General features: G+C 32.2%; 1 protein-coding gene across 1 annotated transcript; it reads right to left on the bottom strand.

The window, feature by feature from the left end:
- Nucleotides 1-43,764: 43,764 nt before the first annotated feature.
- Nucleotides 43,765-68,076, bottom strand: LOC129234028 (uncharacterized). The gene is made up of 3 exons (XM_054867933.1): nucleotides 65,709-68,076; nucleotides 65,096-65,187; nucleotides 43,765-44,136 (listed from the first exon to the last, which is right to left on the bottom strand). The coding sequence occupies exons 1-3, from the start codon at nucleotides 68,074-68,076 to the stop codon at nucleotides 43,765-43,767; spliced, it is 2,832 nt and encodes a 943-aa protein (XP_054723908.1).
- Nucleotides 68,077-72,089: the final 4,013 nt, after the last annotated feature.

The following is a 72,089-nucleotide window of genomic DNA, read 5'->3' as shown; positions in this document are numbered from 1 at the left end:
CATGCATAAATATGTATATAAACTTTTAAATACAAATTTACCTTTGTACGCGAGTTTAGTCGGGTTAACACGTATCGATACACAAATTCTAGTATGTACACGAACATACTCGTATATACAAGTATTTACTCGTGTTTGCGCACATAAATAAGTATACAGGATGTATCAGTACAGCGTTTACATACTTTCAGAGCAGATACAGTGCACCTAGACGCGATAGTGACGACACAAAGCGTAAGACAGGGCACGATTAAGAGGAGAAAACATGTTTATTATTTTTAATGCAGCAAAAATACTGGTAAGATTTGTCTGGTGCATACAACAGATGTTGCTACGTAAACCGAAGCATCAGATGACGGTGCATGCGCACACGTGGTTTTTGTTCCACCAGGAAGTCCGGGACCCGCCCGGTATTTTTGCTAAATTTCGATATTACGGGCGGGGTCGTAATTTCGAACACCTTCTTTGATGATGATCGTTGGCCCCTTAATTTTCTTTTTCCTTAGTTTTTTGCTGTACTAAAGATTCTGAATATGTTCTCTTTTCTTATTCGTGTTTTGTCTTTTTGGTGATTGGTGTTGTCACTACTGCACCAGGAAAGTGTTTCCGACCATGCATTGCTATGTGTTTCCCCCCGTCTAGGTGTACTCTATCTGCCCTGAAAGTCTGTAAACGCTGTACTGATAAACATTGTGTACACTTAGAAGTTTGAATATAAATCCGTGCACTGATAGACTCGGGAAATACGTATTTATACGTAAAATTTCGTGTTTACACTTACGAACTCGTATATACACGTATTTACTTCTGTTTGCACGTAGAGATACAAAAATTCCTGTAGACACGAATATACTCAGGTTAACACGTACAGCTCCGTATATACACGTACACACTCGTATGTACACATACTTACTCGTATATACACGTACTAACTCGTGTATGCACGCATAAATATGTATTTTAACCAAAAATACAAATGTACCTCTCTACTCGAGTATACTCGGGTTAAACACGTATCTATACGCATATTCTTGTGTGTGCACGTACATACTCGTATATACTTGTATTTTCTCATGTATGCACGCATAAAAATGTATATGCAATCTTAAATACAAATGTACCTCTACACACGAGTATACTCGGTGTAACATTTATCTATACGCATATTCTCATGTAAATACAACGACCTCTACACACGAGTATACTTGGTGTAACATTTATCTATACGCATATACTCGTGTGAATACGTACATACTCGTATTCTCTTATATGCACGCATAAATATGTATATACAAAGCAAATTTCTCTGTACACGAGTATATTCGGGGTAACAAGTATCTATACACATATTCTCTCGTGTGTTCACGTACATACTCGTTTATACGCGCATTTATTTATGTATAAACGCACAAATATGCATATACACATAGAAATACAAATGTACCATTGAACACGAGTATACTAGGGCTAAAAAAAGAACCTAGAAATCTATTCTCGCATGTACACGAACTTACTCGAATATACACGTATTTTCTCGTATATGCAAGCATAAATATGTATATATACGTTTAAATACAAATTTACCTCTGTTCACGAGTATACTCGGATTAACACGTATCCATAAGTATATTCCTTTGTGTACACGTATATACTCGTGTATACATGTATTTACTTGTGTATGGACAAATAAATTTGTACATACACTTAGAAATTAAACATATCTCCGTGCACGAGCACGAATATACTCGGGACAACACGTATTTATACGTATAAACTCGTGTTTACAAATATGGATCGTATATACACATATTTACTTGTGTTCACACGTACTTGTAGGTATATACACGTAGAAATACAAAATTCCTGTATACACGAATATCGTCGAGTCAACACGTATACACACGTATATGCACAAAAATACTCGTATATACACGTATAACTCGTGTATGCACACATAAATATGTATTTTAACGTACAAGTACAAATGTACCTCTGTACACGAGTATACTCGGGTTAAACACGTATCTATACGCCATATTCTCGTGCGTACTTGAACATACTCGTATATACTTGTCTTTTCTCGTATATGTACGCATAAAAGTGCATGTACTAGATTAAATACGAATTCACCTCTGTGCACGAGTATACTCGGGTTAACACGTATCTATATGCATATTCTCGTGTGTACTCGAACATACTTGTATATACACGTACTTTCTCGTATATGCACGCTTAAATATGTATATAAACGTAGAAATACAAATGTACATCTTTACACGAGTATACTCGGAGTAACACGTATCTATACGCATATTCTCATGTGTACACGTATATACACGTATCTTAGCTTGTGTGTACGCATAAATATGTATATACACAATTAAAAGCAAATTTACCTCTGTATACGAGTATACTCGGGGTAACACGTATCTATACGCATAATCGTGTGTACACGTACATACTCGTATATACGCGTATTTACTCGCTTATAAACGCATAAATATGCACATACACGTAGAAATACAAATGAGCCATCTTACACGAGTATACTCGGGTTAAACACGTATCTATAAGCCTATTGTCGTGTGTGCACGTACTTACTCGTATATACACGTATTTTCTCGTATATGCCTGCATAAATATGTATATACACGTATATATAGAAATGTACTTCTTTACACGAGTATATTCGGGATAACACATATCTATAAGCATATTCTCGTGTGTGCACGAACATACTTGTATATACACGTACTTTCTCGTATACGCACGCTGGAATATGACGTAGAAATACAAATGTACCTTTTTACACGAGTATACTCGGGGTAACACGTATCTAGACGCATATTCTCATGTGTACACGTACATACTCTTATATACACGTACATACTCGTATATACACGTATTTACTGGTGTATGCACACATAAATATGTATATTTACTTAAAATTTCAAATATACCTCCGTACACGAACATACGCGGGATAACACGTTTATATACGTATATACCCGCACGTAGTCGTATGTACACGCATTGACTCGTGTATGCTTGCATAAATATATATATATATATACACGTAGAAATACAAATGTGCCTCTGTTCATGTGATATTTATATTTTACGAATTTAATCTGAATTAAAAAAGTAATCAAATCAATTTGATTACTTTTAATCTGATTACTTTTAGTCTGACTAAATTCAATCTGATTAATTTAATCTGAACTAAATCAATCTGAACCAAATTAGTTTTTTTAGTCAACTAACGAGTTAGTTTAAACTAACGTTAATCTTCGGCTGCAATTGAATTAAATTTTTAAAATATTTGTCTGAACTAAATGGGAGTCAGATTACTTTAGTCAACTAATCAATCAATTACAAATTTAGTTGATTTTTTTAGTTGATGCCCAACACTGCCTTAGCCTGATTTAAGTTTTTTATCGGCACCATCATTTATACTATTTCACAATAAAAATGCACTTAGATACATGACAAATATAACTTTGACGCAAAATGACCTAATAGATCAGGGGAAAAAAATTTGAAAAGAGGAAGAATTACTTTTTGAGAATTGAGGCAATGAGAAACAAATGAAAGTAAATGCCAAAATAGGAACTTAAGCGATACCCCGTACGGATGCTAGGAGAACCTCTTCATTGTTCTGGGGCAAGATATAGGGCTAATAGCTATTATAGGTGTTTCTATATAGCAAGATTTCAAAAGCTTTTCTCATCGAAACTCTACTTAGGATCTAAACTTAAAACGCGTTCTATACAAAACTTTAAAACCACGTACAGTGAAACCTGTGTAAGTTGACCACTTGCGGTGCAGTACTTTGGTGGTCAACTTAGACAGGTGGTCAACTTATTAAAGGGGGGGGGTAACGATTTTTTTTTTGGTCATTTCTTGCACCATGTATTCATTTTTTGACTAATTGGCACTTACCATTTCCGTTCAACTCACTTTCATTGTTTAACATTACTTTGAAACAATAATTTAAAATGTTATTCAAATATTTTTAGGGTTATTTTCTCAGAATGACGTATAATGTGTCATGTAAATTTAAAATTTCAGTAAATTGATCAAAAAAAAATCATTGTTTATAAAAAGTTATTTGATATTAATAGTTTCCAAAAATTCATAGCTAATCAAAAATAACAAATGTTTCACTTACTTTTTTTCTTCTCATATACATTTAATACATTTATAACAATGATGATATACTTTTCAACAAAATAACTCCTTATTGAAGTTTGGCGCACTTATTAGACACTAGTTTTGAAAATTCCATATGTGTCAGCTAATTTTCCCTGGATTTCTCCCTTTTTAATTAATTTTAAATATTTCATACTTTTTATCAATCTCAAGTTCAACTAACTTTCTTTTTGAAACCATTTTATGTAAAACTATAACACAAAGAGCAACAAGCTGAACTCTCATAGTTCTAAAAGGCAGTTGAAAATGAAAATGTCCTATTTCTTAATCCCTTGCATCAGAAATACTGCAATGCAAGTAACTTTTACTCTAGCACAATTCCAGTGTTGCCACAAAATATTGCAACTGGAAAAAAATACTTTGTACTTTTCTACTGACACATGTTTTCATTGAACAGAGAGTACAAAAGGTATTCTCAATTAGAATAACAAAAGAAAAACAATTTTGGAGAGTAAAAGGGTTCTTAGTAGTTTTCCAATGTGATTAAACTTACAAGGAGGTTTAGTTCTATAAAAAATAATAATAAAATAAAATAATTTGCTAAATTAAATTTTAAAAAATAAACCAAGTGGTCAACTTACAAAGGGTTTTTTACAATACTCCAAACCAAATTTGGGGTACATTAGTGGTCAAGATAGACAGGTGGTCAAGATAGAAAGGTGGTCAAGTTACAGAGGTTTTCCTTTATTGTGCAAGATAGGACTAATTCCGTTCCTGACAAAAGCGGTCAACATCGACAGGTGGTCAACTTACAAAGGTGGTCAACTTTACAGGTTTTACTGTATATCTTTTTGAATCCCACTGCGTGAGTTGAAATAAGACGTACCGAAATTGTTTTCAGAGAAAAGGTTCAGTGGAAATTGGGGATATCATGACCTCATAGGTTCTGGTCGGGTAAAGTGGTTATAAAACAGTTTTTTACTCTTATGTAAATAATAAATATAGAAATTTCTTTTAAAACTTCATTTTTTTGGTTCGTTATTTTACATTACATTAATAAAGAACACACTGCATTGAATTTTGCGATGGAAAAAAAAAGTTTAATGGCATTTTTTTTTTCATGTGTGTTAATGACCTGAAGGGGGTTAAGTGGTCATCGTTAAACAAATAATCTAAAACCATCATAAATAACCGTAATTTTTTAATGCTCAATACACCTAGTTCTTTTCAAGAATTAAACTTTATTTAAATACTGTTTTAGTGGTAATCTATGGCCAATTGTTAGTTAACAGCCAATTTAATCATATTTTACTCCTATATTCCATCAGTATTATCAGGAAGGATGTGATAATTTGCAATGTTTTATTTCTTTAGGAATATATTAAAGATAGCGTATAAATAATTTGTAAACTACCTAAACTACATAAGTCCAAAACAATATGACTAAATTTAAAAAAAAAAAAAACCATTACAAGCTTTATGTATTTATTTGATGTATGTGAAACACTTATAGTTCTAAGTTTCTACTTTTTACTGATATTTTGCAGATGATTTTTTTTTTTTTTTTTTTTTGAGAGAGGAAAAGGGGTTGCTTAAATTATTCCACTAGAACAAATTTAAAGTTGTGGCTGCAGAGAAAAATCTATGATTTTTTAAAAAATATTATAGGATTGCAATCTTGCTTTAATTCAATAGACATGCTATATCAAATTTAAACTCAAATGTTTTTAATTCAGTTTACCTTAAAATCAGTATCTGCCTTGCAAGTGAAGATTAAATGATTTTAGGTGAAGGATGTATTTTAATCTTAACCTATGACCACTTTACCCCATCTTGAGTTGTTTTAAAATACTATATAAAATGAATCCAGCTAGCTGTTTATACAGATGTATTCTATAGACATTCGAAAAGCTGCTTGCACAACCAATCGGCTAAAATTTTTAATAAACAATTTTACAAAGTTAAAAGAAGTGTTCAGATTTTAAAATGATTCATGTGCACACTTAAGACATTTTTTCACAAAATGAAATACTGCCAGTTACAAAATTTGGAATTCAGAATATTTCCTAGTTGTTAAAATCTAAATTAAAAAATTAACCCTAATTCTTTCATTTATTTCGAATACATACAGCTGTTTATTTGATTTGTGGCCACTATACCCCATTGATCACTTTCCCCTACCAGATCCTACGTTTTTATTTCTCAGCTAACATCTGATTAAAATTTTATAATTTATGACATATAATTTAACGAAAATAGCTACAAATGAAAAATGTCCATAAAGTTTGTCTGTTGCAAACTTGCAGTACTTTTTTATTCATGTTACAATGTCTGTTTTGAGAAAAAAAAGTGTAATATTCTTGATAAAATGTATTCTGTTTTTCATTTCTGTTTAACTCAAAATTCGATGCAAAATTCACATCAAATAGTAGTCAAAAAAAAAAAAAATCGAATCTGGAAGTACTTCTGGGGTACTTTAAATTTTGTAAGTTTTAGTCAACAATTTTAAACTTATTTTAGGACAACGTGAACATAAAATATATGTTGTAAAGTTAAAACGAGATGAAAAAAAATTGGACTCAGAACGTTGACTTTTCGTACAAAACTGTCTTCATCAAGTGTCTCGTAAGATTTCCTTCAATCCTTTAAAATTTCTTTGATGAATAGAGTAAATAACAGAAACTAATTTATAAGTTTTCGTACTGTCAATTTATTTGCACACATTATGCATTCTAAAGTATTTTTTGTGTTTCTTTTAAACCTCGTAATTTGTTTTCGTACAAACATAGTACTAAAAACAATCGGCTTTGGAGTAATATACTGCTTTTCTTTACGCATCATGGACAAGACAACAACAGCAATAAAAACAAAACACATACATGGAGAAATTAAGAAAATTTAGTCCGCGTGTAATCCTGCTATGCTTTTGTTATTAGATGAACGAAAAGTCGCAATACAGTAGCACGGGTAAAACGTCTAATTCTTCCAAAGAATGTACTAAAAGAGAAAAAAAGTGTCGGAGAAATATTAATGTAGCTTGCTATCAGAAGAAGCTAAATAATTAATCTAGCATATTATGTGATTTTTATTTAATTTTTTGTTTATTCTTGTCATGTATTTTCATTTAATGTTAGTAAATTATCTTCATTAATATGTATAGCATCTTCTTACCTAATAAATCCCAGCAGAAATTTGATTGGCCTTATAAAATATTTTTCACTCTTGGGAAACATCGATAAATTGTTTTAACACATTTCTTGCAATTAATAATTGACTTTCAATGAATACGATGCTTAAGAAAAAAAAAGCTTAATTTTTATAAAAGTCATTGTATTTATTTACAATCATTTTTTTATATCTTTGAATCTGGAGTTTGATTAAGAATACGTGCATTTTTAGGGCATGAACTGCTTGCCATGAGATATAAGTAAAAGATTTCACTGTAAACTTCTTCTTCAATCATCATTTTCAGTTTGCATGTTTTTTAATTTTCATCTTCGCGAGAAAAATTTTATCCGCATCGTACTTGTTCATACCTTTTATTTGCAGTCTGTTTCAAATTCTCATGAAATGTAGCTCCTCTTTCTTTCTTTCGGAAAGCCAATATTAAGCTAAAAATTAAAGTTTTAAAAAAAAAATCATTTGTTCTGAGATTATGCATCTTTTGTTATGCAAAATGAAAGAACAGGAAATGTTTAAGGTGTTTAAAATGGTAATTGTAGTTGCAGGAAATAATTTGAACTCACGTCAGAACAAATAAATCGGACATTGTGTTTTCTATGGATATTTAATAAAAGTAAAGGAATGTCCTTACAATGACAGATATTGTCTCAGGATCGGTCTGAACTAATTACTGACAACATCCACTTTCTTTTTTTTTTTCTTTTTTTTTTTTTTGTTCTACAAGGCATATATAAGTTAAAATTATTGTCTGTTGCTTTTTTCACGTTAAATACTGTAAAATATTGTTCTAGTAAGTCAAATTTTGTTAATTTTTTTAAACCCTACACTTATTTATTACAGCGTTTCTGAGTACTTCAGCATTTGTCACCTCGTTTAGAATCTTAATTGCCGTCCACACCCCCTTATAAGCTAACAACATAAATAAAAATGCATTTCAGTACTATGACAACAAAACAACACAACAACCGAAAAACCTGCACTGAAACTTTGTTTTCTTTCCAATGGGGTTGCGTGCCACGACGAAAATACGATCCCCCGATATGATTTCCAGGGTTTTATATGCCACCTTAAAGCCACAAATGTCATTGGCAGAGATCATTTCGACGCATAGTTTCCTCTAGATGAAGGAACCTAAGCTTTTCAAAGTGAAACAGCACAAGGAATTTAAAATCTCCGGGGGTATTCAAAGTCAAACGAATACCCAATGGATATCTTGCGTGTCGCATAATTCTACGATATGGGTGAAGACGATTTTCTGCATTGCGAAAACACGGCAACGAAACAACGCGGGTCAAAATCCATGGTCTACATCACAGAAAGTCAACCGCCTACCACCCAGTCTACAATATTAAAACTGATTTTTTTTCAGCTAACTACGGTTTTACTCAACTTTCGTTCAACCAATTGTAATACTTCAGTTTATTCGCCGATTGTCGCTCTACATTTTATGAACTGAAACACCCTTTGTGGGTTTGCGCCCCATAGATTGGAATTTGCTGATTAATATCACCGTTGCGCACATTTCCAAATGAACATTTTTTAATGTATGTTTCTTGAATTTTGGCGAATTTTTAAAACTATTACTATTCTTTAAAGTTTTTAGTGTTTTTTTATGGTAACCATTTTAGCATAAATAAAAGATCTGATTATAATGAAATTTATACAAAAGTATAGTTTTATAAACAAGAAGTAATCCCCTAACTGAAATCCTTGACTGCGAATACTTTAGTTAGTGAGACAAGAATTCAAGTTATTACTATTTTTATCTTCTTTTGCAAATACCTAACGCAGGGTGATACACAATTGTCGCATATTTATTGTATATAATATATAATGTGTTTAGTTTCTATTTACACCACACGGGTTTTTACAAAAGCTCCTCCCATTTTATTTCCAAATATCTAACAATTTTATAATATAAATTCAGTAATGCAGCAAGAAATAAAGATACTAAGCCGTCTTACTTTTTCGATTAAAAATTATATTAAAATATATACAAAGTATACATAGTTTAGAGTTCATAATTTAAAAATTTAATTTTACTGTACGTAATGATTTCTGCAAAAAACAAAATGTATAAACCAAAACATCAGTCAATTATTTGCAAATATGAATTGACATTTTGTTATTTTCATATCTTGTTTGTATGTAAAAAAATCTACAAAATGTTATATTGCATTGATAATTTCATTATTTTTTCAGCAATCACGAAGAATACTTATTGATCCCACTACGATCTTAGCCAGGTGTAAATAGTAAATCATTGTTTTTATGATCAGTCAGTTCAGTTACATAACTCTTTTTGTTAAACGTCAGATTTAGAAATTATGACAAAACCTTAATTTTCACCTGAAAATTCATCAGAAATTTTAATTTACTTTTTTCATGAATTCTGCCAAGCACTAACGCTAGAAAATCTGCTATTTTTGCCGATACAATGAAACAAAACGATTGAGGTAAGCGATCCCCCTATCTTTCAAAAAAGGTCAAATTTGAGATTTTGATAAATTTAGATAGCTTAATATTTTTTTTAACCGATGAATTATTAAGAAAACTAGAAGAAATTTACTCAACTTAAATGCACATAATTGATTATTATTATTATTATTATTATTATTAATTTATTTATTTATTTATTTTTTTTTTGTTTCTTGATTTTTTCCTAACCACGTGTTTAAAGTTATTATTTACGCCAACAGCTCTAGAGAAAACTTTATAAACTATATACATCTCAGACTTAACAAAAATAGTAATTAATTATATTATTGTGATATAAATCTTTGGGAGCAAATGTACATGCAATATGTGGTTTTGAAATAGTTATCAATTCAAGTTAGGGTGCAAAAAGTACGTTTTCAGGGGATTTTTTGTGACATTTACCCATAAAACTTGCTGTTAATTAATTATTTCCAAATTGGAGAGCCATATCACTCTCTGCTATCTAAAGTAGAGATAGGCACAGGGTTTTAAAAATTATAAAGAAGTGAATTCACTGGAAGTGCAATTGGGAGCTGCAGACTGGAAGTGGTAGCTTTTTTGTAGTTTGTTTAGTAAAAAATCTTTTTTACGAAAAAGACAACAACTTTAGAAATCATTTTTTCAGCAAATTAATAGTCAAAATGCATTATTTGGGTCATTTTTAATAATTAGTTTCGAAGTGGCAATAAATATTAAAGAAAAAAAATATTTAGGGTATCCGCCTACCGTAATTTCAGTTTTTAATATTCTTTCACCTTTAAACCACCCAGGAATGCATGATGAGTAAAAAAAAAAAATCTTCAACATATTAAAGTAACGAAAAAAAGTCTCAGTTTGTTCTTCGGTAATGTCTAAATAAAATCACACAGTAACAAATACATTTAATATTTTTATGAAAGTTAATTTTTTGTCATTTCTTCTTTAAAATATGCGGTTCAAGCGAGCAAAAGACTTCGCTCCAAATTCATCTGCTAAACTACTGCAAAAGTATACAAAATTTATTTAATGTAAGACTGAAAAAAAAAAAAAAACTCAAGCGGTGGACTAAAACCTGTGCAGGATTATAACATTCAGAAATACGGAATAAAAACTCAGTTGTAACTCTGGATAGCGAAAGCTCATCCTGTCAGATATTAATTATAGTTATTATTATTAATATTATTATTTGCTTTCTTAACCTGAGAATTATAAAACAATATTAATGATAATATTATATGACCTATATGAAGTTCATCAAAAAATAATTTCGTATACTAACAAAAATGATCAATGGAGATTATCGAAATAAGTGAGATATACTGTTTAAAAGATAATTCAATGTGAGTGAATTAATACGTCATAGAAGAAAAAAAAAGGATAATTCAGAATGTCACTGTGCTGCCCTCTAGTTCATACTTTCCCAACTACCTACTCCATTTCCAGAAAACGGGGGCGTTTACTTCACTTTTTGCAACTAAATGTTCTGGTAAGAAGGAAAGCCGTGCCTATCAAGTTAGGATTAACTGTTTTAAAGCATGAGGCATAAATATAGTTATTCTGTTGAATATGTGTTACTGAGTGGTTCTTATTCTCAAATTTTATAAAAGATCAAAGAAAAAGAAAAGAAAGAAATAGAGGAAAAGAAATTAGAAAAAGATAAGCATATTTTATCATTAGAGTTATTGACAAGCCACCTCACAATTACCCCCCTTCCCACTCTATTTTTCTTACTTTAAAAGAACAGTTCAATGTGTTTGAATCATAACAAGAAATTGAAAAATAATAATCTTTTAAAGAATAAGAGCTTAATAATTTTTACTAATAATAAGCAGACGTTTTGGATCTCTGTCTGTCTGTTAATGACGAAGACAACACAAGTTTAGTTTTTAGCTTTAGGATGGTTGGTGCACATCGAAGCTTTTTCTTTATTATTATTTTCTTTCTTTTCCAATTTAGTCCACTCAATAAATACGTTGTACCTGTAAAAAATGGGGTAGAGTAACGACACCAGTAAGTAACAGACAAGGGTTCAGTAACAGACAATCGTAAGTTTGGATTAAAATAATAAGAATTTTTGCCGGGTAAAACTGATGTTGCTCCACCCATTAATACGGTGCAACCATCTAGTGTCATGAGCAGTGGCGTAACTAGGGGCTGGCAGGAGTGGCTCTCGCCAGGGGCGTAGCAGTCAAGGAAGCGGCATTTCGACTGATTGTTTTTTTTTTTTTTTAAATGTATCATATAGGTAGAAAAATACTTCAAAAATCTCAAGAAAAAGAGCTAGAGAGGAAAGTGAAACAATCCTTAATTCTCAAAAAAAGAAAAACAGAGGTTTGGGGGAATTTTACCCGAGGCGTTATTTACTGAGTTAATTCCAAGACCATTGCGATTCATTGAGTTAGCAAAAGATTTCTATACACAATTTGTGTACCGGGGAACGGCGATATTGTTGACAGTTAATTGACAGTTGTCTTCTATTCCGAGAAAAAAAAGCATTTACTCCTTAAATAGGGCACAATAGTTATTAAAATTTTACTAGAACTTTTAGTTTAAGGAAGTTTTTCAACATTTTTATCTTTTTGCTTTCCATCTCCCAGTGCCAGATCTGGGGGAAGGGGGGAGCAAGCCGGGGCCTTGCCTGGGACGACTGCTTTTGGAGGGGTGGCAAATTCGCTCAATTTCTGTGTTTTCATTATTTTTTTTTAACTTAATATAAAACTTGAAGGACGATAAGTGCGTGTGATAAATTCAAGAGTTGTCCCGGCTCAGAAAAATTGTAGATCCACCCCCCCTCCTCCTGCCGACAACAGACTAACATTTACAGTCAAACAAAAGTAATCTGACTCATCTTATTCCGAAACAGACAGACGTATCGTGTAACTGTTATACATAATTCATACATTCTTGATTATTGCAAACAAAAATGCGATATTTTAATACAAATGAGAATGAATAAATATGATGGTGCAAAAAGCAACTAATCAACACAGTCATCAATAATGGAGATACAAAAATTATATCCGCCCCCCCCCCCCCCTTATCACCACTAACGAGCTAACATTTCTTGTCTGACAGAGGTAGTATTCACCAGACTTCGAAAACAGATGGTGTATTGCAGTTTGTAACTGAAATTTACATACACCTTTGTCCGAATTAATGTAATCAAGTTGGGAATTTTTTATTTTCGATTCTTTTAGGCTGTTCAATCTTTGTTTATAACAGCTTTTTAGCCTGCCGGTTGATTAGGCGCTATAACCTAACTTTTTTTTTTGTCATAAATTATGTCATTTCTACATATTTTGCTGTTTTTTCTCAATCCAGTAACTTTTTATCTTTTAGTTTGTCATGAATGTTTTTCTACGGAAGAGGCGGACCATTGTGACAAAAAAAATGATTTGTGCTTTGCTAAAAACATGGTTTAAAGATTACGAATTTAAAGAGAAGGTTAAAACTATAGTTGACTCTGTGCCCATTAGAGAGAAAATGGTGATGGACAAAAAAGAGAGGGGGGGGGCATACTAAATGGTGATATTGATTTGATTATTAAATGTGTAAAAAAAGACGATTTTGTAAAAAAAAAAAGAACAAGTCTTGATGCCATTAATTTGCATAGGGATGTAATACACACACCAGGGTGGAGCTTAAGATCTGTCAAAGAAATTTCTCCTGATTTCTGCCTATCTCACCCTGCTATTTGGCTCCATAGAAATGGTACATGAAAAAATTGAATAATGCACTAAAATACTTAGAGGTAGCTCAATGACCTCAAAATTTAGAAAATATAGCAAAACTTACGATTTATTGAAACTTAACAAAATAGTTTAAAATTAACACATTAATTTCATATTTGTTTCAAAAACATTTTTGTACACATTGAATTTGACTTATTTGAAATTAAAAATGTCACAGCGAAAACTAAGACTTTATCTCTGCTAAATGGATACTTTGACTCTAAGTAGCTCATAACAGCAATTCCTGTTGGTTTCACCACGAATTTACACATTGTTTTCCGTAAGAGCAATTTCACATTTGTTATGACCATTTACTTCTTCTAATATTTTAACTACATCTTTTAATTCAATAAATTTATCCTCCTTTCTCCATTTACTCGAAGTTACAGTCAAGATATCTAAGAGAAAATTCAAACAATTGAAATTCATGTTGACTTACTTGTAATAAAGTTTTATAAGATTTCATTTTTTATTCTATTCAGCTCACCATATTTTCTTAGATTTATTTTAAACTTTAACAGAAACTTCATTTTACTTGAATCTTGATAAACACCATCAGTATTTTGGTTGATATGATGACAGCTATCAAATGAAGCTAAATATACAAGAATTGCAAGTGATTAGAAAATTTACATGAATTTCAGCTTGCAGTGCACACTTTCCTACTTACTATTTCAAATCTATAAAAATTATGAAAATGTGAATATTACATGACGTATTCCTTCTCTTTCTGAAATCAAATTAAACTGAGTCTTAAATGTCTAGATCCTTGAGAAAATATACTATTTACCAGACATGGTGGGCTGCTCCCTGTGACATAATTTAATTTAAATTGAGTCTTGATTGATGTTCAGATCTTGAGAAAATATACGATTTACCAGGCATTCGGTGGGCTAATCCGTGTGACATAATCTAACACCACTTGTTGGGCTAGCAAAAAAATATAATTATGAATTTCAGAAATGCACAATATATTTCTTATACTTGGTTTATTTCGTTCCAGGTATTTCTAATCGTCTTCATTCTTGTACCTTCTATTAGCTTTGTAATAACCTTCATTGAATAGTTCCTATTTCACACTTCACTATCCCAATAAAATCCCAATATTATTGAAAATGTTTAAACAGCACAATCTTCAGCCGAGGATGTAACCCCAATGCATGATGGTTCAGAGACTGAACAAATTATACACTTTGTTCAGTCACACTAAAGGTTTGATAGCACATGGTAGAAGTTTCTTTATTTACCTTATTGGGACTAGAGTTTTGACTGGTGGTATCAAAGCACATTGCACTAATACTGCCATATCCACTTTGCTATAGTCTTTAATTGTTGCGGATTGACCTTTTTCTGTTAGGTATATGAAATTTAAGGAACCGCTTTAAATTAAGAAATTTTTTTCCTAGCAACTTGATATAAGACCAAGTTTCTCTTTTTCAGTAAGATTATGGATTAATTTTCCACCACAATTACTATTTACTATTTTTACTAAACGTTTAGAACAAGTAAGTAAGCTTTAGTGCTACAGTTTAATAATTATGATATCTGAAACCTAACTAAGAACTAAGTCTAGCCTCCAGAATTAAAACCAAGCCTTTAATTATAATTCAAAATACTCATAATTTCTGAAAACTAAGTTTAAAATGAAAAAAAAAAAATGCTTCAAACATTGTGTGAACGAACGATACATTCTATGCCTGCAACACAAAATGGCCATCTGAGCTTTTTTTTTTACTTTAGTTTTTTACGTAATCTAGTAATGCCTTTGTAAGACCTAAAACTGGAAACTGAAGTAATAAATAGATAAAATTTCTATGAGTTGCATAGATTGATACATGTTTTTAAAACTTCCCTCTTTTCCATCGCAATCTTTATGTTGATTTCATTCAAACTGATTTTGCAAATAAACCAAACACCTTGGTCACGCAGTCTTCTTAAAAAACAAAATCGTAATGCAGAAAACACCGTTTCATATAACATATGCTCGCTCGAACTGAAATGACTAATATGGGTACCAATCAACGGATTTGGAGGTAACAACAAAGGGATCGAACGGGGGCTGGTTTATACAAATTAAAAAAAATCTTCTACCCCATTTTTTGTCAGGTAAGTCTATTTTCTCCTACATATTAACAGGACTAATTGCAATCTCATCTTTCACATAAATTTGATATTATGAGACAGAAATATTTCAACTACACTTTTTAATATTAGGTTGTTAACGTGAGTTAAGGTAGAGGTGTGACCCAAAATATGTAAATATTGTGTTTATATAGTTACTAGAATGAAAGGTACCATCTGAGGCACGTTCTTGGCACTTTGAGCTTAAATGGTAAATATTAATGTAAGAGCAAGAGGGTTTTTCAAATGAGAAAACAATTACCCATCTCCACCTGACGATAAAATGAACGCAATCAATTTACGAAAATTGATATCAGCTCTTCTATATTTAATGTTTTAATATAAATGAAAATTATTACATTTTTTCTTCTCTGTACGCAGTATAAAGGATGCACTGTACTAACGAATATGTTTTCACTCAAATTTCAGTATATATTTCCGTTTAATCATCATTAAATGATTGCAATCTGTATGTGCATATGTATGTGAGCATTTGGGCAGAAAAAAAATTCATATTATGATCCTCCCCGAAATAATGATCATAAGTTCTTTCGTGACGTCTGTATGTGCGCACATATGTACATCTACGTATGTATTTTGCACAACTCAAAATCGAAGCGCCATTTAGGTTTAGGTTTCATAAGTAGACTCTGCAAAGGGTTTAGCTGTGCACCTCCCTTTTTGGCAGCAATCGAATGTTCCAATAGTTTTTACTCGTTTTTTTTTGTAGTAAATCAATGTTATTTTCTAAAAAAAAAAAGAGTATCATTAAAACTATCCAAAAGTTTTAGTCCCCATTATATGACATATCTTCCAAAAAGTTATACTCAAAATATTGAGCAAAAATAATGACATGTCCACTCCAGTGATAATTTTGCGGTAACAGCAGAATTTAGCGATAGTTCTGTAGAACTGATAATAAATTTGTGACATGATGTTGCGAAATGATACCGTACATTTTAAATTTTAATTAAAACCTATTATTTTCGGTAAAGTAGTTATTTAAATGTATACTTATTTTTATTGTTCCACTAGTTGCGTTGCCCGGCTTTGCCCGGTCTACTTTGAAAAAAAAAAATTGTCAAGTGACGTATATTCAACAATCAGGCATAAATAAAAAAAAATAACCATCATGCAAAAATTCCTCTCCAAACAATAACGACGCATATTAAAATACTTTAAAGAAATTAAAACAAAATGAGATAGATCTATTTAAAAAGCGTGACCATGGAAACACAAATAAAATAAGTTTAAGAATTGAAAATGAGAAAGATGGAAATAAACAATGCATTAAAAAAGCGTTACCGTGGAAACGCAAAATAAAATGGTTAAAAACTTGAATAGAGAACAGATTTTTGAACTTCATTTAATTCGCTTGTAACTTTTTCCCTAATGGAGATAGAGGGTTTAACTTTCGACTATAGGTCGAGTTAGATCTGGAGTAAAATAAGCAGCTCTTTTGAATGGTCTCAAAAAGAAAACTGTGGGACAATTCCTTCGCTTTTTATTGATAGATTTAATGAAGAAAGTAGTGCCTAAATTTCACCTAAGCCTAAACAAATTCGAGCTAAAAATGCAAATAACTCCCGCCGTAAGTAAGTTAGAGCATTGAAACAAATTGCGTAGAACGCAGGAAATTCTACTCTTTCCAACGATATGTAATATTAATATGTGCAAATAATTTTTCACTCCCATATTCGGGAATTTACGTGAAAATTGGGCCAAAATTAGAATAAAAAAAGAACTATTCATCGAATTATTTTCGAACTGGCTCGCAAACCTTCTCAGAACTTAAAGGAACACATTGTGAAAATTTCACCAAAATCACCGGGAAGTTCTCGAGTTTTGCGAGTTCAAACACACAGCCGCTTTTTGGAGACTTCATTTTAAACTATGTAGAGATAAGTGAATTGCATGCGAGTCAAAATGGATGGAGCAAACATTTATTAATTAAATAATTTATTAATATATTCTCCTTATAATTTATTATATTTTTATTCATTGTTTTATTTGCTCATTCATTTGATCAAAAATATTTTTAATATTTAAGTAGAAAATGTTTCACGAAAAAAAATATTTTATTTTTGACGAAGTGAAAAAATACATTTTTTGACGGTGTTTACCTTTCAAAAGTTTTACTGCAGAAAGTTTAAAAATATAATAAAAAGCAATACGAACACTATCATAAAATACGTTTACTTTTTGATGTTTTACATTTTTCAAAATAAATTCAATAAACCTTTTGAACTTCGAGCAAGGTAGTTCAAATGAGAGAAGTTGCTGCTTAAAGTTACCTTGAAAAATCGTACTTTATTTCTTTGTCTTTATTTTTCAGGCACATATTTGGGCAAGAAAAAAAAAAGAAATTTTTAAATGTAGCATATTTAAAAACAAGTGCCTAAAAGAGCAAAGATTATCAAATTGTTGAAGATATTCTTGTAAAGAAAACAAATTTATAGAAACAATCGAAAACAACTAATGAAAATTACTTACTCAAAATCTACGGTCTGACAGCTAATAAAAACTATTTTGTTTCTAAGTTGCAGCTCCAAAAAATTCCTCGTTTCTGCGTACTTTTATGTGAAAGTAAAATAAATACGAAAAAAAAAAAAACATGAAAGAAGGTTTAATGTGTCTTAAAAACGTCTTTTAAAAAAATCAGAAAAAAATTAAATATTTTAATAAATATTTAAAAATTAAAAAATGGAAAATAGGGTTTAGAGATGGGGAAAATGTGTGTCTGTCGGTCTGGCAGCCTGTCTGTCGTATTTTCTTTCTTTCTTTTTTTTTGTCTTTCTGTTATAGTATATTCCAATCTAAGTTGGCACTGAAGGGAAAGGTACGAGATGTGTTACTCCGCGATGAGAAGTAGTTCTAGTAAATTTGGAGGTTTAAACGGGTGTAAATTCCCAAATGATGTGAAAAAAATAGAGAATGTATGTGGTTGAGACATATAGTTGAAGTTGTTGTGTGTTAAATATACTTAATTTATAAGAATTGGATTACGAAAGGAAAATCAAAGCGCCGTAACTCGACTTTGTCTTGGCGAAGACTTGAGTTTTCAAGGTTAACCTTGGCGGGCTTCCTGTGGAACGGCAAACCCCCCAGAACTCGTTTCTCCCCACTTCGCATCGCCCAAGGAAAAACATCTGATTGTCATTATGACTCTTGAAAGAACTCTCCTTATTGTGGTCAAAGCATTTCTGCCTGATCTTTTTTCTCATTTATGCTTTCCATCGTTATTTCCAAGCAATTGAATACATTTTTAAAAACAGTTTTCGTGAGTAAGAAATAAAAAATGAAATGAAAATATTAATTTTCAATTATTTACTTGCTGCAATTACAAATACAATGGGATTTTTTTTCTTTGAATTCGAGATTTATTTTACTTGGTAGTTTTAAATAGCTTTCGTTTCCTACATAATGAGCCCAAACTTCAAGAAAATTATTGTGAAAAAATGAAAGAAACCCGAATTTTGTTTGAATGTAACGAATACTTGTTGTGTACAAATCCTTGCTACGGCAAAAATCGTTTTTTTCTTCTTTTCTTTTTTGGATCGTTTGAAAAGTTTATGGAGGAAAAAAATATAATGCTCTTACACACGTATGTACAGATTCACTATTACAAATTTACACCGATGAAGGGCTGGATGAAGAAGTTTTACTTTTTCACTTTAAATTTGAAACATACACATCTCCCTTGAAATACGAAATTAATTCGCCCCACCCTCCCCAGGTTTAGAACCCCTGCCTTAAATTAATTTTTTATATTAAGTAAATTTACTCACTCCCAAAATATACCTATAAAGTAGGCTACATTAACTACGCTAAGGGTTAGTAAAATAATTTTTAAAAAACTGAGTTTCGGGGTTAATCATATACTTTCACAGTCACGCAAAATTGAGAGCCATAACTTTTCTATTTGCACAAACCTCGATGCATTTTCGTTTATTATTTTTAACTTTTTTCATAAATAAGTTGAGCTTAAAATCGACCTTTTTTTTTTTTTTTTTTTTTTGAAAAATTCAAAATTAATATCTTCTCTGAGCTCCGAAATGCAGTAATAGCTAATTGTTCCCATGAAGTTTCTAAATTTTTTTATTTGAATAAATTTTTTTAGAAAGAGCAATCTTTTTTTTTTTTTCGGAAACTGGTTATTTAATCTTGGATCTTCACCGTTATTACTAGAGTATAAAAGGAAAACGCGAGTACAGAGTTGAAGTATGTTATTTTAGATAATAAAACAATGCTGAGTTACACAAATTTGCCGAGAATTGCAGACAGGTGTTTCGGGGTTTCAAGGAACACCCAGTTTTAATGCAGAAAAGTGAACACGATCTTTTTTTTTTTCTCGATGAAAAATGGGATCCTTGAAACCTCAAAACAGGTGTCTGTAACGAATTATCATTGTTACATTTTCTTTTACTTTTCTGCACAAAGGTACTTCTTTGATTTATATACATATGTATAAAAAGACACAATGGCACCTTTTCCGAATTCCGAAGAAATGGTTGGCATTGGCACAGTCGGATTTTTAAATCAGAGGGATTATGAAAAATAATCTATGAACATTAAGAGTTCCTTTTTTGTTGCAAAGATTTAAACGAACTTAGGATGCATTTCTCAACTCCAGAGAGCAAGTCGAGAGCATGTGAAAAATTAAAGAGAAGTTATTCAAAACAGAGGTAAAGAATATGGGGGGTAACAAAGGTTGCAGATTATTTCAAATATGCAATCAATTTTGTCCCGAAAGCTAAGTTTTATTTTTAAATAGCAATTTCGGTTTAATTTAGTCATTTTTTCTGAAAGCACAAGTTGTAAAGAAGCTATAAATTTATATATACATAAGATATGGATAAGAGGAGGCACATATGGAATACCATTTCCATGTCAGAGGCAAGGTAAAAGATCCACTTCTTAACAAACTAATAAAATTGCAGGCAAGGACTGAAAATTAACATTTTTTTTTTTTCGCTAGCTTGTTGATGAACAGCCTTTAGCGAATTCTGAGGATCTGCAATAGAAAAACGAAGATGCGCTTTGGAGAACATGCATGATAGTTTTTCATTTGTTATACTTCTGAAAAGAACGCGGTTCTTTTCTATGCCTTTGGTACCCATTATTACTATGGATAAATGTTCACAGCTGTGTGCTAACGTTCTCCTTACATATATCAACTTCGGTCGTCTCATTTTTCCTTTTGAAATAGATGATATATACATACTGGATGGTCCGTATTTTGACGAGAGGGCACATGCTTTTTATCAGCGAACGAAGAAATCACCAGAGACAGAGTTTGCGTCTTTCAGAGCATATTCTCTTCTTTTAATTGTTACTTTTTATTTGTTTTCCTGCTAATTTTTTAATCATTCAGAATTATTTGTTAATTACTTTGTGACCGATAGCTCTCCGCCGCTGTAAAATGAAATCCCGTTCACAGCCTTGCATTTGTGATAAAAATATGATGAAATATATTTGAGACAAATGTAATTTCTTTGAAAACTTCAAGGATAGTTGTTTCGTTCTTGGTATTTTATATTTTATTTTTCCCTCGCCAAATTCGGCAAGTCGAGCCGCTGACTGGCACGCGCCCTACGCAGAGTAACATCGTTTCCTTGACAACGGCTGCAATTCGGCTCGCCTAGCTTTCCCTTCAGTGCCAACTTACTGTGAAACGAAGTATAGCCCCTAATAAATTTTGAGTAAATATTCCTATTCGGACAAACCTATTTTTTGTTCGGAAGTTCTAGGAGAGGGTACTTCATTCCTATATATATATATATATATATATATATATATATATATATATATATATATATATATATTTAATTTGTACTAATTTTTCGTGTCTTTTCCAATAGATGAAAAAACTGTACATTAGCTCCAACCTTAAACTTAAGGCCAATATCAGTCCCGAACTTTAAAGTGAATTTGCTTTAACTTCGAACTAACGTTTTTGGGAAAAAAATCTTGATAACGAACATGTGTTGAACATATTTTTTGATTTAGCTAACTTGAGGGTTTTTTTTTTTTTTTTAAGTTTAAGAAAAAATGAGGTCAAAGCCTTACAAACTTTTTTTTCGGTACCAAACAAGTAAAAAAATTGAATATTTTTTGATTTTTTGGTTTCAAGAGATAGAAGCAAAAGTTATTAATTAAAATCAACTACTGTATATCGTAGGCTTAAAATTGATGAAAGTCAGAGATAAATATATGTCTGAATCATATGGAAATAAAATCAAACCGCAAGTATTTTTCTCGCGAGAAATGAGACGGAACTTGACCCTTAGAATTTTAGATACTTTGCTCTGACTCAGATTCCTGTAGCGTACAATTCTCATGATTACAATTCCATGACTTCAACTCAGACTCCGAGGCCTTGAATGAAATTTTTCCGACACCAACACCTAAAATTTTAGAGCCTTTCACCCTAAGACTCAATTTTCTTCTCTGTAGCTTTGGTGTTCACTGTAAAATAATTTTTGAGATGATTTAGCTTTAATATTCATTCTAAGATTTCAATTAATTGACTTTATTTTTGGCGACGAGAAATAAAAGATTTTTTTTAACATAAAGAAAGAGCTCTGCAGGTGGTTTTATTTTAAATTATTTATTTAGGAGCATTTTTTTTTTTACTTTCTTTCGTGTTCGTTTTTAAGAAAGAAAAATATCAGCGGAGAAAAATGCATATTTTGTTTTTAGATAGCATCGTAAAATGTTAAATATATTGACATAATTTTTATTTTTAGCTAATGAAGAAAATATCAATCAGAAGCTCAAAAATTGATAATGTTGTGTGTAATTGGTCAGTTCATAACGGAACATGTTGTTTATTGGATGCATTTGTAATTCTAAGCTTAATATAATGGTGAAAAGACTTCAATATTAATTAAGCACATTCATGCACAAGAACTAGTTTCCGAAATGAATTTAACCACTTTTCTGACAAAAACATATTTTTCCAGAAATTTACAAATAAACAGCGTCATATTTTTTTGTCATATTTTCTACTTTTTGACACACGATAAATTATTCTAATTTAATACTAATTTATTTTTGCTACAAATTGATTGTTTAATACAACTACATATTCAAGTTATTGTATCGATTGCCGTCAGTCTTGAATATTCTTACTCTATAACATTATATCTTATCACTCTTATCTTTTTAACTCTTATATTGTGTTACTGTGCATTTCAGATTGACATCGAGCAATTTTTTGCATTATTTTCTTTCTGCGCCCTTCATTGATATCTACTGCCAGTATTTTGTTTACGATAATTCTTGTTATTACTTCAAAGTTATAAGTTCGTTTAGAGTTTGCATGAATTGCTGTTTTATTTAGGTTGCCTCAGAATAAATTTTAGTAATATTTTAATTTTTCTTGCGTGTAATTACATTGCCTGCAGCAATACTCTAAATTTATTTAGTAATCCCCCTCCCCTCCCAAATGCTATGAATTTATACCCCTGCTTCAGAAAATAAACAATAAGAGAAAACGAAATACTGACTATCATCGCTAAGAAAATAAATAGATATTGAATCGAAATAAAATGTTTCTTTCTTATTTCGCAATTTGAAGTAACTTAAAATAAAAGGAGGACAGGGCAGAAAATTAAATCACGGTTGAACAGCATTAATGTTTACATTGAATTCCTGAAACTTTTAGAGAGCAATGTTTATTTTTCATTAGGATTGATCTACTTTCCGTAAGACAAACTAAAAATTCGAAATAATAATCAACATGTTTGAAATCTATTTTATTATGAAAATTATGTATCCGGAGAAAACTCTAGCATAAACTACATGGAAATTGCAACAACTTGTTTATTTCCAATTTAAAAGATTAGATTTCATTGTTTCAGTGGTACAGAATGTTAAACAATATTTGGTAAAAAGTTTCGCTTGGGGGAAATCTCTTTAATCTAAAGTAATTAATTTGACAGTGTAAACATCATTAGAACAGTAATGTAAACATAAAATTTACGAAAGTATTATATAATGAAACTGAAAGCGCAGCGGGTATATTTAATGTGTAAAAACGCTATCTTTTGTAGTATCTAAGCTTTTGTGTTACTTTTAAATTGTGCAAAATGGTTTAAACACATTATATCAGTTCATTTCTCTATCTTTGAGAAGACTTACATATACAGATGTATCTATTCAAGCATGTTCCTGTAAAATGTCAGTCGTTTCTAAAAACTAAACGGTTTTTAGGAATTAAAGATGACTCTACTAATATCGTCACAAAATATGTATCTACAGTTATAACATATATATATATATATATACATATATATATATATATATATATATATATTTACCCAGGGTGAGTTTATACCCCGATAAAAATCTAAAATATTGAACAGTTCAAAGAAAGAAGCATTTTTACCGGTACTCAAATATGTTGATATCAATGTAATGTATGCTAATGCTATTGAATAATCTGGATTCATTCAAATTTATATTTGTATGTGAATTTAGGTAAGTCATCATTTCACCTATTGTTTTACGCCGAGTTAAAAAACTATGTTTAAATGTAGTATGGGTGATGTTCATAGAATATATATTTTAAAAACTTTTTAGCGTATTTACAGCTGTAGTTTTGAAGATGGCTCCTTTTTTTTTCAAAAATACTTTTATTTCATCCTTTTTAGTGTAAATATGTTTTAGAGTTGGTTTTTGTATCATGAAACTTAACAAAAAGGCCCTATACTGAAAAAATAAACTATCAACGCTTCTAAAACAATTTAAACATTTATGGTCTACCCAACTAATTTATGTTTCAGAGCAATACATGTTACTTGAGATAAAAACAATATGCATCCGTACTTGCCCCTGCTATCTATTTTTGACATTAGATAACAATAAAACAACTAGACCAACGACGGTGAATTAGCTTCAAGTTTTCTTTAGATAAGCCTTCATTCAAAATAATAATTATGATTACTATTAATATGACTGTTTTAAGGCAACGAATTTTTGTAACAATGGATTTTGTAATGATCATTTAATAGGAAAACATAACTATTACTGTTGTTTGCCCATAACGTTTCTCTCATGAACAAATGTGGTCAACTCAAGGTATGGGGCTTAAGTTAGAGCGTCCCGCCCCCTATCCATTTAAAATAATTATCAAAATCAGTTCCCTAAGTGGCGCGCCATAAGCGGACAAAACAAAACAAAAAAAAAAAAAAACATACATCCGATTAAATTTATACTGGCCTCCTTTTTTTAGTCCGTTAAAAAGTCAGGAGGGAAAAAACACGAGTTAGAAGAATCCATTTTACGGTCAGTATTGGAAAATAGTCAATAATGCCAGTTTTGTATCTTGTAGTTAAATTTTTGAATTTTAGGACCAGCACTAACTTAATGCGTTTAAAGATATATTTCAATGTTCAAAATGTGTTTCTAATTGAAGCTACCAAGCAAAGAATCAGCATCCTGGCATTTACAGCACTTAAATGCAAAGCGTATTATTCCATCAATTTCCCATATTCATTACTACGAGTATATTGACACATTCAAAATTGGGACTCTTAAAATCATTAAGTAATTACGTCTTTTACGGGTTTTAAATTGCAATTGACTTGGAGTCTGTCTTTAACGTTTTCTAATTTAAGAGACAGGAGGAATGCGATTATGTTCTTGAATGCTTTCTAATTGATGACACCGTATTATGTGTCGTTCGTTGAACTGAGTGAAATGTAATGTATTTGCAAATGTGCACACGTCATAAGAAGTTAGAGAATATATATTGGGATTTAACTACAAACTTCATCATTTACGGATATACCCACACGTTCTGTAATGTCTGAAGTATGACATGAGTATGATGAGATAGAAAAATCAAATCAACTAAAAGTTTATTGTCTTAATGTTTCATACATAATTAAAAAGTTTAGGTTCATTTTAATGAACATAAATCTGTTTTAAAAAATTGGTAGGAAAACTTCAGAACGTAAAAAAAGAAAAATATATTTTCTAAACACAATCCATAAAAAATATTTTTATTCTACTTCAAAACGTTACTTAATTGTCAAACAGCTTTTTTTTAATTAAAATTAAAATGCTGCTTGTAAATGCTGGAGAGGTTTTATACGCTTTCAGTTCCCTTCTAGCTATAACCATTCTAGATGAAATGAGATCTTAAAATTTCTACTAAAATATTTGTTCTAAAATAAAGTCCATGGTGGAACAATTACCGTAAACCGGGTCTACTTTGGCCCTATGGTCCTTCTTTGGCCAAAAAGGAGAAAAAGATACAGTGCCCTCTGTTAACCTTCAGGGCGCAATGTTTTCAGAATACTTTGACATATTCCACTACAGAGCATCCTCAAGCACTCAATTATGTATTCCAAACGAATGTACCAGTCCAAGCGGTTATGTACCAGTTCTATAGCTCTGCTGAAGAAGCAACACTAGTGGTTCTAAGTTCTTTGTGCTTTCATGAACTAACAAACTTCTCCATGTAAAAGCAGTTCTCCATCAGCTAAGGGTTTTTTAAGTACCTATTTATGAGCACTATTAAATGTTCTATTCCGCAGTATAGTTGTACTTTACATTTCTGATTAGGTTTTTAAAAAATGACAATAACAACTAATTTCGTTAAAAAAAAAATCGACCTACTTTTGACAAACATAAAAACTTGAAAAAAATCAGCTAGAGAGATTTGGAAAAGTAAAGAATAGCTAAAACTAGGAATTTAAACAGGAAAAACACAGGAAATTTCGTATAATTCTCGGCACCGGATGAAGAGAGAGATTGCAGATTCAATTTATCAGGTCTCAGTTACATGGCTTTTATTATGGAAGATAAAGAGGAATTAAAAGTTGAAGGAGGTTTATAAAAAGGTTAACCCAGTTAAATCTACTTTTTACAAATATCTTTTAATTTGACGGACAGTTTATGTAATTTTATGATTGTAGGATGGAATAGCGCTCAGGTTTCCAAATGTAGCTGCTCATGCGAGAGAAGAAGGAGCGAGTGCTGAGAGCACGAAATGCACCAAAAAGTTTTGGAAGTAACCGACAATTTAGGATCTTGTGTTTTAAGAATGGTGTTATCTTAATAAAATTATTCAACCTCCAAAACTGATGAAAAGATGACTATTCTCTGTCGGTAATTTCTGAGACGATAATTAGGTATGCACACAAATTTAAAAAAAATCCTTAAAACAACTATGTGTGACTTAAACTTTTTATAAAATGTATTTTTCTTTCAAATATTTTTCTCTATGAGAACACATCTTTGTTTGGCTCTAGTTAGTTCTACAATGACTTTAAATAGGGAAACCACTTTGGTTTAAAGTAACCCAAATCAAGGGTAACATTGGCCGAAATAAAAAAACAATAATAAAGGGTAAAATTACTTAGAAATAAACTGATCACTATTCAAAAATTAAATTAAGAGATCTCTAGATGTGTAAAACAAGTTTCCACAGCTTGAAAATATGGATAGTTACAAAATTATTGAAAAAACATGAGAAAAGTTCCAAAATCTGGGCCAAAGTAGCCCGCGTTTACAGTAAGTATGATGTTTCTTGGAAATTAAATGATTCTTTAGAAACTTCACAATCATACTATTTTTGCTGCATTATTTCTGCCATCACTCCGTGCATATCATTTCATTGTATTTCTTGTCTGAAATTATGTCGTTGAAAGTAAAAAAGAAAGAAAAACCCCATTCTACGACGGGAAAAAAAGGCTTTTTTTTATATATCCCTAGGAGAGTAATCCAAATAATTCAAAATTTTCTTTTATGAGCAAAACTGTGAAGGTCAAAGGAGTGTTCGTTGGTACCATGTAAAAACTTTGGAAACGCTTCTAAATATTTTGCTCCTCTACGGTGCAGGACATTTTTAAAAGCGTTTTTTAGTATTTTAAAGATGTCTTTCCCCAATTCAAAAAAAAAAAAAAAAACGTTCCAGTAATCACAAACAGTATTCAGATTTTTTTTTTAAATTTTCGTAGGGGAAAGTGTTGTACCTTGGGACGTTTGTACCTTGGTAGACTGCTAATTTCAAAGAATCTATTTATAGCAGCTATGTTTTGTAATCTCTAATTGTAGCATTCACCACTAAATGGTACCATAATAAAAATCAGCGTCGAATGAGTAAATTTAACTGTTTTGTGAGAGAAAGGAATTTCATGACTCCCAAGGTAAATATATTCCTCATTTTTTTCTTAATTTTCTGTCATCGTAGTTATAAAACTAATCAACTGAATTTTATTTTGTAACGAAACAGAAGTACTTTAAATGTTTTGGTTATGAGAAAATAATGATACTTCATCTAAATTGAACACCAGTTTGGTTTTTCTTAACCCACGTGGTGGATTATGGAACAAAGTTATACTCATATGTAGTCTTTTAAACATAAAAAATGTTAGATAATATTTCATAATTCATCATTCATGATTTCTAACATTACCATGAAAAAAATATTTGTTTTTGTTTTTTTGGAACAAAATTGGTTTCTGTATATGGCTGTTTCCTGAATCGTGAAGATTTTCCCATAGTACCACAGGATGTGTTTCAAGGTACGATAGAATGTTGTACCTTGGGACAGCTTGGAATTCTTAATTTAAATGGCTGGCAAAATTTTATTTTCAAACTGTCTGAATTTTAAAACATTTATCGCATAGATATATGTTCGGGTATTTTAAGGTGACTTTTAGATTTTAAATTTGAGTCAAATAATTCACGTTAAAAATTAAAATATGAAAATTGTCCCAACATAAAACACTCTCTCCTTCACTGTAGTTGCCATTTTTATTTAATACTATCCATTCGTTTTTGACCCGTTTTGCTAAATATTGGTAACCAAGATAACTCTCAAAGATTATTAATAAAAAATTCCTAATACGAAAAAAATGCTTGAATGTTTGCTAAATCTTCAATGTGCCCAATTAAGAAAAAGTCAGCTTCGTGCACAAGACAAATGAAAAACAAAGATCACAGTTGTGAATGCGATATGAACAGACGTAGTAATAACAAAGCAATAACTAAAAAAATCTAAATTAACAATATAAATAGCATTTTGGATGATCATATTACACTGTAAAAACGATTCAGAAACGTTCATGGAAAATAATAGGCAGCTGATGTGCCCAATTTCTTCCAGTATCATATCTTACAAAAACCAGGAACGTTTTCTGATAAAAATCAGTAACCTTTCTGAAATATTAAGAAATCTCCCCTATTAAAGCCAGTTGTGAACTATCTAGAAAAATTAAATAGGTTATTTATTCGATTAGAATCTTTCTGATTTACCAAGAAAGCTCCAGAAATATTAGAGCAACCACGGCCAAGCTACGCGAAAATTGCAAGCAAGTTTCTTGCCTGCAATTACTGCCTCGTAAAGCTGTAGCTATCCAGTGACTTATTTGCTCCCATTGGAAGCTTAGTCAATCCAGAAGGGCCATAAACAATCTAAAGCCGATACACTTAATAAACACGCTCCGTCAATATTTAAACTGGTAGCAAAAAATATTTTTCACACCAGTGCAAAGTCTGCATTCGTGCATCTTTTAGGAATTCAGGAAACTTTTTTGCGAAGATACTTGATTTTTTGGGGAAATAGGTGAAAACCTCTGAAATCACGAAACGTTCCACGGAAATAACCAGTAACGTTTCGGAATTTTTTTACAGAGTAATTGTGGGACCATATGAGACTATGAAAAGAATCGTGCATCGAAACTCGTGCCATAGCATGCTAATTTGCTAATATTTTTTGGTAATGTTTGACATGCTGGGAAATACTATCTTTCAACAAGGCTGAACTGAATCCGATAACTTAACAATTTTACTAAGACTAATTGTATGAGAATGAGGAAACGAAAAAGTGGTCAACAACTCACGCTTTCTTCTGGAGTTCAGGTTTAATTCACTGGAATTAGGGTTAATATATTATCAAACTAGCAAATGCTTCGTCCAAAAGTAGAAGCAATTTAACTCGTCATACTTTGATTGACAATTTTCTAGTACTACTAATAATAGAAATTTGTGTAACACTTAAACGTGTAGAATAATACAACCCCCCCCCCGCCAAAAAAAATAAAGTAGCAAGATAATTTTTAATACGCAATTATGCAAAAAAAATATATATATAAATGACATACTGGACAACGTTAATGCAATTGTGTTACTCAATTAATGCTGCTGAATATCTTATAGGATTTCTCGGAAAAATTACTAGTTAATCAACTTGTTCAATTGAAATTGACTTTACTTATCAATAAGAAATGTTGTTCCACCGAAGCCTCCTTAAAATCACAATACCCAAGATCCAGAAGCATTCATAACCCTTCAAATAAATACAAGAATTTTAAGGCATCCTTACTTTCTCATAAAAATTGATTATGTAATTACGTCGTTTCCAAATTTTAAGTTGGCTTTCATTTGAAATGATTATCTTCTACTGCTTGAGGAAATGTTTACTAATGAAGGAAATTTGAAAATGTTCGCGAACATTTTATAATTAACTTATTCTAATTAATAAAATGTATTTCACTTAGTATAACGTTTATTCAATCATATTCCAAGTCACAATCAGCGCTACAGAATACACGCAGAATAAGAAAAATACTGTTACTGATGAAGAACAAAATAAAAAATGTGTTCTCTGCAATTATTGTTGCAGAAATTCTGAAAATTATTACAATGCATTTTAAGTGTAATTAGCAAAATGAATGGCACGTTGTGCAATGTTTAATTAATTAGCTGGTTTTGTAAAAAAGACAAACTTACGTCTGTTTGAATGTTTTTATTAGTTGTAGCTGTTTTAATAGCTCTATGATATCGCATAACAAGTATTTTCCGTGTAATGTGGACTAAACATCATTGTTATGGTTCCTTTTATGGAAGGTACTCTTGATGGGACACGTAAATGGTAATTGATCATTCAGACATTATAATACTAGACTACTAATTTTAGTTACCGTATTAACTATATACATAATGCTATACACAATGTAAAGTGTGTCGCCAATGCGCACATCTCCGGAGTCCGTTGTGATCTGCTCTGTTCTGAGAGGGTGTCTTTTCAATTGACGTCGGAGACTCTGACGTCACTACGATTACGAAAACGGAGTTCGATAAGTTCGAAGCACCATATTCCTCCTTTTTTAATCTTTAGTAGCCCAGTCTATCTGGTGCTTACTCATGTTGGTGCAACGTCGAAGTAGAACAGGTGCAGCTGACAGCTCTCCTGGCATCTTGGTAACTGGCATAGGTCTGGTGGCTGGAGATCCTGGTCGGACATCAGTCGTCTCCGAAGTCATGGACTGGCCTCCCTGGAAATTGCCGTTGTCGTTGTCGGCTGTACCGCTTTCAAGACGTACGTCTCTGGATCTTTCCCTAAAGGAAGGTCAGCATACCCAGTCGATGTCTTCAATGTCTCTCCCGTCACGCAGCTGATCGATGTGACGTCACCAGAGTTGACCATTCACATCTACTGCGTAGTGTAGTTGGCCGTCTTTGCTTTTTACAGTTCCAAATCACCATTTTCTATCGCCTTGACGATAGTTTCTTACTGCAACCTTATCTCCTACATTGAATCCTCTATCCGAAAATTCAAAAGTTCCTTTGCGAACTCTTTCCTCGTCTCTGCTCTTTAGATTGGTCTAACCAGGTCGATCCTTTTACGAATTTCACCTTTCATTATAAGCATTGCATTGCTTCGTAATGTCGTCATGTTGAGGGCCTTCCTATATTGCATAAGGACGGTACTCAGCTTTGGTGTAAGAATTCTAGAATAATTTTTCATAGTTCTCAGATACTGTTTTACTGAAATACATAACTTTTGGCCTGACCGTTACTAAATGGTTTGACCAGTGCTGTGGGTTTGTGTTTTATGCCATTAATTTTCAGAAATGCCCGAAATTCTTGTGACGTAAATTGTTGATCGTTGTCACTCACCGAAATGATCGGCAGTCTATAACGAGCAAAGAAACCTCGTAAGAATTCGACAGTTTTGAACGTAGGGTTACTTCTTATTAGGTATACTTCTAGCCATTTTGAGTGTGCATCAACTATTATTAAAAACATTTGTTCAAATATAGGGTCTGCGAAATCAACATGAATTCTATCCATTGGAGCGTTAGGGTACTCCCAATGGTGTACTTTTACTTTTGGAGGATCAGTCTTGTTGACTGCACAGTTTTTCGCAACTCTTTCAATGCTTTTATCAATTCCCTGCCAGAATACGTATCATCTCGCGATTGCTTTCATTTTAACTACACCTAAGCGTATGTGATGCAGTTCATTTAAAATTATTTCTCAATATAGCTTCGGAATGCATACACATTGCCTATCCATTATGCAACCATCTTGTACATGCTATAGTCCATCTCTCTCCTGTTTATTGCACCTCCATTTTCCAGGATTCTCAATAATAGAATGAGTTCTTCATCCCTTTCCGTTTTTTTGGCTAAATCTTTTGCTGTAACCAGTGGCGTTTCACTTTGCTGCAACTGGAAGATATCAATATAATCATGTATAAGCAATTGTTCCGAATCGGTAGGTAAGCGCGAAAGAAAGTCTGCATTGCCGTGTTCTTTAGTTTGACGATAAATAATGTCAAATTGAAATGATTGCAAAGTCAACGAATGATGCAATTCAGACATGTAGCAACTATAACTGGTAAACCTTTCTTTGAGCAAATTATTGCCAATAGGGGCGTATGATCAGTAATGAGCGTCAACTTGGTATTTTTTTACGCATAGAAAAAATTTCTTCACTGCGCAGACCATAGCTAAGGCTTCTTTGTCAATTTGAGAACACCGTTGTTTGGTTGAAGAACGAGATAGAAAAGCAAGCAGACGTTCTGCACCATCTAGAAATTTATGTGACAATACTGTTCCCAGTCCAACTGGTGACGCATCCATTTCCAATAAAAGTGGAAGTTCCGGTTCATAATGTGCCAAAATTCATTCCGAGCAAATTTCGTTTTTGACCCTTCGAAAAGCTTCTTTACATGTTTATCCATTTCCACGTAACATCTTTCTTCGTTAACTCGTGCAAAGGATAAAACAGTGTAGCTAACTTTTTTGAAAAGCGTGAATAAAAATTTACCAACCTCATAAATGATTTTTCTTCGTGGACATTTTTGGGTTCCGCGGCATTTTTGATTGTTTCAACTTTTTCTGATGTTTGGGACAGTCCTTGAGAGTTTATCTTATACCCTAAAAATATATTTCTCTATAAAAGAATTAACATTTTACTTTGTTAATTTTTAACCCATTAACGCGACATCTTTTAAAAAAATCTTTGAATCTTACTAAATGAGTTTCAACGTCTGGAGTTGCAATTCTAGCATCGTCAGAAATACTTTAAAGCCTGAAAAAAAAACTTTAAATATATTTCTGCCAGATCGCCGCAGCGGCATTTACCCCATACATTAATCTTTTACACAGATGGAGTCCCTTATGTGTATTTATTGTTAATAATTTTTTACTTTTAGGGTGCATTTTTATTTGCAAATATGCCTGAGAGAAAAAAAACTTGGAAAACACCTTGTCACCTGGTGACAAGGTTTTTCCAAGTGATGCGAAAATACATTCCACTCTTGGAAGCGGGTGTTGTTGCACTTCTTATTTAATGTTAAGGAGTAATCTGTAGACAGCCTAACTTAACCATTTGATTCAAAAATCGGTACCGAAATATGTACCTTTTCGATTATGTTACTATATTTCCACGTTCCAAGCGATATATTTCCTCGCGAACCCTGTTATTTTATGCAAAGGGCATGGGCCTTAGGTCTGCAGAGTACAGGACTAGCGTCATGTTTTAGCTCTAATTTGCATTCGTAATTTTTAATTTCTCCCAAATCATCATTAAATAATTCTTTATATTCGTCTAACGATTTAAAAAGACTAAAATTTGTTTCAGCTTTAAAATTTTTTATTGAATTCCAATCTAGTTTAATTTTGTACAACCATTCGCGACCAAAATAATTATCTAAATTTAACTTAACGATTTACAATTTTAATGCGTATGTTACCTCTTAATAGGTAACATTAACCGTTACATAACCCATTAGAATAATTCTATCCCCTTTGTACATTTTAAAAATAAATGTCGTAGGCTGAATTTTCTTATTTGAAAATTTTCGGAAATTCTTCAGCGACATTATTTAAACGGCTCCACCTGTGTTGGCTTCAAAGGTTACCCAAGGCCTTCTATTTGAACTTTTACCATTATTGTTTTCCTTGGTTCGTGTTCAGACAATGTACACTCTTCAGATTGAATGGTGTAAATCGGCACGGAATCAGTTCGGTCATCTTAAGGAAGGAATTCTACATCCACCTGTTTTCGCGAAACAACTTTATTAACTTTATTTGCTTTAGCAGAAAAACATTCTTTCCTAATCGGTCAATTTAGCCGCAAAATTTGCATTTGTAAGTTTTGAACCTAAATTCATCTTTGGAATGATTCGCCCCATTACATGGTGAGCATTTATTTTTGTTTTTATCTTGAGAGTACTTTTTTTTCTGATATTGGCTCTTTTCCCTTCCAGTATTATAGTTATGAATTCCTGTTTGCCTACTCATTAGTTCTTTAGTGAATTTTTGAGATTTTTCCAACGCTAAAGCAATCTGTAAGGTTTCATTCAATTCTAAGTCGTTTTCTACAATCTATCTAATACTGCACGATCACTTAATCCACTTACAAAAACATCGCGAAGTATCATATTTAAGTCATCTTGTTTATACATAGGGAAGACCGGGGTTAGTTGTTACATATTTTTTCAATATTTATTTTACTCTAAACTATTTCAATTATTTACACGCGTAAAACTTTATAATGCATCTAGACCGTTTAACATTCATAATATATTTTTTGAAAAATGATTAAAAGCCACCACTCCAAAATGTTTCAAGTTTTTTGAATAGATGTAGATTGTAACAACTTACCCCACCACGGGGCATGTTGTTACAGTATATGGGGTTAGTTGTTACATGAGATATATTTTAGTAACGAAATGAATTTTACACATTTTCTGGTTTATTCTGTCAAATTTTAAAATTTTTTTAACCACGTTAAAAATCAAAAACTGCTTGGCTTTACAGATGTACTTCATAAATGACTTATTCTAATAAATTGTCGTCATCATTATCATTTTCCGAATTAAAATTTTACAAGCATATAATTTATCAAACTTAGCACATCGGTTAAGTGCCCATTTGTCACAAAAACGACATTGAAGCCCTTTAGTCAGTTTTTTGGATTCTGAGTACGGTTTAGAGCACCCTATGCAAAACCAGTCTTCATCATCCTCATCCGAAGAATGCACTGTTTGGACGCACCTTTTTGCATTTTTTCGCATTTGTGTCTGTTGATTTCTTCTCTGTTAGACACAATTTCCTTTTCACAAATTTTTGTTTCCCAGCTTCGGCTTGCGAAACAGTTTTTTACTGGTGTATCTGTTGAAGTGGCGCTGACCTATGGTTTCCTCTGCCGAACCGTCTTCGCTTCTGCACTGCCTGCAGCGTTGGAGAAAGACCTATATACATTCGAATAATACATCATCTATTATTATTATCATTGTTGTAATTATTATTATTATTTATTCAACCATACATATTAACAATAAATTAAATCATAGAACGAAAGAGATCAGAATTATTATTATTATTACTATCGACATCCATATACAGTATTTTATATGAATTAAATCGTGCAATAAAACAGATCAGAAATACTACTTACCACCACTAGCATTTTACATCTTACTGCAGAATCTCTCTGGTGTCATGAAATTCATCTGCTGCCTTTCGTAATGAACTACCTGCAATTACTTCTTTAGCCACATCCAGGTATGTTTCTTTAGGTGTTTTGTCCCTGTCTGTCTTGTTTTTATATTCCCCCACCATATCACATTTAAAAAGAAAACATAATATTAAATAAAAACTTACATGGGGCAAGTTGTTAATTGTAACAACTAATCCCAACAAAATTGTAAGAACTTGCCCCCATACGACTCCACTTTAGTTCTTGGCACATATTACTGGTATTATATCTTTGTACAAAACTTTTAAATATGTTAGCACTTACCTAAAAATGTAGGCTTTCACGTGGTACAGAAATAAATTCGTTATCTGCAACGGCTTCGTCACAAATAGAAAAATAACAGCGGAAAGAAAAATTACTTCCAGACTCAAAAAACCGTTTTCCTTGAGCACTATCCGTGCTACTGACTGCAAGCCCTCCAGTGATTGTTAGGGAATGCAGATGGGTGAGTGCTATCATCTACTGCAAGGAAAGTCAGTTTCTCCTGGCGGTTAATTTTAAATTCGATTGTAACAACTAACCCCGGTCTGTAGGTGTTAATCAACACTGTCATTACTGTCCAACCACGGATTGCATGGAATTTTCATACGTCCAGATAAGACGAATCTATGTGAATAAGGGGGAAAAGTAAAAATTTGATGCGCGTATTCCGCTCATTTGAATGAGACTCTGCTTCTGCAAAAGCTGACATCAATAAAAAAAAATAATAGATTCGTCCATTTCCGGCTGTAAAACGGATGTGCGTCTTTCCATGCAATCCGTGGTCAGACAGTATTCTCGTTCTGCTTGTGATTTAAAAATATATCACGGCTGAAAGTAATAAATAGCTTCGGATTGAGATGATCTCTAAATATGTACTTGAGCGTTTCGAAATCTTTTTCACAAGAATTATCGGGTAACAAAAGATTTTTCAGTAAATTGTATAATTTAGCTGACAAACTCGATAAAAGCGTTTTCGCCCTTTTTTCTTTCGAAAAATTTTAAATATCAGAGAATTCCTCGAAACGTTCCACAAAAGAATCGAAATTTTCGGACATTTCACCATATTTAAAAAAAACACTTTTGACTCATTTGAGGTGTCCGCTTTAAGCTTGAGAGCTTGTGCCAGGGCTCCATTTTGTTTTATAAGTTCCTGAAACAGGGCATCCATTATTTTTTAGTCCAAAATAAAAATATGTATACATTTCCTACCTTGAGCTGTCTTCGGGTACTTACAATATCCCTTTTGACCCCAGATATTTTATAGCACTCCTGATTTCGTAATGTAGTACACATTACTGTTTTCGTAATACACTCGCTACCACTGTTATGGTTCCTTTTTGAAACCTATACTCGCTGGGACATGTAATTGGTAATCGATCAATCAGATATTATAATTAGACTTTATTATTTTAATTACAACATTGACCATATATATAATACTATATACAATACAAAGTTTGTCGCAACATCTCCGGAGTCTGTCTGACGTCACTACGATTACGATAGCGGAGTTCGATAAGTTCGATACACCACAATGATGGTAATGAGCAAAACGGAGAGCAATCGCAAAGTTTTAAATGTGACAAGTGACCTACTAACAAAACGGAAAAGTCCCAAATAAGGAAATTCGTGTATGAAAATATCGAAAAGCTATCTATTTGAAAAGCATGACTTATAAAATGCGTAAGTGAGTACACGTACCCATTTAATAGTTTTTAAAACGCATCGATTATTTGATGGACTTAAAAGGAAGTAGTGCGGACACTTCACATCAGATTCTTTCTCATTACGACTAGTAATGGATACCGTCACATGTTGATGTACTTGGAAATGAGATTGCTGATGTGCTGGCTCGTCAGGGGAGCCGAGAGATTTCTCCTCATAACGGATGCCTTTCTTTTTCAGAAATTGCAACCTGTGTTAAGCAAAGCATCAGTTCCTCTTGGAGACAGCCCCCTATACATGAATGGTACAAAGCATCCCGCCCTGGTGCTGCTTTACTTCGGGCAAGTAGTAGAGAACATCAAACCGTCCTAGCCCGACTGAGAAGTGGACACACCCGAGCACAGCGACATGTGGCTGGTATTAAGGTTTTTCCCTTGTGCCCAAAATCCAATTTGACTCAGGCTGCTCCCGCCCATATTTTCTCTTGCATCGGCTGTGACCTGAATCAGCTGTATTCCGACCCTTCTGCTGTTTTGGAGGGACTCTGTTCGCAGGGCTTCATGGACTTGGTATAATGTTTCTGTCTGCCAAGTGGGACAAGCAACAGCAGATTCTTCCTTCGGTTTCTTACGAACGTAATCCTGCGTGATCACCTTGACAGTGTATCAACTAGAAATATCACCCTCATTGATAAACTAACTAAATAAAAACATAAAATGTTAACTGGTACCGTCAATTTGCAATTCTAGAGAAATATTGGAAGGAAAAAGATTATTTAACATTTCGCTTTTGCAATTACGAAAAAAAAGTTTACTTTATATCCAAAAAAAATACGCAATTACCCAAGAAAAAAAACACAAAAAAAAAAAAAATGCTTATTCAATAAAGTATTCTCGATACGAGAAATTTATTATACTTAACATAAGCTAACGATAAAAAATTTAATTAAAGGTTAAAGCACAAAATAAACTGTATTTTATGTCAAACTCTTCGTTCGGAGCATTAAAGCTGTCTTCACCTTAATTGACATCGAAAAATTCAGACGCCTTAAGCTATCACATTTCGTTAAAACACGCTTTCCTTCTAATTCTCCGTCTCTATTACCTGACGATTTCAAAGAGCCCAAAATTCCCCTTCTTAAATTCATTAAGTAATTATGCCTTTTGTAAGTTCGAAATTGGCATTTATTCGAAGTGCTTATCTAGAGTCTCATTTAGAAAAGCTTTCTAATCATGAAGTGAGAAAATGTGATTATATTCTCGAATGTTTCTCAACTAATAATGTATAACATCGTATTAAACGAATAGCGGTGGACGCAGCGGATAAGTTAAAGCGAAATTAACTTGGAAAATGTCTGCTGTATATCATTTCATACACATAATAAAATGCATTTTGATTACGTGGAGGGAACTACGTGCTGTTGCAGTAAGTTCTAGTAAAACAGGACAGCCATTTTTTAATGTCTTTAGATGCAACGTAAATATATAAAATTTTGATGATATTTTGATTTAGTTCCCATTACATTTAAGTTAATCAAAAGAAAACAAAAAATTGACGAGCGTGTTTAAACAACGCCTTAGAAAAAATCATAGGGGTAGGTACAGTGAGACAAAGCTTTTTTTTAACGTTTTTTAATTATAGTTTGTAAATGAGGCTATGTACACATGAATCTGAAGCAATTGACCTTGTGGGTACTGGGATATGAAGTTGTTGCTTGTGTTTGCAATCAAATTATCGTTATTTTTCTGATTTCCGGCAAGCAAAGTTTTTTTCTTGATTCTCACATGTATCGATTTATAACATGATCTTTTATTAATTAAAAATCAGTCATTTTACCACTTTCATTGTTATACCTAAGTAGTAAATTTTCATTCAAAACATTTAGGATAGATTGGGAGCAGAGTGAAACAGTCTCACTGTACCTCATCCTGAATTGTAATTCAAAAGGGATGTTTTATTTTTAAATTTAATTTATGACGTAAGAGTTTTCAACTTACTGTTTATTTACTTAACAGGCATTTCTACCTCATCAGGTATGCGAATTAAACCACATAAGACGAAAATAGGGACATTTTCTGACGATTCCATAAGAAATTCATTTGTAACTTGCTTTCTGATTCCAAGTGAAATTTCAGATAAAGAAGATCATAATAATCTGTAAATTATAAATAAAACTGATGCAAAAGAACCTACTTGCAGTAGTGTAGTAATGAGTGCTTTCTTAGGTTCTTAGAGTTTCAGAGGATATCCAAAAACCAAAGAGAGTGTTGGTCACTGGTAAGTGGACTGCATTCATTAAAAATAAAAATAGCTGAGGATGATACTAATTTTACTTTGTTTATTGGTTAAGTTTTACTTGGTTATACATCATTGCGCCACAGTATTACAATTTTTGCCTCGCGTCAAAGATATCGCAGTACAAAATCCCAGTAAAGGAGCGTTGCCGCAGGAGAAGAATAAATAAGTAAATTTACATATGCTCAGCATTGCACATACTCCCGGCGTTGAAATTGATGTACCATTTAAAAAATATTTGCCAATAAAAATATCAGTAAACAACAGACAATTTACACAATTAAAATGAACGCATATAAAAATAATTATAATTAAAAAAATCAAACAAGAAAATACGTACATATAATTAAACACATACTTTTTACAATGGATTCCTTCGATATGATTTGTAATTGTTATAAAGCCTTCGTAAGTAAGAGTCACGTTACCCATTGTATGTTTTAAATGAGATTTAATTGATTTGACAGCAAAATGAGATTTAGGTGGAATCAAGTTTCACTTAGAGCATCTCATTCTTTCAGAAGTCTCATCTGGTTGAGTCACTAACTTGTGCAAACGATCGAGTTTTTTGTGAGCACCGTTATAGGTTTTAGCGTTATTGCTAAATAAACCAGCACATTTTCCAAGACAAGGCATAAATATTTTTAATAATGCAATAAATGAATCGGACGTTAAATCTAACACAATTTCGAAAGGAACAGCACAGGTTGAGAAACATATAAGTATTGCAATACATATTTTTGTAATTCGTTTACAAAAATTGTATTATTTATGAAAATATATTGTGAACAAATATAAAATGAAGGAACAAATGTCATAATAAAAAAACAGTAATAGTAAAAAAGCACAATGCATCTATTGAATTGTCTCTAAGCCTGGAACACCTCTTAGTGTTTAACTTTCCTACATCTGAAAAAAATCTTTCTGAGTTCACGCAGGTCGGTGGCACTGTTAACAATACGCGATACGCCTCCTCTTATTGTCTATAAGTCATTAATCTTTAAATAAATATAACTCGGTCTCTTAAATGTTATTATTGGGAAAATCCTTTTGTATGTGTTTTATTATTTTTTTTTTCTTAAATTTTTAACTAGTTGTAATTTCTTTCCGAGAGACAATACTTTTCCAATATTAACATTTCTTCTTGAGCAGGAGTGGTTTGTGTTTGATTTTCATTACTAGCCGTTTAAGTTGATACTTGTTTTTGATATAGAATGGACTTTGTGAAGACAGTGCCAGTATTTAGAAAGGGAAGGTAGTGTTTAGGTGGCAGGTTCCCTATTTTTCGTCCTAAAATTCGTGGTGTATATTTTGAACAAATCACACTTTCATGTACAATTCTCCGAGCGAGATCTATCCCATGAATTTTCCAAAGTTTTAATCTAAATGCATGCAATTCTGCTTGCGCACCAAGATGGTAAATTCATTTATGTAAAAATAATAAAATAAATCTTGATAACTTGCATGCTTTGCATCAACGGGCAGTTCAAAATTTGATAAGCGACTTCCAACTGTTATGGCATATGAATTTTTATCGAGAAAAGGTAACAACATTTTTATTTTACTTGAGATTTTAACCTGTTTTTCCGAACTTAGCTGCCGAAAGTAATCACTGAGGAACAAATGATGACAGTTTTAATTCACTGGCAATGATCTCATCTGCAGTAAGAGGTCCAACCTTCTTTATTTCATTCTTGCAATTATAAATGAACCTAAGCATATAACTAAATATATTAATTAATTTGCGATAATTGTTACTCAAATTCAGGAAATTTATTAACAAACTATTTTTTGTAACAGTTAAGACAGTCTCAGGAGTGTCTTTTAATTTGCTGAAATAAAAAGATCTATTAATATCGTTCAATTCAAAAGAATGTTTATTTTATTGAGGTTGTTTCAAAATCTATGGTCGTACCCACCACAGCTGATTTGTCAAGAGAACTCTCATCTTGTCCACGGGAAATAATATCCGCTATATAATCTTTGAAAGAAGAATGTTGACACTGGTAATTTTGATCCATATATTGAATTGCTTTCACTTTATTGGAAACGAACGGATACAACTCCTCCGGAGGGGTTTTAATCCAGGCGAGAACAATGGTTGAATCACTATACAAGTAAATATGATCTATTGGCAACTGCAACACAGACACAATCTTGGATGTAAATCGCACTAATAGAAGAGCCGCTGACAACTCCAAACGAGAAATTGTTGAGGTCTTTAGAGGAGCTACCGTGTTGATTTACTGCACAAGAGAGTCATTTTTACGCATACAAACGCATCTATCGAATTCAAGTAGATGACATGTATAAAAGATTGTTTTGAAGCATCAGCGAATCCGTGAAACTGAATAGTAATGGTGTTAGGAATTTTCACCTGATTTATAATTGGAAGTTATTTTAAGAAGCTTAACCACTCTTTAGGGGGATGAGGATCCGACCAGTTGAGTGACAAGAGCAACTGAACGCAAATTTCTACCCTCAAAATGATTGGTTGTATTGGACCCACGGGGTAGAAAATCCCAGCAATCGCAGATAAAACTTCACGTTCCCTATAATATCCTTGAGATTCACAAAACTTTTAAATTTAAAACAATCTGAATTTTAACACCAAAACATTTCCAATGTCTTACCAGTTATTTTTTGAGATTTAAACGAGTATTCCCTGTTAGTATGTATTAAGTCCGGATGGTTAGACGCCAATTTATGGACTTTCATTAATTCCTTCTGCAAAACTTGAATGAGATCTTACTGTAGGAACTTAGCTTGATCCAAATTTTCCGTACCTGATAGAACTTCATCGACATAAAAGTCCCTACGAGTACAGTCGAGCCCGTTTATTGGAATATCGGTTAAAAGAATATCCCGCTTAATGTAACACGCTTTCAATGCACCAAAGCATTGAAATTTGTCATCTTGATCCCGGATAATCAAATATACCGCTCATTCGAATAGTTTTTCGTTGCAAATTGGCTATTCCATTGAGCAGGCTCGACTGTACTTCACATGCATCGGTAAATTAGTATGTTCCTCATCTGTCAAAGCCCTTAGAGTGTGAATGGCAATGAATATCGAACGTTTCTCTGCGACATCTCTGGAGCTTCTTACATTGCGTAATGACCTCCTGTTTTCCCCTATCGGAAGTTTTACTATATATCTCTACTAGAATCATCGCGTTTAGCAGCTTTACTGAAATTACTTATTTCTTCCTATTTAACTCTTCAACTAAAACATTCTGATTATCCCTATTATTTCCAGGAAGGGGCTCAATCTTGAAACACGTAATGAGCAAGTGAACCAAAATGGCCGCTATCTTTGATGGCCTGTAAAATTATTTCGCGCAAGATTCAACATGTCTACCCAAGATATTCTCCCATTACAACAGCTACATACGAAAATTCTAAAAAGAAAATCTGTGGACCTAAAAATTTTTACGTGATTACATTGTGGGAACTGGAATATTAGTCCAGTAATTTTTGGCAAGATAGAGAAGGTAGTCGTTTTTGAATAATGTCCCTTTTTGTTCAAAATTGGTGCTGTGGCCGATTTTGTTACAAAACTCTCCTCACCATTGATACCAGAGATATAAAGATTCGATGTCTCCTTTTTTAGCTCAAGTAATTTAGCAGCTTCATACGAAATACAGTTTACAGAGCTATCACTATCTAAAATTCCTATCAATTTAACTTTCATTCCACGCAAATTAGTAACATATATTAAAACGGTACATAAAGTGTCAGACTTCTGATCCTGAAGCATACTGACGAATGATCTTTCATGCTTAGACGAAGATTCCTCTACCACGGAAAACGAGTTGTTAGCATTTTCATTTGAAAGTGCCATTTTACCTCAATTTTTGTCTTTTTCGTAATGTAGCAATGTATTATGCTTTTGAAAGCGTACTGAGCATTTGAATGTTGATCGGCAAACAGCTTTGTGTTGCCTTAAAGAGTTTCTACAGAATTTATGATACTTTACAAATTCTAAGCACTGTGAAATTACCTAAATTGTTAAACTGGTTACATTTAAATAAAGAATGGTGTCATTTACACAGAATGCAAAGTTTAATTGGAATTAATTTATAAACTCCTTGGTTTTAAAGTAGAATATTGAATCCATTTTACATTTTTGTCTGAAATATTCGTATTTTACTGATCAAGAACAATAGATCTGTTATATATAAATCGTAATAATTCACTAATGACGGAATTTCTTTAGTAGCTTCGTATGCCTTTCTGGTATCTGGTTTAGCTTTTGAAGAACGTTTGTTATTAACGCATTTGAAAGATCATTATATTCTAAATTAAGAACTTTTAAGCCTCTTAAATTCCTTTTTAAATTTATCGGATAAATTTCGCAAAATTTTGTAATTTTCGAAATTTAATTTTTATAATCCCAATGTTTCCTGAATGTGAAGAACCAAAATTATGCGTTTGTTTTCATATCTAGGCTCCAATGCAGTAAACAAGGATTTAAACGTGTCTTCACTAGTTTCTAACATTTTTGCTTCGCCTTGTGAGGCAGCTTTTAAATAGAACAATTTTTGAGTTTCTGCAATGTTTTCATTAGCAGAAGACATAGATTGAAACTGAACCTTAAAGTTAGCAAATTCTTCTATCTTACCACTGAATTTAGGTAACGGGATAGCAGACAATTTAGAAGTCGAATCAAACTTTAATGGATTGATAGCACCAAAGTCATCAGGTTTATACTTATCCGTCCAATCAGTAAACCTCGTAAGGAAATATTTAATGATTTCCTAAAGAGTGCCGAATATAGAATTCAACATCACAAAAATTTCATCACACTTGATTTTTTTACTTTTCATCCAATTTTAATTGTGCAAATGAATTGAATAATTCACATCTACAGAAAGGAAAAAAGACGTTTAATTGGGTTGAGTCCAAAATTTTAAATGTTTTTTTTTCTGAAACAGCATACTTAAAAACACAGGAATGAATCTTTTATAAATAATTTGGCAAAGTTTAATCCAAAATTTTAAACGTTTTTTTTTTTTCTGAAACAGCATACTTAAAAACACAGGAATTAACCTTTTATAAATAATTTGGCAAAGTTTAAAATTCCTAAACAATTATTTCAATTGGCGCGCAGATTGAAATTAATTTTTTACTTTTCTGCACATTGTATCACAAGTGATGAAATGTGATTAACTTATGCCATTAGCGCAAAGCGCAATATTTAACTCACTTCTTTAGTCATATGTAGTGGTAACGATATGGTTGATACCAAGTGTAGAGCGCAATATTCAATTCGCTTCTAAATTGTCATAAACTGGAAACGTGGTAGGCAGCAAATGTAAAATGTCAGCGAGCCAGTAGAGTGCACGATAAGTAAAGTTCATTACTTGTGATGTCACAAAGACCGCGCCTTATTTAAAAAATCGGACAGTTAAAAAAAAATAAATAAATAAAAATTGAACGTTTTGAAGATAAAAAAAAATATATATCTCCATTCTTTTTGCTTCTTTTGTTTATTCCATCAACTTTAGTGATAAAAATAGTACTTTTGACTAATGGCAACACCCCCCCCCCCCCAATTACTTATTTACTTCTATCTTCAGATTTCAAGAAGAAAATAAGAGCTTCAAAAGTATCTCACAGTAATGCGAATTTATAAAAGGAAGCAAAATGAGGTGAGTGTAATTAGTAATTTAATTTATAACCATTCTCTTCGAAATGAAACAACTCATATGAACTTAATTCCGTCAATGTGTGAGGAAACGATTAAAGTGGGTATAATTTACGCTGGATTACGCAGTTGAACATGCTCAATTTTCTCTATTCGAAAGGTGCTTTTATAACTTTATAACAAGAGGACGAGAGCTTATGAGTTCTAATTTTAGAAGTTCCTAATTAAAATACCTTAAACTTTGGTAGCTAACTTGTTGAGTCGTAAATGTTACATGAGTTTAATAACTGCGTGTATCGTTGTGGAGAACTCATAATACAATTTATTTTTTTACGCTTTTTCTTCTCCAAGTGCTTCACGGATTTCTTTTAAATTAATTGTTAATTAAGAAAATAAAAAGCTGTCCTATTTCAGCTTTGTAAGTACGAAATGGAAAGACATTTGAGAGGAATGTACGGTCTCCACATGATCTTATTTATTACGAGAAAGTCGCATATTTAGAATGACACTGTGTGCCAGCATGTAGTTTTGAAAAAAAAAAAAAAATCTTATTTTTAGAGGAACAGTTAAGATTTATTTACCGTTTTTATTACGTTTTTAATGCCCATTAAGTGGTAGAACATTGTCAAAAGTTTATGATGTTAACAACATTCGAGATTCCTGTTTGAGTATTATATTATTAAATATATATGTCAGCTCGTGTTCGGGTGATACATTTTTTTCATTTTCAAAAAGCTGTTGACGGTGTAACGGAAGTAAAATAGTACGAAAAAAATATCATATTCAAAACCGGTAAATGTTATCTTGGCGAAATTCAATGTAGTTTCTAATTATGTTTATGTATTTCCACAGAAAAAAATACATAGTTTTGCGTTAAAAATATACATAAAAAATAAAATTAAATAATTGAAATTAAAAATATATACATATAAATTAATCACAGCCTATTGACACAGCTTTGGCACATTCAGTCAGTTCCAAGTTTTTTACTACAGCAATTTTCTAAATACAAACGCATAATTATAAAACATCAATAAAAAAAATTAATTCAGAATGTATGTTTTTTTTAAATTTCAAACCTACGTTTTACCAAATACATAGGTAAAATTTTAAATGTTTCTTCAATGTGATTATTGTTACTTAAGTAAACTATTGTTTCTTAATAAATGAAATACGTTTCCTTTACTTTGGAACCTTAGCTTTCAAAATCTACCATTTATTTTGTCATTGTTATACAGTAGCGTTAAAATGGTTACTTATTCATACTGCAAGTGTCAAGCACGTGACGCATGCTTATAAAATAAATTTTAAGTAAAAAAGTAATTTAATAAAAATATAAGTGTGTCAGGAGAATCTTTGTATCAAACGTAAAGATTACGAAATATGCTCAACCCTGTTTAATTAAAAATATTAAAAGATGTAACGAAACGTTGGTGAAATTAAAGCGTCTGATTTTCCCGCACGTGATGATCTAATGGCCCTGAAATGCTAGTAACTATGCAATAACATGTCATTACGTAGCACTTAAAAATGAATCAAAGCGGAGACATACCTCGGTCCCTATCTTGCTGTTTCACCGTATTCACCAATGCTGTATTTTTAACGCCTATAAAAACCAGAAATACGTGCACAGAAAATAAAAAAACGAAAAGTTGCATATTCTTTCAACATGTTTACACGTCAAGGCTTTTAAACTGAATTGAAATAATCAAAATTACTAAAATCCCGTATTTACCCATTATTCATTTTCTGAGTGTTCTTAATTAGAAACGTCTTTAGCTTGCTCTACATGGCAGGTGCATTTAGAACAAATGTTAATTTAAAATATTCTAAGGCACTAAATATTACAGATAAAGCATTAAGAGAAAATTCTTGAAGTGACAAAGTGCTTATGTTTGTGTGAAAGTTTAATTCTGTCGGATGATAAATGTTGCTGAAAACCAGCGTGCACATGTACTGACTTTACATACACAATATTTCATTTAAGTAGATTATGGACGAGGTCAGCAGAAATTGAGTGCTTCAGACTTTGAAATAAGTCACATGTTATAACTTGTTGTTGGAAGTAGAATATTCTAGAATACTTCGAATTCTCAAATTAAATCATTTCAGGTTTGTTCGAAATATGTTGATGTTCTTCTTTCAGACCACAAAATTGAAATCATATTAAAGCAATTTACTTTATGATTTTTCATTTCCAAGAGCTCAATTTATTAAATTAAACTAGCAAAAATACCCGACGTTGCCCGGGTCAGTAATAATTGGTAGAAACAATCGCTACTTTCATTCGTTTTCCGTTTTAATTGAAAGAACTCAAAACACACCGCTTTGACGTGATAAAAAATCGAGATTCTTCCTTAACCGTATAAAAGTAAAATAGCAATAAGTATAAAGAACAAAATAGAATTTAGTTAGAAACGAAAGCACGACATTTAATCACATAAAAATTTGAAGAATTTGTAAAATATGAAATTTCACTTGTTTAAAAAGATTTATTAGTTAATATTTTTTTCTTTCTTTTTTTTTTTCTTTGAACATAGTCTAAAACTTTTTCTATGTGGCTATTGAAACACAAACGGTTTTCAAAAATGTAGCCTCCCGTAATCCTACAATAATGTCACACCTCCCAGTAATTGGCAGATCACTAGTGATTGGCACTTCCAACAAAAATGTCCTAAAATAAGATTCATATCCAATCTTTTAAATGTAGAAGGCTATATCTCAACGGAATGTACATTTACTTTAAAGATTATAATTTCAATTCATATTTCTAAATGGTAGCAGTGCATAGGAAAGAGAAATAATTGTGGCTTGTGTCAAATCAGCCGTTTTTGTTGCAAAAACTTTTTCTCTGGCTTAAGGGATTCATGCACATGAATCCATTAAAATCTGACTTAAAACGTGTTTTAAATTTTGGTCACCAAAAGTTTTTTTAGTTGAAAGGTGTCACTTTGAGTGGGTAGAAATAAATTTTTGTCTCTTTTTAGGTTTTTGAAGAAATGATGGATGCCATTTACTGGTGCTTCAGTTTTGCTAGTCCTCAGTAATTGGCACATGTGCTTATAGTTAGTAATGTTTTGTGCAATGTGTCACTAGTTTTATTTCTCATACTTTTGCAGCAAAAATATTATGTGAGTTCTACTATTGATTTGAATTTATCCAGAATCTACTGTTAAATTTTAAAAAAATAACAATAAAAAAATAAATATGTTTAGCCATCACAGTCAGATATTGCGACTGTAGAGAACTGTTCCATTTTTGTAGTCCCTTTGAATCATCGGTTTAATGTTCCTTATTATGGTGTGAAAATAGCTAGGGTCTGGTGGGGTAAAGTGGTCATAAATTCGTAGGTTTTCAACTTTGGTGGATAATAAATACAACAAATTATTTAAACACTTCAACTTTTTTTGTTGTTATTTTACATTGCATTATTAAAGAACACAGTACATTGAAGTTTAGAAAAAAATATATTGATTTAATTAGTTTTATAAAACTTTCTTTTTCCTTTGTGTTTATGACCACTTTACCCCATGGGATGGGGTAAAGTGGTCATAGCATGGGGTAAAGTGGTCATAGTTAAAAATAAATGCAAAACCATATTAAATAACCCTAATATTTGTATATTTCAGTTATGTTTATGGTTACAAGCTTATGCACTAATATATGTGTGTATACACGTATATATACGTGTCGTGCAAATATGAATAAACACGTTCATATATGAATAGATACATGTATACATCATATACAAGCATGCACGTGCCTACTTAAGTATATACGTGTATACACGAGTATATAAGCATGTATACGTGATAACCTAAAGGAGTGTTGACGTATCTACACGAGTATATATGTGTCATGTTTATATACGTGTCACGTATATATACGCGTATAAACGAACGTCATATGCATGTATGCACTTGCATCTCGAGTATACACGTGCATACCTGAGTATATACGTGTATAGTAGATGTATATACGCATATATGTATGCAAGTGTACATGTGGACACATACATAAGTGTACATAAATGTTTTTACGGGTATAACATGAATTAATTCGTGGATGAATCCAGTGCGTGTTTGTACGTGTTTACTCACATATATACATGTATATATGGAAGCACGAGTATATACGTATGTATACGTGTAAACACAATTATATACTTGAAAAGACGTATATATGTACATTTACGTGTATACACCTGTGCGGAGAAAAGTACATATATGTATACACGAGTACATACGCTTATATACATGTATGCCTACAGAGTGAATCCAAGCTCTTGAGCAAAAATCTAAGGGGTGTGAGAGGGGAGGATAAGAAGCAAAGAGTAATAAGGAGCTTATGGTTGCTGACGCGCTACATGCACACAAAGCCAGAAACTGGTGGATGCAAAACAGGTCACAAATTTTTTACACAAAGATGATTTTACTCAAAATTTTAGTTTTTAGGAAATATTTAGAGTACTTGTTAAAAATTACGACCCGTACTAGTTTCACGCATCGCAACAAAGGCGCAGCGACGGATGAAAGTTTTTCAAAAGTCTCGTTATTAAAACAGAGAGTGCTTTGTGATTGCGGCGCATGTATTACAGCTGTAGGCCGCAAATTTCTTCAATCGCTGTGAAACTTTCTTACGACCTAAAATGTTGTGTAAAATTGTCTGAGTGTAACAAATTTGTGACCTGTTTTGCATCCATCAGTCTTTGGCTTTGCGTGCATGTAGCGCGTCAGCATTGTGTTTGTGAACATATGTTCCTTATGATTCTAGCTTCTTATGTTCCCCTCTAACACCTTTTAAAAAATTTCCCAAGAGTTTAAACTCACCCTCTATACTTGTATATCATATGCTTGTATGTAAGTGTTCACTCGAGTACGCACGTGTATATACGTGTCTACCTGAGTATATAAGTGTTCGTATACATTCGAGTAAAAGCAAGTATATACGTGTATAGTCGAATGTATATCTGCATAGATAAAAAATACCTATATCGCAGATACCCATATACATATTTATTGGTGCATGTATGTGAATACGTTTATGTACGCGCCTACACGAGTATATGCGTATGCATACGTATATACTCGTATATTTATTCCCATTTACTGTAAAAACAATACATATTAAGTGGAATTAATATTTAATTTATATCTGCTTTATACCTCACTATTAAGTGACATTAGAAGAACAATATTCGTTAAGCCTAATATTATGACCACTTTACCCCATCTTACTGAAATTGTTCTAAAAAATTATCTAAAATATATTCAGCTAACTGCTAATGAGTAAGCGGTCTTAAGACATGTAGGAAGCTTCCTGTACCGTCAATCTGTTCATAATTCTAACAAACAAAATTTCCCAAAGAAGTTAAAAGAGGTGTTTAGATTTTTAAAATTTTTATATTTACGGAAAATATTTTTTTTTACCAAATAAAATTTTGCGAGTTTTAAAATTTTGTATTCAAAATGTAGTTTCAAACTCCCTGAACCTAAAATAAAATTTTCACATTCATTCGAACATTTATTTCCAAGTTATAGTCGTTTATTTGACGTATGACCACTTTACCCCATTGACCACTTTCCCCCACCAGACCCTATAATTCTTAAAATCAAAACTGCATGCCGACTGATGAAACAGCAATAATCTCAATATTTGTTTTCATGTAACATTCCAAATTTTTTCTTCTCTAAAATATTTTTTCAGCATCAAGATCTGTGATTAACCTCAATTTATGTAAAATTACCTACTTTAAATTAACATTAATTATCTTTCTTATGATGATTAAATTTGTATGTAATCTTAAAGTGAAAAAAAAGTGATTTTCTAGTTCTATTAAAATGTGCCAATCACTGGATCACAAGGTGCCATACACTAGGGTATCAGGTGCCAATTGCTGGTGGTTTTGGTAACTTTTTATACATGAATTTTTATAAAAATATCTATTCATATATTTTTGCTTTTAGTAAACTTAATAGATGCACAAATGTGCATTCTGTGATACAAAAATATTTATAAGTAAATATTTCTTTTTTAAGAAATGAAAACAGAGGTAAGTTTAAGTACAAAATCTTAAAGTGCCAATTACTGGGGTTGTTACCCTACTTGCTTTAGTTATTTCTGGAAACTTGAATTAGTGTGAGTTCTTGGTGCAATATAAAATTTTACGAAATTTACGGTAATCCTTTTGGGATACATTGGATAATGCTTCTCCTCGGTACTTTTTAAAACTATCTGTTACTAATTTTCGTCAAAGATACTGTCGCCAAATACTGAGATATTTTTGGTGACCATAAAATGATGCTAAACATTTTCTTCCGAAATAAGTAGTAAAAATAGGCCAGTGTTTGAAATTGTGCACAAAGACCAAACCAATGCAAACTTTTGTATTGTTTATAGATTTACCTAATTTAGTTAGCGGATTATGTTACATTTTAACAAAAATTTTACAGATTCTTTTAATTGCGATATTTTGGTTACATGGTGAAATCAAAGCCGAAAAACATTATTACGTAGTCTTTGGCTGCAAAAACAGCGCCAGTTAAAAAGATTGCCTTACGTTCTAATTGAATCGTTATGATTAATTATTACTATGTTCTTATTTCTATGAAATTAATATGTGTATTAAGTAACTCTGATTTCCAATTGTATGTTTGATGCATAAATTCGTTTGAAAGTAATAAACTTACACATATTTTGAAAGACTTTTTCTCTCAGAATAAGAAAAAATAGGCTTTTCTGCCTGTATGTAAAGCTCAATTGGTGAAACTCTCTTACGTGATAGAGAAAATGGATGTCATATTTGATATCAGCGCACCCAATAGTATAAAAGTCACTCATTACCGTGCAATCACTTTTTAATGAAACGAATTTTGCAGACCTGTGTAATTTTAGACAATGAACACTTTATATTTTCCATTTGTAGCTAAAATCAAGTGTATTTTTACTTCTTTTCGTTATCGATTATTGGCATTGAGGATAAAAATCCTAAGAAAGCAATAAATTTCAGTTTTGCTCCAGAGTAGCCTTGATTCAAAATTTTCATTATGATTACTTTTGATATTGCTGTTGTAAGGCAACGAATTTTTGCAAAAATGGTTTTATATTCAATCATTTAATTGGGAAATTACATGACATTTACTGTTTTCCATCATAACGTCTTTCAACTAAGTTTCTTAGGAATAGATTATAGCCTAAGTTGCTCCCTGATAATGTAACTATCAATGGTGACTAAATGGTTGAAATCTGTCTAGTAGTTTTGAAGATTACCCCGGACATACTTACACAGAGAAGTACCCATTTATGTATAAAGATACTCAACAAAAAACATTTATTTTTTTTTCTAAAAATTATTTCATTGCACTGAATTAGCTTGAATATTTTAACATAATTATCTTTGTAGTGTGGCTTTGTTTAGTTCTCATAGTGTTAATAGATCAGTATCGTTACAGAACTTAGCAAGATATTTGATTAATTTGTGTTAAATTATGAAAATCGTAAAGTTAATGTAGAAGAATTGCTACGTAAAAGTAGACTATTGTAGTGCCGCACTGAGAGGCTAAGCATGTAGCGAAGTGTTAAAAGATTCATTGTGTATGTACAGGGTGTTCTATTTTAACCTGCAAGAGCTCTATTTTCGCAACCGTTGGACCTAGATGCATACTTCCATTGCAAAAATGTTCAAAATCAGATGCAATGTTAAGAATTGAAAGTTAGAAACAAAAATAAAAAATAGTCAAAAAATACAAAATTTCACTTTTTACACGGACCCTAGGTCCCTAACTTATATCGAATGAAATAATCTCCATCAAAAAATAACTCCAACTCAAAAAGTTTGACATTAGTACGACCAATATTCACCAAGATAAGAAACAGTGTTTTGTGACTAACACCACTTTACACTTACCGTCATTAACACCTTTCGGGTTAAAATATAGCAGTTAACAAGGGTTTAAAATTATATGTGTAGCATAAAATTTGCAATTATTTTTGAATAGCGTTGAAAAATATAAATATTTTGTTTAAGTTTTAGGCAAACAAATGTCCAATTTTTTGTGTTAGCATTATCTTTCAATAGAGATTAGTTTCCTAAATAAACCTTATAGGACATAGGGCCCGTATAAAAAGTTCAATTTTGTATTTTTTGACTCATTTTTATTTTTGTTTCAAACTTTCAATATCGTAACTCTGCATCTGGTTTTGAACACTTTTGGAATTGAAAGTATGCATCTAAGACTAAAATAGAGGTCTTGCAGCTTAGAACGGAGCACCCTGTATAGTAGACATAGACTAAGGTTCCTTGAAAAAATTCTAATGATTCCAAACATAACGTGAATCAGAAAAGTTTGGGAACCTTTAATGAAAAACACTATACGCAATATGAAAAAAAAAATCTACAAATTATTTTTTTCTGGACAAAATATGTAGCACAGGAATCAAACAAAAGTGACACTGAATCTCATATATCCATAGAATAATAATTTAAGATATCTATTCTTATAAGGCATCATGTTTTTTTTTTTCAGTGGGGTCTTTGCATTCGTAAAATATTATATACTGCAGCGTTATTAAAACCAACATTACGTTTCAAAGAACTCTGTACTACACTCATGAAACAAGTAATAATTTTGCTCCTTTGTGTATGGTATATTATAATTTATTAATATTCTCAATTATAATTATTAATAATATATATATATATATATATATATATATATATATATATATATATATATATATATATATATATATATATATATATATATATATATATATATATATATATATATATATATATATATATATTATAATATAATATTATAATATATTTCTGTTTCGTATTTTAGACTAGTGGTATAGTCTTATTATATAGATTTCAAAAGTTTGAATTGAGCAAGATTTGAACAAAATGGGCCCGATCCTTCTTCCTTTTTTATTTCCCAATCAAAACCAACTGAATGCATGGTATATCTTAATTATATGCCTTGTGCTATGGCAGTATAATCAGAAATGCAAGTTTATTAAGAAACTAGTGGTACCCGCACGGCTTTGATCGTAATAGAAAATTAAAAGGTCTTTTGGTTCGCCTGTATATTTACAAATAATGTATGGTGAATTTTCTCGCCAATTGGCTTGCGCCCATGTTACGGTTCCACGTAATGATAATTTCGTAATTTTTCCGCCCATCTTAGGAGAATTCTGTTCATAAAATTGGAATAGAAAAAGAACCACATCGAATTTTCGAAAAATCTCTTCGAGGTGCACACCCCCATGCTACAAACTAACTGTGTACCAGATTTCATGAAAATCGGCCGAACGGTCTAGGCGCTATGCGCGTCACAGAGATCCTGACAGACAGAGACCCGGACAGACAGATATCCTGACAGACAGAAGGACTTTTAGCTTTATTATTAGTAAAGATTTAATATGATTATGCTGTTCTTGTTACCTGTGAGTTTTTTTAGTAGGCGTATCGTTGAGTGAAGCAAAGGTTCTGGATTGTTTTAAAATAAAACAGGTTTTTGTCAGCAGGAGGGGGGGGAGGGGCTTTTGACGTTTCAAGTCGTTTTTTAGCAAGATAGAATTTACAAAAAAAATATATAACGAAGAATTTTTTTTTTCTCGAAGCTTTTTTTAAATTGAGATCCTATTGTTACCAAATGGCTCAATTGGGTTGATTGGAAAATAATACATATTATTTGAGCATCCAGTATTTCAATCTTACACCAAACGGGCTTGAAAACACATTGAAAGCATGTGCGCAATGAATTTCATATCAGGATATGCAAAGTAATACATTTGATAGGGTAGCGCAGAAAACTATTTTCCTACCCTTTTTTTTTTCATTGAACAGAATATTCCCCACATTAATACAGTCTTTCCACGAAAAGTTGACCTTTGGTTTCGCCTTGTTTCAGAATTGTCCATTTTCGTGAAGGGGCGATATGTAGATTAAAGTTGGAACGGAATTATCAAGTGCTTCATTGGTTCTAGAGCTTGAATACGCCACCTTGGACTATAGAAATAAACCAAAGTGGTAAAACATTTCAATTTTGAGCGGTCAATACAGATGTCTTATTGGACAGGTCACATCTTGTGTAAGTGGGTGGGTCTTGGTTTTACTTTCTTCAGCAGCCATTGGTCGTAGATAACGCCTCCCATAACCAATTTTAATTGAAAATTGACAGGAGAAGGGTTGCAATAAAGAATGCAAGGCTTGTCATTTTTACTTTTTCGCCAACTCAATGCAGTTATTGCTGCAACTTAAATCTTTCAGGTCTGAATAATCACACAAAGAAAATATACTAGGAGCACATTTTTTTCATACCGCCAAAAGATTTCTAAATTCTAAAATATGGCACGCGTCCTTTCTTCCTTCTCTACATATTTTAAGGAATGGAATCGTTTTCTCAACTGATTGACAAAAGTTATTCGTTTGCGGTCGAACTATACTTCTTTATTGATTTCCATTTCGCTTAATCGCAAAACCATCACATTATGGTGCTCTTTCTATGCGTAAGAAATTACTATTCATCATTTTTTCGTAAAAATTCTGAAACAGTTTCTATACTGACTTAGAAATAACTTGCATGAAGCTGCTTTGCGATAGCGACATTTCGTCTGGAGACTTTATGAAAACAAAAGGACATTATAACTGTAAGTAACCATAAAATTGACACTGTTAATGTTTATAGTTTGATCTGATGAAATGAAAAAAAACGATAATAAATTCACTCAAAAGTAAGTCCTACAACGTTTTCTTAACCACTGGTGATGGTATGTTTTTAAACTCATCATCAAGAAAATGTTTTACATTTCCTTCAAAATATGCTTTTCAAAGTTTCTAATATCGTTTTTAGGACTAAGAAAATGACGTAAGGTTTTCTTAAGATGCCTACCTTGTGTTTTAATTTATATTTGGGGTGATTTTAGAGAACATATACAGCGCCCTTGTCAGTCCAAAACAATCATATCTGGCACCATTTGTAAAATTTTGAAAATAAAAACCTGTTTGAACACGAATAACCTTGATTAATATTATTAATGTAAAAGTGAGTTTGCTTGTGTCTGATTTTTGATTCCTACGAAATTTTGTTTACACTTTGTCAGGGGTACAGAATAGAATATAGATTGCCTTTCATCCAGAAAAAAAAAAAAAATTCCAAGATTGCATTTCCTATTGTAAGGAAAATCATAAATTTGCGAGTATTTCATCAAAATAATAAGCTATATTTGTTCGATTGTTTCAACAAGGACACATTATTAGATTCGTTGCTTTCGCTAAAATTATTCTTTTTATCAGTATTTTCTTGAAAATAAATTTTGAAGATGTAGATAAAAAAAAGCCGTGCGATGGCACATTAGACTTTAGAGTAACGAACAGCGATTTTCATCGCTATTTTTGAATCTCATTAGAATTTTTCTAATACTTGGACTTAAACTTAAATTTTCAGCTCAAAATCAGAATCATTGGGTGTGGTTAAGTCGCGCAAACTTAACTGTGTTCAAAAGTTGAAATATACTCTGCAGCAAAAAAATAAATAAATAAATAAACATTAATCCAGAAGGAAACGAGTGATCTTTACAAAATTTAACAAGGATGTGACCTACGACAAGATAAGGAAACGTTTAAAAATTCAGAACAAAAGATTTTTTTATTAAGAAGTTATGACACAGTAAAGGTTACAAAACCGTAAACCTCTTCCAGCAGCTATTCAGTACGTAACACGAGGTGATATGGAGTGAAACAGATAAATAGATTACTTATGACCACTGGGACTAAATCGAGATTCATCGGTGAAGATAACATGCCTCATTTCTGTCACAATCCAGCTATTCAAGTGCAGTGAAATTCCTGACGACGAAAATCCAATCTATTGCACTGACGGTAGGTGGCCGGCAGTGGCCGCTATTTTGATGTGCGATCATCGCTCTCATTTCTGTTTCGAGCATGCCTTAACCGACCGCATTTGAGTGATTCATTTTTTTTTTTTACCTACGCTAAGCCACTACCATATCGCTTCGACCGAGGTGGCAGATACGCCGGTAAAACCAACCTGCTTCTCTAAAATCTACTGTACGTCCCTTTGAAAAGTTCAACAATTGTTCGTATACCTCTAAAAGGTCGTTTAAGTCACAATAACATCCTTAAAACCCGACAGTTTCGTTTGAAGTACTCTTTGACACAAGCCACCTTTCAATGGTATTCATCTGCGAATATGCGGGTAGTACGCTTACCCTTTCGTCACTGGCGACGAAATTTAAATCATCTCTTACCAAACTACATTCCTGTTGAGATATTGGTTGCAGCTCTATTTATTCTTAAAGCATGCATTTTTTTTTTTTTGACAAAGTGTATTTTAACCTTTGAAAATTCAGTTTTTGCTGTTTAAACACTCCCAATGATTCTGATTTTGAGCTAAAACTTTGAGTTAAGTTCAAGCATTAGAAAACATTTACTGAGATTCCAAAATATCAGTAAAAAATAGTTGTTTGTTACTCCAACGTCTAAAGCGCTCTCTATCGGCATTTTTTAAACTACATCTTCAAAATTTGTCTTCAAAAAATACTGTTCAAAAGAACAATTTTAGTGAAAACCGCTAACGAATAGACAATTTTTTTCCGTTTTTAAATCATTTGAAATTTTGCACATTAAACTTTAATGGCTCCTATCTTCTTCGGAAAACGTTTACCCTTATTTTTGCCATTATATTGTTAGTCCAGGTGTGTGTACTATCCCTTCTTAAAGTTTTTCTTAAGAGTTCAGAAACACCTTGTATAATTATGTCAACAAAAATAAATATAAAACATTGCATTTTCCTTGATTTTTAACCATATTTCTTGAATGGAAATTAGTGACCGAGCAGTTTTTAGAGAAGTTTTCATTCAATGCAGTTTATGTAAAAATCTTTTTACTTGTTGTTACATCCATTACAGTAGAAGTTTTGAAAAATAATTTACCCTTAAACTTCAAGTGCGAACTAAAAAAAAGCGAATATTCAAGATTATCATGTGTTGCTCTTCAAACAATAGATTTTGAAACTTTTTACTTTTAAAATTCTTAGATCCTTTGGAAGCATCTCAAGACTCTGCAGTAAACAATTTATGGCCAATATTTTTCACTATATATAATCAAGCTTCCACAAATTTTAATTAAATCCGACAACGTCGGCATTAGTGTGGGAGGGAAATGTTGAGCATGTTTCGATTATGTCTTCAAAACTTTAATTACTGAACCTAGCTAAAGTACTTAAGGTTAAAATTCCCCTAGTGACGAAATGCTTCCCAGATACTTTAAGGTCTGAAGGGCAATCTTTATCGAAAGGCATTTGCTGTCATGATGGATAATAAAAAGCAATAATTTCCCTAAGTGATTGTTTATGCGACGTCAGAAATTACTTAAAGTGCTTATTCAATCGAGTACGCAAAGCGAAGCGTTAAAATATTTCTCATTTAGTTTTAAACGTCCAATCATATTAATACAAACGTTTGCATTAACTAGAAAGAAAAAAATACATGGAGTACCAATTTCCAAGCAAATTGTATTTTAAGTTCATAATATATTTAAAAACTTTTGGTCAACATGTATTTATCTGAAAAAAGTTAATTCGTAATCCTTATGAACTATAGGAGATGCCGCTGATAAGATATTCCTATTTGAATTACATACGCATACAGGAGACATTTTCCTTGTCCTAACAAAATTGGATTGTTTTACCTCTTTGTGGTCTACTTAAGAAGGTTGATGCATAGGATCAAGTCCAAACTTTGCACCTGACAATAACTGTCAACTTAGAGAGGCTGTTTAAATTTACAGTTTTACTATTTCTTTTTCCTATCATTGACTGAAACAAAACTAAATAACAATAGTTGTAAAGTTAACTGTCAATTAAAGCAGTGGGGAAGTAAGTGGGCACTTTCAAGTTTTGAGTAAAGCAACTTTAAAGATAACATCCTAAGTAGGCTTTCATTAATTTCATTTTATAAATCATGCTGTACAGCAGAACCTACCAGGGCTACTAGTACTATCTCTTGCCCCAAAACAGAAGAGGGGTTCCCCCACCATTTGTACTGGTTATCTCCAAATTTTTAATTTTGCCACTAACACCCCTTTGCTTTTCACTGCCTCGATAATGTTGATATAACGAATTCATTGTTCAGTTTCAAGGCTGAACTTAAGCAAACATGGAACCGTGATCTTTTGGCTTTTGAAATAAGATATGTTCGAGGATTTATTTCACTTCAGTAACTGATACTTTAATCACTGTGTATTTTATTACGGTTCACTGTGCATAGTCACTTATTTTTATAATCCCTATGCTTTAGTTTGTCTTCTTTATTAATTCAGCTATATGGTAGCACATATTTTTCTTACGAATTTTTGATCCAAAATGATGCATCGACTCTAGTTATCGAGACCTTATTTACACCACAAGAAAACATTTCTGCGCTATCGCTAATTAAAAAAAAAAACTCTTTTTCCATTTCAAATTGTTGGGGGTTTACGCCCTGTTACTAATTAAAAAAGAGTTTATGTCATAAACTAATTATTATTTTTAACGGATTGAAAGGAATGGGACTGTTTCGTTCAGTCAAAAATACTCTTTTAGTCACTGAAATCGATAGAATAAGAAAATAATAATAATAACTTGGAGCCAAAAAAAGATTTGTTTTTTTCCCAGCAGTTATTTTTAAAGAAGGCGTAGTCCTTATGACGTTACAAGTAATGTACTTTGGCGAGGTACTCCATTGCCGCGCTTATTGCGTTTTTAGCATCATTTAATGGCGTTTCATCATTTGTGATGTCATGTGCAGAAGCGTAAACAACTGAATTTCAATATGCACACCGATTGAAACAATTGCTTAAAAATATCAATTTTTGCCGAATGATTTAAAAAATGGTTAAATCATATGTTTTCAACCATGCTCTTTCAGAAAAAATACTGTTAAAATTTCGGAATCAACCCCACAAGACCGAGGGCTATTAACATACATATTTAATACCTTATTATAAAATAATAAACATTTATGATATGTGATTTAATGAAAAATTGTAACATGAGTTACAATGGGCAGTGTTGCAAAAAATGTATGTAGTTGTACAATTTATCTTGTATCTTAACTCTAAAAATTTTAAATTTGAACATTTTGTTATTATTTTCGCCAGCTCAATCAGAAACGAGCTGATGTGTGAATCACATGACTTCCTTTTACACCAATTTAATGTTATTTCCCCATTATTGCAATTTTAATGTGATTCAAGAGTTAAATCTGTAAATATCACCAACAATGGCCACATTGAAACGAGATTTCAAAAAAAAAGTCGCCAAATTTGTCGTCAAGTTGGTGATAAAACTTGGCGACCAAAAGACTGGCGATATATCGCCAAGTGTCCGCCAAATTATAACACCACTTGAATTTGCATCGAAATTGACAATGATTTCCCCCTAAAAGGGGCAAAAGACCCCTTTAGAAACACCAGAATGCAACCAAAAGGGGAAGTGCACAACTAGAACCCACTAGGAATCTACGTACCAAACCAATTTTCTTGCACATACCGTTCTTGAGTTATGCGACATACATACACACATACACATATACGCACATACATACGTACATACAGACGTCACGAGAAAATTCGTTGTAATTAACTCGGGAAACGCCAAAATGGATATTTCGAGCGTCTGTACATTCTTAAGTACATATGTACGTGTGGTCGGGTCGAAAAAAAAACTCAACATTCATTCGGGGGTGAGTAAAATGGAAATTCAAGCCGATTTTTGTGTGAATTTTTTTTCGCGAATACAATACTTCCTTTTTTTGTAAAAGGAAGTAAAAAGGAAAAAAAAGAATTTAGATAACGCTAAGCATGATGAACAAAAACTAGCAAAATAGAATTCTGAATAAATGATAACCGGCATTGATGAAATACGCTGTGCGTAAAGAAGCCACAAAGAAAAAAAAACACAATTTAGTTATCAAAGTCTTATCAAATTCTAAAAAGCAAATAATTCCAACAAAATTTAGTTACATTCTAGGTATTTCAACCTCAGTTGCTATCTACAGTTTTGCTGCAAAAGTAACGATGGTTTCTAAACCACAGATAAACGGATTAATGATTGATTAGGATACATCTCTGGCACACATAATAAAAATTTCATAATTAAATACTTTATCAAATGAAGAAATATTTACTTCCACGATATTTCAAACAAGTCAGTTTGATTAAAAAAAATAATATATATATATATATATATATATATATATATATATATATATATATATATATATATATATATATATATATATATATATATATATATATATATATATATATATATATATATATTTGTGGCGAGGAAACACTGGAAATATCCAACGTTGTTTAGCATAAATAAACATATTACTGAAATATGTTGATGTGTGCTAAAAAGCGTTGGATATTTTCTGTTACTTAAAAGCTCCAGTTGTTAAAATGCTGAAAAACCCCATTATAACACTTATGATTACAATTATTTTCAAATTTAAACAATAGATTATAACACAAATTATTTCTCGTAAATTAATGACAAACATTTTTGAGAACTTTTTATTAACCAGTACAATTATTTCCTCAACCTTGAGGTAAAATGAGCCTTAGAATCGTGTAATATTTTTGAGCACTTAATGCCAAATAAATTTCCAACAAGTTTATTTAGTGAAAATGGAATTGCACTCTAAAAATACCTTTCTTTTTCTTAAACTAAAGTATGAAAGGTTAACAGGAAACTGTTTCGTACATGTTTTACTATCTTCATTTTTTTCTAATTTGAAGGGAAATTCAAACCTATTACTATTTTTAAAACGTCGGTATCCAGCAATTAAATGCACAAAATGTCTCCAATATATGTCAGGGTGAGAAAATAGTCCTTCATTCCCAAAAATAAACATGTTTAGTGCAATAAAACCTAACATCATAATTTTAAGGCAGTTGGTCTTTAATTGCATAAAAAAGGTGTTTTATAGCTTTTATATTTCCTACATCAGATAAGAGTGCATGAATTTTAACAAAACTAAGCTAATTTAGACTGGTTCATGTTACCATCATGCTGCTATGGTTATTGAAGGCGTTTTAATTTATTAAATTTGTAACATATAGGGTATTAACTGACTTAAAAGTGTACAATTCAAAATGTTTTCTTTACAGAACTCGGACAATATTCCGTTCCGCTTTATTCTACTGCACATTATTTTGTTTACAAACAAAGATGATATTTACGTTTTTTTTTTCATACATTTCATTTCATGTTTTGTAACTTCATAAATATATTCTGCATCGTTTCCTTATTCGTTTTGCCAAAATATATATTCTTGGTATCTGATCAATTTTTATCACATATTATTTACTACTTCCTTAAAATGCACTTTTAATTTTGTTTACCAATCAAAATTCTCATTCGTAAGTTTCATATCGCATTTAAATCTTTTCATTTTCAATTTTAACCATTCGTTATTTTTGAATGGTTTGGAAATTAATAAGGGGTTTTAAATTTTTTAAAAGACGAAGCCTTGAATAGAATTTGTGTAAATAAACTATCAAAAGCATTATCAAAACTGATATTTTTACAACTGAACTATAAATTAAACATAATGATCTCTTTTCAAAACAGTGCATACTTTATCGCAGATAAAGCTTATTATTCCTTTCAGACATTTTGGTTTTTAATAAGAAATGGAAAATATTATGAATTTTCAAAATGAAAGTACTATGCGACGCAATTAAACGACTGGAGAAAACAAGTTGGACTAATAATCAAAAGCGTGGCTTTAAAATATTTATCTTAGAAATTTTGGATGAAAAGTGACCTAATGCTATAGTGATAATGCTAATGTTCTCAAAATGCGCTCAAGTACTTTTTTCTGGCGATAAATCAATGAACACGGCAATTTCAAATGAACAGTTTAAAGAAATAATTTCAACAATTCGTTGCAGGCGTTTGCTTATAATGGGTAGCCATTAAAGAAAAGCGATTAAGTCAAAACAGTAATTTAACAAAAGCGAAGAAAGGAATAACTTCCACCTCAATAAGAATTTGAATTAGTTACCACATCCATAATAAATACTAAATTATTTCCTTTAAAAATCACTAACCATTTTCTATCCATCCAGTATTTCCATCTTTAAAGTTAAGCAACTAAAAATTAAGACTTTCATAAATTATTTTGAAAGCTCTTTCACATTTTTGATAAGCACCGAAAATCTATTCTATGATTTTAATGTGAACATATTTTAGGTTTAGTTATGACCTTATATTTAAATCTTTAATCAGTTGCATCTTTAATAAAAATTCCATGTTTTTCTCTCAAAATTTTGTTCCGAAATTGTTAACGTCTTATGAAACATATATGCTTTAGGTGGGTTGAGATATATCAGAGAGGATTTATCAAGATTTTATAAATGTTGATTTTTTTTTTTTTTACTTAATAGACTCTAGAATTTGCGTTTTGCAAAAATCTAGTGTTAGTAAATTAAATACACTACATAACTGCATACGAAATGACATAAACTATTTTAGAAACATATTAAATACGTATAATATTTTTATTTTATTACCAAGCAATGAAAAAAATGTACGCTAGAAATTTTAATCATGTCATTTTAACTGATCTGCAGTTTATATTTGAAAAAAAAAAAAGGAATACGGAAGGAAATGTTGCCTTTTCGTCAATTTATGCATTTATTTACCGAAAAGAGCAGTCGAACAAACTTGTTTTAGTGCATTTTAAAATATAGGTTGTATTTTCAGTGTTATTTAGTTTTATCTATGAATTTTGGCAAATTATGGGAACTGAAGCCCACTATTATAAATTTTAAACTTAAATGTCTTAGACGTTTAAAATGAACGACACTGCAGCACCCTGAAAAAATTTATTTCATGCAACTTTCAAAGAAATGATCGTTTAACCATTACATGCAAAAAGTAAATTTCTTAATATTTAGTACTATTATACAGAAAAATCTATATTTACAACCTTTGCTTCTTTTTATTTTGCCAGCATGTAAATACCCTTTCATCAGAAGATTGTTTAAATTTTATCTAGACGTAAGCTTTTATCATCAAATCCTCGATAGATATAATCCTATCATCCTATTCTTCCTATTTAGAATTTAATTTATATTATTTTTAAGCCTCTTCATTCATTATTTTTTCTTCCTTCAAAGCGAACCATTACGTATACAAATGTATATAGGTTTCTTGTAAAAAAAATGTAAAAAAAAAGTACAAATTGTCATTCAAAGTTTGCTTTATGGATGTCAATTTTTTAATTATTATACTTTAGCACGAAGCAACTTCGATGTTCATTAGGGTCTGGTGGGGGAAAGTGGTCAATGGGGTTAAGTGGTCATACGTCAAATAAATGGCTATAGCTTAGAAATAAATGTTCGAATGAATGTGAAAATTTTATTTTAGAGTAAGGCAGTTAGAAACTACATTTTGAATATGAAATTTTACAACTGGAAAAATTTTATTCAGTAAAAAAAATATTTCGCGTAAAAACGAAAAAAAATAAAGTTAAACACCTATTTTAACATTCTTGGGAAATTTTGTTTGTTAGAATTATTAACAAATTGACTGTACAGGAAGCTTCCTACATGTCTCATGAACTCTTACTCATTAGCAGTTAGCTGAATGTTCTTCCAATTCACTCAGAAAATCTCATAAATCAATAATTCTAAACTTCATTAATTCCAAAACGTATTTAAACAAAGGAAGATATTTTATTGAATATAACATAATACAGTTCTCCGCCGACGTAGGGCGAGAAAAAAACTATTCAACTACCACGTTGTTATTCACAAACTCCACCTGTTCCGTTACAATTCTTCGCTGTTGCCATACATAAAAAGAAATATAAACCGCAGACGATAAACAGAAAAACTATTAAGCCGAACATTGCACGTAAAAGGAAGAAGCCGTAACATACTCCCACCCATCAAGAAACTATTCTTGATGTGTTTGAAGTTTGCACAATTTTATAATTGGCCGTTTAAAACTACCTTTTGCAGTTTTTAAAGTAACAACTCTTACCACACCATCCTTACCTGAATGGGTAGCAATTATTTTACCCAATGGCCAAATAGAAGGAGGAACGTTGTCCTCTCTTATAAGGACTATATCCCCTACAGCAAAATTAATGCCCTTAGTTTTCCATTTTTATTTTTATTTTGGAGTGAACTCAAATAGTCCACACGCCATCTTTTCCAAAATCCAAGTTTCATTTTTTGAACAATATCCCATCTAGAGCGTAGTGACAACTTACTTTCCTGTACATACTCAGGAGGAGAAGAAATTACTTCACCTATCAAGAAATGGGAGGGTGTTAACATGCTCAACTGGCTCAAATCACTATCATCAAGGGTAATGAGAGGACGAGAATTAAGTAAAGCCTCGATTTGAGTCAGAAGAGTGGTTAGTTCTTCAAACGTTAAATTTGTATTCCCGATAACCCGTTTTATATGAAATTTTACTGATTTAACGCCTGCCTCCCATAATCCACCAAAGTGAGGACTTAGTGGCGGTATCATATGCCATTCAATATTCATTTGGGACAAGAAATAACTTATTTTTTCATCTTTATTAATAGAGGACACAAAGTTATATATAGTTAACAACTGTTTTTTAGCCCCGACAAAGGTAGTACCATTATCAGAATGGATGTGCTTTGGAGCTCCTCTTCGAGAACAAAATCTGCGCAAAGCAGCAATAAAAGTTTCAGATGTCATATCACTAACTAACTCTAAATGTAGAGCCTTGGTGGCAAAACAAACAAATAGCGCTATGTAACCTTTAGTAGTTTTGGCACCCCTACCTCTATGCTTCAAAATACTAACTGGGCCAGCATAATCTACCCCACACACTGAAAACGGTTTAGTAAGAGTAACTCTATCTACAGGAAGATTACCCATTATTTGTTTTGAAACAGAATATCTATATCTACAACAAATAACGGAGTTATGAATACATTTTTTACTAATTTTTCTAGCACCTATAATCCAATATTGTTGGCGCAAAATACCTAGTAATAAAGTAGTACTAGCATGAAAATGTAACATATGAAAATGTTTAACTAATAATGAACTAATTTTATGCTGAGCTGGTAAAATAATTGGGTGTTTAGCACTAAAAGGCAGCTGCGAATTTTGCAACCTTCCTCCCACCCTAATCAAGCCATCTTTATCAATAAATGGGCATAAACTTAGCAATAAACTTTTACATGGTAGAGACTTGTCATTCTTGTTGCAATTAATTTCATCGCTAAAGTACGCAGATTGAATATAAGAAATTACCACTTTACCTGCCTGCTTTCTTTCAGATGTAGTCAGTGGCAATGGCTTATCATTGCTCAAAATACCTGGTTTTCGCTTACGATTTCTCATTCTACAATTTGAGATAAACCTAAAACAAAATGCTAATATATCAATAATTTTAGAAAATGAAGAAAATTTCTGAAATAAGTTATCAATGATACTACAATTAACAGAAGTATTGAAACTAAATTTAAAGTTCTTTTTCTCCTTCAAGACAGTTTCTGAATTTTCAGCTCTATGTAGTTGATTAGGCCAGCTTTCTTCAGTTAATTTTAGCCACGAAGGTCCTTCCCACCAAATTGTGCAATCCGGAAAATATTTAGGAGCTAATCCTCTGGACACAATATCTGCCGGATTTTCCATCGTTGGGACGAACGACCAACTTTTAACCGGTACTAAGTCTAAAATTTCAGAAGTTCTGTTAGAAACATAAGGTTTCCAATTACGAGGAGGAGACGACAGCCAGGTTAAAACGACTTGAAAATCTGTCCATGCATGGAATGAGATATCACAGTCTGAAAATATGCTCTTTGTCGAAGAATACAATCTTGCTAGTAACAGAGCACCATTTAATTCAAGTCTGGGAATTGAAACAGACTTCAGTGGAGCAACCTTGCTTTTAGATGTCAAAATAATTACTTCCGACTCCTCATCAGAACGAGGCTGCACTGCATAGATGACAGCAGCATAAGCACATTCTGAGGCGTCACAAAAACCATGAAGAATAATGTTCTTATTAGTTGTTTGAATCCATCTCGGAATGCGAATGTAGCACACTTGCTCAAAGTTCCTTTGAAAAGCTTCCCATTTGGTAGCAAGTTCTTGAGGCAGAGGACTATCCCAGTCCAATTTCAAAAGCCATAACTGCTGATAAAATATTTTGATAGAAATAGTGCATGGTGATAAAAACCCAAGAGGATCAAATAACTTAGCTGATTGCGATAAAAATGTTCGTTTTGTAATATTATCTTCAAATTTGAAATTAACTTTAAAAACAAAGCAGTCGTTTAAGGAGTCCCATGTGAGACCTAAAGCTTTAGAGCACTCATCTGGATGAATCTCTAAATTTTGAACTTCTTTGGGTGAAGTAGGCAAAGAATCAGACAGTACTTGTGGAGAATTAGATCGCCATTTTCTCAAATGAAATCCTCTAGCCTCCAAAACTTCAGAAAGTGTTTTGATTGTTGCAATAGCTTCTTCGTTCGAATTTGAACCTGACATTAAGTCATCAATGTAGAAAGAATTCTTAATTATAGATGATACAGTAGGATCTTCGTTTTCAATGTCTAAACCAATTTGATGCAACACTCGCGCCGCTAAAAATGGTGCTGCCGAAGTACCATAGGTAAGAGTACATAATCGAAATTCACTAATTGGAGAACTCTCCGATTCCCTCCAAACAATTCTCTGTAGATCTTGATCCGCAAAATCAACAAGAATTTGCCGATACATCTGTTGAATATCTGCTGAAAATGCTATTCTATTCATACGAAACCTCATGAGAATAGAAAATAAAGCTGGTTGCACTGTTTGACCAACAGCCAAGATAGAATTCAAGGAATGTGAATCAGGTGGCTTACATGAACCATCGAAAACAACTCTGAGTTTTGTAGAAACACTATCATTCTTGATAACAGCATGATGAGGAAGAAAGTATGTATCAGAGTTTATAAAGTCAGAGCTTGTTTCAGCACGTGTCATGTGTCTCAATTTTTCATAGTCAATCATAAAACTTTTATATTCATCTTCAAACTTTTTATCAGTTTTGAATTTTCTGTTCCATTGCAAATAATCTCGATACAGCTAGTTTCTTAGAGTTTCTTAACAATGATTTATCTTTGTAAATTGGCAACTTGACAACAAATCGACCCTGATAATTTATTTTAAAGGTAGTCTGGAAATGAGTTTCACAAAATTCCTCTTCTTCGGATAGCAGTCTCTTTTTCACGGGTAATTCTTCAGTTTGCCAAAATTTCTGAAGAATTGCATCTATATTTGTGTTTTCTTCGACATTAATAAAATGCGAATGAGCAATGGGAGACGAAATGTCACTGCGAAGAATTCTTCCAGCAATGACCCATCCAAACATCGTATTTTGGGCAATGGGTTCATTCTTCGAACCAACAATTTTACCATTTCGCATTATCGTGAAAAAACAGTCGGAACCCAAAATAATGTCAATTGGTCGCGGACGCATGAATTCTTTGTCCGCAAGATTACTGATAGCTTTAATATAACCTAAGTCCTTTAAATCCAAAAATTCAGATGGTAACTGAGCAGTTAATTTATTCAAAATATATGCTTTAACTTCGATGCGCTCATTAGAAAATTTCGACCCAATGTCAAGCATTACGGAGCCTCGAGTTTGACCTGCGGACACTTCAGCGATCCCAGTCAAAGAAATTCTATCATTTTTTCTTCTTAATCGTAACACATTCATTAAATTCTCACTGATGAATGAGCACTCAGATCCTGAATCCAGCAAAGCCCTGAAAGTGTAAGATTTTCCAGAACTATCTTGAACTACAACTTGAGCAGTAGGAAGAAAAGAAACACTTCTAGTATTGTTTACAGAAGTACTGGAAATAACACCCCGATTTACGTTGTTAGAGTCAAGTTCACAATCAGGTGAAAAACTCTCTCGTGGATTGTCATTTTCTTCTACGGTAGTTTGAAATATTTTTTTCCCAACTAAATATTCAGAAACACTAGCAGTATTCCCCTTAATATTTTCATGCAATAATGTTTTGTGCTTTGCTTGACACAGCATACACTTTAAATGTGAATTCGGACAGTCTTTTACCCTGTGCAAATTTAAGCACAAATAACACAATTGGTTTCGTTTTACAAAATTCTTTCTCCCACTAAAATCCATGCTTTTAAATTTCACGCATTTAAACAAGGGATGCACTCCATGACACTTAATGCAATTTTTAGTAATTCTGACATCTGAGCGATTTTTTATTCCAACATTATTTTTCATTGGTTCTACTTTTTTTAACTCGTTGTTCATTATTAACTCAAGAGACGAACATCTTGTTTTCAAGAAATCAAAAAATGATTTCAAAGAAGGAAAGTCTACGTCAGCAGTCTCAGAAGACCAAAGCCTTCTACTTTCTGTATCAAGTTTTTGCAGCATTAAATAAATTAACCAAGGATCTCTACTTGATGCTTCCTCACCAAGAGCTTTCAATCCTCTAATAATTTCATCACTTGTATCCATAAAGTTCTTTAAATTTGTATCATTCGCCTGTGAAATACCTTTCTGTTCTAAAAATGTTCCTATCAAAGACTGTACAATTTTCTTCTTTTTATCATACCTATCCAATAGCTTTTCCCATGCTTCCAAATATGAAGCGTTAGATAAGGGAATAATGCTTAATTAAAGACGCTGGCTCATCGGTGAGCAACCCTTTCAAATATAGAAACTTTTGTACATTAGATAATGAATCTTGATTATGAACTGTTACAAGATAAAGATCTTTAAAATTTATCCAATCATTAAAATTGCCAGAGAAAGGCGTAATATTTAGCTTTGGCAATCGGAAATTACTTAAATTTGTCTCCGCATTTTGCATTACAGTAGAACCACCACCATTAATTTGTACTTCTCTTCAGGGGTCGATCCAGCGCGAAATTGGGGCCGCTTTGCGGCCCCTTCACAAAATTCCGCATGGCAAAAGCGGCCCCTTTCACAAAATTCCCCATCGCAAAAGCGGCCCCATTCACAAAATTCCGCGTCGTAAAAGCAGCCCCTTCACAAAAATTTATAAAAAGGCAGCCTTTTCACAATATTTTTTAACCGCAAATGTGTACGCATCTACGCGAAAGCCTACCCCTCTTCCACCTTCCCCCATCTTATCTTTCTGCCTGCTGAGTGAGGTGTCAGAGGGGGGGGGGGCACGAGAGAGGGACGCTTGTGATTGATTGGTGGCTAGCGAAAATCCAAGAAAAACAATGAGCATGTGATAAAGAATTGATTCCATGATTTTCTGCTGTTCCACGAGTGCGAATTGAAGACCGACTCATTTCACGCCACGGCAAATTAATCGCCTATATTCTGTTGGTTTGATTTGCTTCAATGACCAAATACTTCTGAATTAAATATTCCTTTGAATCATTGTAACTTTCAATTGTGTCTTAGTTGCACGCATCCTTCCTTTATCCATATTATTTTGTCAAATTATGCACTTTTAATTCTCAAAAGTAGTTGCAAATTGAAACCTTGCCAGTTGCAGATCTTTTAGTTTTTTTTCCTCTTTCTTTTTCTTTTTTTAAAAATATTCACCTGTTTTTTCAATTTGTTCCTATTTTCTTCAGTTTATTTTGAAAAAGTTTAAGGTTCATAGTTATGGGGTTATCTTACAGAACGGACGAGCAAAATTTCTGAAAATTATTCCCGAACGAAGGTTAAAAAGAACACTCGAAAATCTTATATTTTCCCTTTTTAATCAATTGCATAGAAATTCGCATTGAATACTGGCGCATGCTGATGCAAATCGTATTGTATGGCAATTAATTAAATCCTGTTAGAGTAAGAGTGACTACGCGGGAAACGCCGAACAACCGATTGGCGAAATTCCCTGTAGTTTGTAGTTGATACTGTCCGTTCTCGAAAGCTCACTTGACACGATTGCATTTAATGAAAAAAAAAAAAAAACAGTAAAATCTGTGACCTACTTCCCCCAATTAATTCTAATTTGAATTCCGAAACTTTGAATTCAAATTATGTTTTTCACGAGTTGCGACAAGACCCTACTGATTAGTTATTGTTTCTAGAAATGGCTCCCCCCACAAGCATGTCCCTCCTCCTGGGTTATTACGTGAGTATAGTTGTGTGTGTAGGCTTACGTGTGTGCACGTAGGCGTGTGTATGTGTGTAAAGGCGTGAGCACGTAGGGGAGTGTATATGACCATGGGTGTGTAGGACATGGAAGCCACCGCCCAGCAAAAGTGGATTCCGGTGGACAGTGCTCAGGACCAGCCGAGCCGCAGCCGGTGGACGGTGGTGCTGCAGCCCTGGTCCAAACTGAAACGAGCTGATGTGTGCATCACATGACTTCCTTTTACTCCAATTTAATGTCATTTCCCCATTATTCGCTATTTTAATGTGATTCAATATTTATTCTCTAAATATCACCAACAATGGCCAAATTGAAACCAAAAAAAAAAAAAAAGAAAAAACTCCGCCAAATTTGTCGCCAAGTTGGCGACAAAACTTGGCGACCAAAAGACTGGCGATATATCGCCAAGTGTCCGACAAATTATAACGCCACTTGAGTTTACATCGAAATTAACAATGATTTCCCCCCAAAAAGGTGCAAAAGACCCCCTTAGGAACATCCGAAAGCAACCAAAAGGGGAGGTGCACAACTAGACCCCACTACGAGTCTATGTACCAAATTTCAACTTTCTAGGACATACCATTTTTGAGTTATGCGAGATACATACGCACATACGCACATACGCACATACATACAGACGTCACGAGAAAAGTCGTTGTAATTACCTCGGTGATGGTCAAAATGGATATTTCGCGTGTCTATACATTCTTAGGCACTTTTCCGCATGTGGTCGAATCGAAAAAAAAAACTCAACATTCATTTGGGGGTGAGCAAAATGGAAATTATGGGCGATTTTTGAGTGAAAATTTTTTCGCGAATACAATACTTCCTTTTTTGTAAAAGGAAGTAAAAAGAACCGTAACGTCAAGG

Source organism: Uloborus diversus, unplaced genomic scaffold (genome assembly GCF_026930045.1).
Source record: "Uloborus diversus isolate 005 unplaced genomic scaffold, Udiv.v.3.1 scaffold_930, whole genome shotgun sequence".
Taxonomy (NCBI): Eukaryota; Metazoa; Arthropoda; class Arachnida; order Araneae; family Uloboridae; genus Uloborus; species Uloborus diversus.
This window is presented reverse-complemented; position numbering and strand designations above follow the sequence as displayed.

Excerpts from the sequence above, each read along its gene's own strand:
- LOC129234028 (XM_054867933.1), bottom strand. The coding sequence starts at position 68,076 with ATGACACGTGCTGAAACAAGCTCTGACTTTATAAACTCTGATACATAC. Across the intron at positions 65,188-65,708 it reads GCACATCCATTCTGATAATG|GGGATATAGTCCTTATAAGA; the intron begins GTACTACCTTTG and ends ATTTTGCTGTAG. Across the intron at positions 44,137-65,095 it reads ATTCAGGTAAGGATGGTGTG|GAAATCATTAAATATTTCCT; the intron begins GTAAGAGTTGTT and ends GGCACTCTTTAG.